Source organism: Cololabis saira, chromosome 18 (assembly GCF_033807715.1).
Source record: "Cololabis saira isolate AMF1-May2022 chromosome 18, fColSai1.1, whole genome shotgun sequence".
Taxonomy (NCBI): domain Eukaryota; kingdom Metazoa; phylum Chordata; class Actinopteri; order Beloniformes; family Belonidae; genus Cololabis; species Cololabis saira.
In genome coordinates, this window is record NC_084604.1 from 38,459,923 (window position 1) to 38,516,780 (window position 56,858).

At 40.5% G+C, this 56,858-nt stretch overlaps 1 protein-coding gene across 2 annotated transcripts; it reads left to right on the top strand.

The window, feature by feature from the left end:
• The first annotated feature begins 6,160 nt into the window (after positions 1 to 6,160).
• Positions 6,161 to 20,572, top strand: klf11a (Kruppel like factor 11a). Of its 2 annotated transcripts, XM_061707162.1 has the most exons (4): positions 6,161 to 6,265; positions 11,419 to 11,661; positions 16,627 to 17,416; positions 19,592 to 20,572. In XM_061707162.1, the coding sequence occupies exons 2-4, from the start codon at positions 11,449 to 11,451 to the stop codon at positions 19,882 to 19,884; spliced, it is 1,296 nt and encodes a 431-aa protein (XP_061563146.1). In that variant the 5' UTR covers positions 6,161 to 6,265; positions 11,419 to 11,448; the 3' UTR covers positions 19,885 to 20,572. The 2 variants fall into 2 exon arrangements, with proteins under 2 accessions (XP_061563146.1, XP_061563148.1); XM_061707164.1 differs by lacking the exon at positions 6,161 to 6,265 and having other exon boundaries at positions 11,548 to 11,661; positions 16,590 to 17,416.
• The last annotated feature ends 36,286 nt before the right edge of the window (positions 20,573 to 56,858 follow it).

Here is a 56,858-nt window from a genome sequence, read left to right on the forward strand (position 1 = left end):
AGTTTTTACCTGCCATTGTTTATGTAATAACTGCTCGGGGGTTTATGTTCATGTTCTGGTCTCTGGAAATCGTCTAGAGACATCTGTTGTATTAGACGCTATAGAAATTGAATTGAATGATGATGAAGATGATAATGATGGTGATGATGATGGTGATGATGAAGATGATGATGATGGTGATGATGATGATGACTCCACCTTTCTATGCTCCGTTTGAAGGGTTCACTTTAACAAAGGAGTTGTGCATGTTTGCAGGGAGAGATGGAAGGATGGAGGGAGGGAGGGAGGGATGGAGGGAGGGAGGGAGGGAGGGAGGGATGGAGGGATGGATGGAGGGATGGAGGGATGGAGGGAGGGATGGAGGGATGGAGGGATGGAGGGAAGGGTGGAGGGAGGGGGCTCGTGGGAGGAGGGGCGCCGGTTTTCCATATTTCTTGACTGGACTGTTTAACTTCGACCAGAGACGAGTCCCCGGTTCTTCTCGCTTTCTCTCACCTTCATCTTCAATCTCTCTCATTCACTAGGAACTCGTGACCGTCGTCCCAGAACTTTTCATCGCCGTCGTTCTATCTTTTCTTTTTTGTTTTTGCATTTATTTGTTATAGAGGGATAATGTACATTAATGAACATTTTTCAAAATGTAAACGCACCAAAATTGTAGCCAAAAGGCTCATTAATTTGTATTGGCAGTCCAACCCCTGCCAGAAGGAACACAAGGCGTAGTGATAAAAGCAACAAGTTACAGTAAAAACAAATACATGTCATTGGTACAATACACACACACACACACACACACACACACACACACACACACACACACACACACACACACACACACACACACACACACACACACACACACACACACACACACACACACACTGTATCCAATCCACTACCAGTGAGTGTGTTTACATGGGAAGATTAATTCCTCTTTAATTCATAAAACAACTAATTCCGAATTAAAATGGCCATTCTTAATTAAATTTAATTCCGAAGTAAGTGGTTGGTTTATTCCGATTTTAAATCCGAATAGAATAATTCCGCGATCATGTATACCAGGGTTTGTCAACCAGTGGTCTGCGGCCCTCCGGTGGTCTGTGGCGGTATTGCAGGTGGTCCGTGAAATTGTAAATGGAAAACAATAATTTAAAAAATATATATTTATTTAGACTCAATTTATTTTCCTTTTACTGTTCATTTTTGTGAATAATTTACCCATCCAATTGATGTCAAATGAGTGAACTTTGTAATATTATAAGCCCTCTTGGCTTCCTATTGTTCATTTTTCATTGACTGTTTTTTGTTTTATAGCAAAAGGTGCAAATAAAAATATACACTGATGCAAATAAATAGCCTATATAGGCCCATACTTTTATTTAAAAGCAAAGTGCAAAATAAAACAAACATCCCCAAAAGCAGTTGGTCCCCAAGTTGCAGGAGACCGAGAGGCAGGAGTTCAACAAAAAAGGGTTTATTTTACAAAAACCAAAAAACAAAGCGCTGCTTAGCAGGATCAAAAACAGGGATAAAAAAAACTTAAGCAAAAACTTGGCAGGACAGCTGGGAGGGAATTCATGAAAATCGTTCACTTGGTGACAAGTTTTTGATATTTGGCATGGTGGTTATGGACATAAGGTTTTCAAAAACCACCGCAAACAAATTGGGACGGCCCCCTAGTGGCCGGTTTGCAGAAAATTCAAAATGAATCAATAAGCGAGGAGATAGAGGCAGCATTGTTGATGTTAAGTGAGTTTAAATATGCACAGCTGATGTTTTTTGTGTGTTATTTTAATGTGACTTAGTTCTGAGGTTATTGTTCATCTTAAGCCTGAATGAAGCCACTATTCTCACCCAGTGAGATTATTGACACTACTGTACAATAAACAGAAAATTGCATTCCTTGGGGGTGAAAATAGGGATCTAGATCCTCTATAATCTTTCTATGTGACTTAATTCTAGAGATATGGAGTTTTTTGGGCAAAAAAATGACCTTGAAAATTAAATTTGACCTTCAACATGACCTCGAAATAGGAAATTTATCTCAGAATTTAATTCCTAGCACCAAAAAAGTAGAGAAAGTGACAAAACACAACAATCTAGGACTAAGAGAAGCTGAGATATGACCTTTGGTCTTTTCGGCGGGAGCCATTGTGAATTTTCTGCAAACCGGCCACTAGGGGGGCGTCACAGTTTGTTTGCGGTGGTTTTTGAAAACCTTATGTCCATAACTAACACCAAGCCAAATATCAAAAACTTGTCACCAAGTGCACAATCTTTATGATTTTTTACATTTTCCCTCCCAGCTAATATGGAGGAAAGAAACAGGACGGAACCACAAGGAGCAAGGGAAGACCAGATATACACAAGGGGGTAATGAGACACAGGTGTGAACAATCAGGGCAGATGGAAGACAGGCGGGACAGAACAGAAACACAAACTGGGGGAAATGTCACACACTGACAGCTTCTTGGTTATAATGGTGGTCCCTGGGACAAAACCAGTTGAAAACCTCTGATGTTTACACTCATTCCTCTTTAAATGAATCCCGGTCTTTCTTTCTGCTCGTTCCCTCCCCGTCTGTCTCCATGATCTTATATTCCGCTGGGCTGGTTTTCCAAACAAAGTTTCAAGATGGCAGCAGCAGTAAACGCTGGTCAAGAGCAGAGACCATTTATTTAAGAAATAGCTTGGAGGACCTGGAAATAATTAAAAGAACAGATGGAAACAGGAAACATCAAAATTGTGAGCTTTTCAAAGTTGTAGCGGCTAAGTTAGTTTTATGATGGTTTATTATCTATGAGTGATGAGAGTTGATCAGAGCAACAGCTTGGGGGAAGAAACTGTCTCTGTGTCTGGATTTGAATTGTTGTTATACAATTGACGTATAAAGATGCTTAAATCAGATAAAAAAAAATTATTTTGATCATCCTGCAACAGAACTTATTTAATTGTTTTTTTTTTCCCGCTGACTTTGTTAAATCTGCTGTTTTTCTTTCTTCATTCATCTGTATCCCGTCGCTGCAGATGAATATTAATATAAATATTTCCTGTTTATATTCTATTTTATTTCATTGTGATTTATTTCAGCATTTTGAATTACCTTGTGTTGAATTGTGCTGTACAAATAAACTTGCCTTACACATCTTGAATCTTTGAATTGTTGTTATACAATTGAGGCATAAAGATGCTTAAATCAGAGCAAATTATTTTGATTTGATTTGAAGATTTTATTTCGAACATGCATGGTAAAAAAAAGAGTAAAACAAAGTAAAAAAACAGAATACACGGAGTAGGAATGAAGTAACCACTTATCCAGTCCTAACCCTGAATCTACATACAGTCTTACATAAGACGAGTTTCAATAAGCTTACTTATAAAACACACATACCTACTTTAATAACTGTTCTATACAGTGATACTAAATGTATGTATATATAAATGTAGCATAGTTGAATAGGTTGTAGGACATCGGTCACATAAATATAGTCAAAATCAAACAAATCAAGGCAAACAAAAGAAAACGAAACAAACGCCCAGCATTTAATCGTGATACTATGTATGTATGTGATAATAGATGTAATTACAATGCATAGTATTATATTATCATTACTTTACTATAATACTACAATATAATAGAGAACAATAGACAGCAATGGTATAACAATATACTTGAATAACTATACAGGACTGTCTCAGAAAATTAGAATATTGTGATAAAGTTCTTTATTTTCTGTAATGCAAAAATGTCATACATTCTGGATTAATTACAAATCAACTGAAATATTGCAAGCCTTTTATTATTTTAATATTGCTGATTATGGTTTACAGTTTAAGATTAAGATTCACAGAATATTCAAATCTTTTGAGATAGGATATTTGAGTTTTCTTAAACTGTAAACCATGATCAGCAATATTAAAATAATAAAAGGCTTGCAATATTTCAGTTGATTTGTAATGAATCCAGAATGTATGACATTTTTGTTTTTGTAATTGCATTACAGAAAATCACAATATTCTAATTATCTGAGACAGTCCTGTATAAATAGAGATATAGATATATAAATACTGTACATATAATACAACTCAATATATCTCTATACATACCTACATATAACATATCTATATCCATAATATACGTCGATATATCTACATATATTAATAAATGTACATATCTACATGTTTATTTGCATCTGTATTTTGAATAGAATGTTTCTTTGTATCTTTTTTAAATGGTGATATGTTTTGACTTTGTTTTAGCTCCAAGTGCAGGCTGTTCCACAGTTTCATCTGCAGGTCGACATGCAGAATCTCTTCAGTGTTCTTGAATAACTATATAAGAGTAGATAATGCTATATATACACTAGTTCATATATTTACCTCCAATTATATACATAAAAATTACTATAAATCTATTGACATATCTACATATAACTATAAATCAATATATATTAATAGAGATATAGATATATAAATACTGAACGTGTAATACAACTCAATGTATCCATATACAAACCTACATATAACGTAATTATATCCAGTACTGGGGATGAGGGGGGATGAGGGAGGATGGCATCCCCCCTGAAATAAAAACGGTCCAAATCATCCCCCCTGAAATAAAAACGGTCCAAATCATCCCCCCCTGAAATAAAAACGGTCCAAATCATCCCCCCTGAAATAAAAACGGTCCAAATCATCCCCCCTGAAATAAAAACGGTCCAAATCATCCCCCCCTGAAATAAAAACGGTCCAAATCATCCCCCCTGAAATAAAAACGGTCCAAATCATCCCCCCTGAAATAAAAACGGTCCAAATCATCCCCCCTGTAAAACTGCCATCCCTTCTTTCCATCCCTTATGTCATTTCATCAATGAATGTGGTTTTACTGCTATTTCAACATTAAGAGTCATCACCAGAAAAATAACTTATTTCACAATTTTCACCTGTTTCAAGTAAATTTTTACTTGAAATAAGTAGGAAAATCTGCCAGTGGGACAAGATTTATCTTCTCATTACAAGCAATAAAATCTTGTTCCACTGGCAGATTTTTCTACTTATTTCAAGTGAAAATCTACTTGAAACAGGTGAAAATTGTTGTTTTTTCCAGTGATGAGTCTTGTTTTAAGTGTAATGAGATTTTTTTTTAACTAAAATGAGACATTTTAACTAGAAATAAGACAAATATTCTTGTTAAGATTGTGAGTTTTTGCAGTGATCCATGTTACTTATCCTGTGAAGGACAGAGTCATATTGATAAGTTCAGAAAAGTGTTTTTTATTGTTGTGTTTTGATGTATTTGATGTAAGCCCAGTGGATATTTAAAGCTTACAGAAGGCTGCATTTAACTGCTGCTATGTCATTCCTGCAGTATTTCTGCAGCTGTTTTGGTCACTGCTATTATTTGTAATATATTATATTATTTGTAATCAGCACAAATTATCTGTCCCCATATGATAAAATCCACCATTCCCCCTGATTTTATTTTTTACACTCGAGTACTGTATATATCCATAATATACATCTTTATATCTATATGTTATTTGCATCTGTATTTTGAATAGAATGTTCATTTGTATCTTTTTTAAATGGTGATGTGTTTTGACTTTGTTTTATGCCCATGCTCATGACATGCAGAATCTCTTCAGTATTCTTGAATATAAGAGTAGATATGCTATATATACACTAGTTCATATATTTACCTCCAATTATATACATAAAAATTACTATAAATTAAATGACTATAAATCTCTCTCTCTATATATAAATTATGTTTATCTTATTCCTCCTGAATCAGAACTTATAGTTTTTTTTCCCACTGACTGTTTTTCTGTCTCCATTCAGTGCGCGCTCCCGCCGGCCCGTCTGCGCGCGCCGCCCGGGGTTCACCGGGTTTACTGTGACACCGCTGACTCCGCGGCCACGCCCCCTCCGGAGGCCACGCCCCCTCCGGCCGCGGACCAATGGCGTGCCGGCCACGTAGGGAGCCCAGGGCCGCGCCCGGGCCGCTGATTGGCCGGGGCCTGCTACACCCTCGCCGCTGATTGGCTGCGTGTTACCAGCCGCCCAGACGCGGCTCCGGCTTCACTTCACTGTTTTTCTTTTTTTTTTTTTTTTTTTCTTTTCTTGTTTTTTTATTTATTTTTTTTCTTCTTTCTCTCAGCTGAAGAAGAAGAACAAGTCGCTCCTGCTGGCAGGAACATCGGCACTTTGTGCTGCTGCTGCTGCGGACTCTGCGGACACTGCGCTCTGCCCCTGCCCGGTCCAGGTGAGTCCCCCGGCTCCGGAGACCCGGAGGTCGCGGGTTCGATCCCCGCGTCAGGCTGCTCAACCTGCCGCCTGCTGGTTTATCTGAGGTCACAATGAACCCGCTGCCCCCGCCGTGCGCATGCGCCCTAGAGAACAGTTGCATCCCCGCATCGCCGCAGAAGGAAAGTTTGCAGATGTTTTTGCAGAGTGGAAGCTTTTGTTTGTTGTGCAGATGTTTTTTTGCAGATGTTTTATTTTGTTCTGCTGCTGCTTTGCTTTAGTTTTTTTTGTGAACCGGTTTTTCCTTTGTTTGGACCTGGTACCGATACCAGGTATCGATCCCGCACGAATTTAAGCCTCTGCCTTAAATTTTAATTTTTATAACTTTTCGAAACAAAAGTTAAATGATTTGTTATTATTAAGATACAGCGGTAAGAATAGAATAGAAAAAAAATGTATTATTATATTTATTATATATATATATATATATATATATATATATATATATATATATATATATATATATATGCATTTTTGATATAAAATATATATTATATATTTTTAAATATATCACCCATATTTATTTTATCATATATATATATATATATATATATATATATATATATATAATAAAATAAATGTAATAATAAATTATTTTTTTTCTATTCTATTCTTACCGCTGTATCTTAATAATAATATATAATAATATATTAATTATTATTATATTATTATATATATTATTATTAATTAATATTAATTAATATTTTTTATTATTAACATTATTAATTAATTAATAATTATATATGTACATACATATATATATATATATATATATATATATATATATATATATATATATATATATATATATATATATGTATGTATAATAAAATAAATATAGGTGATATATTTAAAAATATATCATATATTTTCATATCAAAAATGCATATATATATATATATATATATATATATATATATATATATATATATATATATATATATATATATATGCTTTAGGTTTTTACCAACATGGTATTAACAATTAATATATATGCAGACAAAAAAAAAATAGAATAGAAAGCCTTTCTTATCATTAATGGTATAATGAGATTAGGCAGCAGCTCCATAAAAGTGCACACATGTAAAGACTATGTAAAAAAAATAAATAAATAAGAAACAGGAAACATAAATATCTATACACTATGTGAATGAATGAATGAGAGAATATTGCAGATGAATGAGTGAAAGAATGGGATGATGGTTTTCCTGCTTCAGAGCTGAAACAGCGTCTCAGGTCCTTTTATTATTATTATAATTTGCTGCCTCTTAAGTGAAGAAATCCTGTTTTTTAATGCAGTTGAACCACATTGATCACATTTATCTCTCTGGGGTGAAACGGGTCGCCTGCCCCTCCCTGGTGGCCCGGTTTGGATCCGTTTCCATCGGTGGCGACGGGGTGGACGGGGGCGGGGCTTTACGGCTCACGTGCACTTATTTATCTGCCTTAAAACCGGGGATGAAGATGCTGACTTTACTCCCCAGAACCAAAGCACGGTCCACCTGTCTTTATTAAAGCAGGAAATGCTTTAATTAAGCATTAATTAATGCTAAATTAATGTCCCGATCAGCATCCGATACTGATATCTGATCGGCTCATCAATATCTGAGCGGTTGCTGGTTCATCAGAGGAAAGAAAAGAATCAGCAACGACTTAATTAGTTGATATAATGAATGATTGATGGTGAAATAAATGTATTTATTTTGATCAATTAATGATGTCGTTAAGAAACAATCAGCTTTAGGATTTAATAACAAACCTAAACAGGCTCATCTTCATTTTTGTGTTTACTGTTTTTATATTTTTTATGTCCGGAAAGAAGCCCGTCTGTTTGGGAATAATACAAATATAAACATCTGCAGAGGTGCATGCTGGGAAGTCTTTTGTGATGTTTTAAAATGGTAAAAGAGACAAAGCAGAGCGTCGCGGCTCTTTTGAGTCTGGTTTTTTTGGTGTAAAATCAGTTGAATGTGAGAATCTGCTGCAGTTTTGAGCGGCCGGCCAATCAGAGACGAGGTCAGTCGGTTCAGAAACCCCCCCCTGCTGGCCCCGCCCCCGCCGAGGAAAACAAAGAGACGGCAGAAAAAACACACACACACACACGCACACACACGCACACACACACACACACACACACACACACACACACACACACACACACACACACACACACACACACACACACACACACACACACACACACACACACACACACACACACACACACACACACACACACACACAGGGCCGGGGTGTGATCAGCTCGGATCAATACATTCCTCGTGTGTCTGGCAGGAGAGTGATTGATTGATGGGGGTTGTCAGTGTGGGGGGGGTCATTATGGGGGGGTCAGTGTGGGGGGGTCAGTGTGGGGGGGTTAGGGTGGGGGTGTCCGAGGGTCCGGGGTCGGTGCTGCGTTTGTGGCAGATTTACTTTGTTTTGTTTGACTTCCTGTCTCTCTCTCTCTCCCTCTCTCTCTCCGAGCGAGCGAGTGCATGTTATTATGGGAGGGGCGTGGCCTGCCCCCCCCTGGGTCCGCCCCCCCCCCCCCCCCCCCCCTCATGTATTCAGGGTGCAGGGCCCCCCCCCCTCTCTCTCTCTCTCTCTCTCGTCTCCACCCTTCCTGCTGCCGCTCGCCCTGGAGCCCTTTGTCCTCCACATGTCTCCTCTGTCATCACCTCAGTCCTGGGGGGGGGTGACATCATCAGGGGGGGGGGGGGGGGGGGGGGGCATCATGGGGGGGGGTGACATCATCGTTCATCGATACGTGATCGATACAGATCCATAAACACAAACAGAAACCCTGGTCCTGGAGTTTCTATCCAGCTCTGGTTTGAAAAGATCTGGTTCTTTCACGCCGTCAGCTGCTGATTAGCTGACCATTAACGATAAAGGTGATTCCAGGTGATTCCAGGTTGTTGATTCCAGGTTATTTAGGTGATTGTAGGTGACTGCAGGTGATTGCAGGTGATTCCAGGTGATTCCAGGTGATTCCAGGTTATTCCAGGTTATGTAGGTTATTCCAGGTGATTCCAGGTGATTTCAGGTGATTCCAGGTTATTCCAGGTGATTGTAGCTGATTCCAGGTGATTCCAGGTTATTCCAGGTGACTGCAAGTGATTCCAGGTTATTCCAGGTGATTGTAGCTGATTCCAGGTGATTCCAGGTTATTCCAGGTGACTGCAAGTGATTCCAGGTGATTCCAGGTTATTCCAGGTGATTCCAGGTGATTGCAGGTGATTCCAGGTTATTCCAGGTGATTGTAGCTGATTCCAGGTGATTCCAGGTTATTCCAGGTGACTGCAAGTGATTCCAGGTGATTCCAGGTTATTCCAGGTTATTCCAGGTGATTGCAGGTGATTCCAGGTTATTCCAGGTGATTCCAGGTGATTGTAGGTGATTTGATGCAAGTGATTCCAGGTGATTCCAGGTGACTGCAAGTGATTCCAGGTGATTCCAGGTTATTCCAGGTTATTCCAGGTGATTGCAGGTGATTCCAGGTTATTCCAGGTGATTCCAGGTGATTGTAGGTGATTTAATGCAGGTGATTCCAGGTTATTCCAGGTGATTGTAGGTGACTCCAGGTGATTCCAGGTGATTTAATGCAGGTGATTCCAGGTGATTCCAGGTGATTGCAGGTGATTGTAGGTGATTCCAGGTTATTCCAGGTGATTCCAGGTGATTGTAGGTGATTGTAGGTGATTCCAGGTTATTCCAGGTGATTCCAGGTGATTGTAGGTGATTTAATGCAGGTGATTCCAGGTTATTCCAGGTTATTCCAGGTGATTCCAGGTGATTGTAGGTGATTTAATGCAGGTGATTCCAGGTTATTCCAGGTGATTGCAGGTGATTCCAGGTGATTGTAGGTGATTTAATGCAGGTGATTCCAGGTGATTCCAGGTTATTCCAGGTGATTCCAGGTGATTCCAGGTGATTCCAGGTTATTCCAGGTGATTCCAGGTGATTCCAGGTGATTGCAGGTGATTCCAGGTGATTCCAGGTTATTCCAGGTGATTCCAGGTGATTCCAGGTGATTGCAGGTTATTCCAGGTGATTCCAGGTGATTGTTGGTGACTGAAGGTGATTCCAGGTGATTCAAGGTGATTCCAGGTGATTCCAGGTGATTGTTGGTGACTGCAGGTGATTCCAGGTGATTCCAGGTGATTGTTGGTGATTGCAGGTGATTCCAGGTGGTTTAATGCAGGTGATTCCAGGTTATTCCAGGTGATTGTAGCTGATTCCAGGTTATTCCAGGTGATTCCAGGTGATTCCAGGTGATTCCAAGTGATTGACTGCAGGTGATTCCAGGTGATTCCAGGTTATTCCAGGTGATTCCAGGTTATTGTAACTGATTGCAGGTGATTCCAGGTTATTGAATGCAGGTTATTGCAGGTGATTCCAGGTGACTCCAGGTTATTCCAGGTGATTCCAGGTGATTCCAGGTAAATTCCAGGTGATTCCAGGTGATTCCAGGTTATTGTAACTGATTGCAGGTGATTCCAGGTAATTGAATGCAGGTGATTCCAGGTGATTCCAGGTAAATTCCAGGTGATTCCAGGTGATTCCAGGTGATTCCAGCGGTGACCTGGACTGAGTCCCTGACCCGGATCAGGATGAGCATGAACGCCCATTAACCTCCAACGGGACGTATTTGTGATATTCATAGCAGTGGAAACAGAAATCCTGGTTCCAAACTCAGACCTGGCCCAGAACCAGAACCGGAACCGGAACCGGAGCCGGAACCGGCACCGGAACCAGAACCAGAACCAGAACCAGATCCAGAACCAGAACCAAAACCAAAACCAAAACCAAAACCAGTACCAGAACCCGAACCCGAACCCGAACCAGAACCAGAACCAGAACACGAACCAGAACCAGAACCAGAACCAGATCCAGAACCAGAACCAAAACCAAAACCAAAACCAAAACCAAAACCAAAACCAAAACCAGATCCAGAACCAGAACCAGAACCAGAACCAGAACAAGAACAAGAACCAGAACACGAACCAGAACCAGAACCAGAACCAGTGTTGTTGTTGGAGCTGCGTTGGTTTTAAGGTTTTAAGGTTGGAAGTGTCTCCGTGTAACGTTCCTCCTGCTCGCCTCCTGCAGGTCGACCTGTGAACTCCGGCGGCTGCAGCCATGGAGCAGAACCGGGAGCAGAACCGGGGGCAGAACCGGGGCATCGAGACCCACGACCTGGAGGCCGCCGAGGCGCTAGTTAGCATGAGCTTCTGGTGCCAGGGCCTGCACAAGCCCCGCCCCCTGACTCCCACCTCCGACTCCTGCGACTCCATCCCGCCACACCCCGAGGGCGGGGACGCGGCCAAAGACATGATCGCCCTGTCCTCGCTGGTAAGAACCGTCTGATTATTATTCTCTACTGCCCTTACTTTATAACAACTTGTGCTTTTTTATTATTGTACCTCTTTCTTATCATTTTATTTCATTTTAATAATAATAATAATAATAATAATAATAATAATAATAATAATAATAATAATAATAATAATAATAATAATACATTTTACTTATAGGGCGCCTTTCATGGCACTCAAGGTCGCCGTTCCACATCAAATAAAATCAATAAAATAATTAAGACAGACTCAGAGAATATAAACAGGCTGCACAGAACCCGTAGCAGAGCAAACACAAACAGGAGGAACATCAGGTCTCATAAGCCCGTCTGAAGATGTGGGTTTTGAGGAGGGACTTGAAACGGGAGGAGGAGTCAGTGTTCCGGAGGTCAGGGGGGAGGGTGTTCCAGAGATGGGGGGCAGAGTGGCTGAAAGCATTAAAATTCCTTATTTGCCCTCTAGTGGACATATAAATTACTGCATTAAAATGCATTTATTTGCCCTCTAGTGGACACATAAGTTACTGCATTAAAATTACTTAGGCCCCGTTTACACGGGGCAAAAACGGAGGCGTTTTCATGCGTTTTGGCCGTTCGTTTACACGAAAACGGAGGTCAAAGTGGAGATTTTCAAAAACTCCGTTTTCACGTTTGCGTCTAAACAGAGAAAACGGAAGAAAACTGAGATTTACGTCACATTATGCGACAGAAACGTCACCAGCAGCGTCATGAGTGCGACCTGTGTTTACAATTTGTTTGGCCACCGTCAATATTTTCTTTTATTTTACCTGTTTTAAATTCTCTCAGACTCTCGTTCCGTCTTGGAAGTAAAGCCTGAATTATGGTCCCGCGTTAAATCGACGCAGACCCTACGCCGTAGGCTCTGCGTTGGTGTAACGCGGAACCATAAATCAGCCTTAACTGGAAGTTACACGTGTCATTTGTTGATGTTTTTTCCAGGATTCTGATTGGCTAGCATGACGTTAACAGCGTTTTCATGCGGGTCCGTGTAAACGAGGATATTTTTGAAAACGTAGGAGGGAAAATATCTGTTTTTGTAAATACCCAGCTACGTGTAAACGTGGCCTTACTTGCACTCTAGTGGACACATAAGTTACTGCATTTAAATGCATTTATTTTCCCTCTAGTGGACACGTAAATTACCGTTTTTAGATGCATTTATTTTCCCTCTAGTGGACACATAAGTTACTGCATTTAAATGCATTTACTTGCCCTCTAGTGGACACATAAGTTACTGCATTGAGATGCATTTATTTTCCCTCTAGTGGACACATAAGTTACTGCATTTAAATGCATTTATTTGCCCTCTAGTGGACACGTAAATTACTTCATTACAATTACTTATTTGCCCTCTAGTGGACACATAAGATACTGCATTTAAATGCTGGCACACAAAGATGGAATAAAGTAAACTCTTTATTCCATCCATGGGGTCTAGAGCTCTCAGTGGACAGACGGACTGGGGGGACGGTGAGGGTGATGGAAGAAGCAGACCTGAGAGACCGGGTGGGGACATTTATGTGAAGGAAGTCAGAGAGGTACGGGGGAGCGAGGTTGTGGATGGCCTTAAATGTCTGGAGGAGGATTTTGAAGTTGATCCGGTGTTTGATGGGAAGCCAGTGGAGTTGGTGTAGAAAGGGAGTGATGTGACTGGTGGAAGGTGTCCTGGTGATGATGCGGGCTGCAGCGTTCTGGACCAGTTGGAGTTTATGGAGGAGTTTGTGCGGGAGACCAAAAAGAAGGGAGTTGCAGTAATCCAGGCGGGAGGTGACAAAGGAGTGTACCAGGATTGCGGCGGTGTTGGGAGTGAGTGAAGGGCGGAGGCGGTTGATGTTACGGAGATGGAAGTAGGCGGACTGGATGGTGTTGTTGATATGGGTGTGGAATGATAGGGTGCTGTCAAGGACGACACCCAGACTCTTGACCTGAGGGGAGGGGGAGACCGAGGAGTTGTCAATGATAAGGGTGAAACTGGGATGTTTAGTGAGGGTGGACCTAGAGCCAATGAGGACTACCTTGGTTTTATCACTGTTTAATTTGAGGAAATTGGAGGAAAACCACGATTTGATTTCCTGCAAACAGGCACAGAGGGAGGAGGGTGGGAAGGTGGAAGTGGGTTTGGAGGAAACGTAAAGCTGGGTGTCGTCCGCGTAGCAGTGGAAGTGGATGTTGAATTTACGGAAGATTTGACCAAGTTGGAGGAGATAAATGGTAAAGAGGATAAGGCCAAGGACAGAGCCCTGGGGGACACCGGAAGACAGGGGGGATGGATGGGAAGTGAAGGATTTCAACTGGATGAACTGTGAACTGTGAATTTTATTTGTTATTTACTGTTTAATTGTGTCTTGCCGCTATGAATGTTGATGTAAAGCACTTTGAATTACCTTGTGTTGAATTGTGCTATAGAGGGTCTGCATTGACGTCACTTTCCCACTGGACCAGCCCCCTTACTCGCACTGAGTGGTAAAAACATCAGCAAAAACAGCTGCAACTAGTGGAGAAGACTGAATAACAGCTGATTATGGGCTTAAATTAAAGGCAGTTGGACTTGACAGTGACCCGTACAGTTACCCCAAGAACCAGTGGTCCATGGTAGGGCTGGGCGATATGGCAAAAAAAGTGATCACGATTTTTTTTCCCATATTGAATGATCTCGATTTTTAATCACGATTTTTTTTAAATCAGAAGATCCCCCCTCCCTTCTGGAATAAAATAGAAAGAAACCAGAGATTAGTTGTTTTTTTATTAACAAATAAAGCAAATAGCATGTTTTAACAAGAATCCAGAATGCTACCAGTGGTTCCACCGAAATAACTAGGGATGCACCAAAATGAAAATTTGAGGCCGAAACTGAAGCGGAATAAAATTTAAAGACTTGGCTGAATACTGAGTACTGAATAGCCTACGGAATGCGGTTGTTCACAGTTTTTCATTTATTTTGCCATTTTTTTCACAATTGCATAGATAAAATTGCAATGACATTATTAAAAACAAAAACAGTAAACTAATGAGTTGAGCCACTGTCAAGCAGCTGGCGATGCGGTTGCTTAAATTGACCAACAGGTGGCTCTCTAACATCACCGATTGTTTACTGTGCGTGACTCTGACGCTGGTTGGTAATTAAGGAGTTAAAACTCACTCGCCACTTACAGGACTCAGTAGCCAGCAGAAACGGCAGTTTTATTACATTTATTAACTGTAGTACCGCTATTATGAGAGGTTATTTCTCACAGTATTAGCCTATAGGGACTTAAGGCTGATTTATGGTCCCGCGTTACACCAACGCAGAGCCTACGCCGTCATCTGGTGAGCTCTGCTTGTTGCCTCCGCGTTCCGACACATTCACTCCGCTGAGCGCGCACACACACACACACACACACACACACACACACACACACACACACACACACACACACACACACACACACACACACACACACACACACACACACACACACACGCACGCACGCACACACACACCCATGTCGGGGCCGCGGAGTTTCTGAAGTCGGCGGTGATGAGTAATTTGTGGTACAAGCAGAGCGAATCACAACTTTAATGAGTGCGGTTCGAATACACAATACATCCATCACAAAGGGCACTTTTGTGAATCCATCACACCCTCCTCCTGTACGCTCGGAAGAAGTTGTCCGGCGAAATAAAAAAATAAATAACCGCTAACTGTGAGTCCCGGTCGGCTCGAAGCTAAGCTAACGCTAGCCTGCGGTTGTTGTCTTGTAGTTTTATTCTCTCTGGTCACGCTTGCTCCCACCAGTGCAGGGGAGGCAGATGTGACTACTTTACTGCCTATGGTCATGCAACTTGCCGCGGCATGTCATGCATGATGAATTAATGCAGACAGCGCGGTGCCAGGAAAGCGGGTTGTGATTGGTTGTCGTGCACTTTGCTGCAGCATGTTTTGCACGTGATCGAGAAAGTAGACCCACAGCTGATCACCGTGATCGAACTTAATTTGATCACGATCACAAATCGAGATCGTATAATCGCCCAGCCCTAGTCCATGGACATTAATATTTGGTACAGTTACCAAGAACCAGTGGTCCATGGACATTAATATTTGGTACAGTTACCAAGAACCAGTGGTCCATGGACATTAATATTTGGTACAGTTACCAAGAACCAGTGGTCCATGGACATTAATATTTGGTACAGTTACCAAGCACCAGTGGTCCATGGACATTAATATTTGGTACAGTTACCAAGAACCAGTGGTCCATGGACATTAATATTTGGTACAGTTACCAAGAACCAGTGGTCCATGGACATTAATATTTGGTACAGTTACCAAGAACCAGTGGTCAATGGACATTAATATTTGGCCACCAATCCAGTTTCCTGATATTTATATGTACTTAATTTCTACGCCGGGGAAATACACGAAGCAAAGCTTGAAGGCTTACAAAAGTCTTGACGCTTGGTCCGACTTCAAGGCAGGATTTGTTGGTGAAATTAAAGTGATGGGGACACCGAACTTTATGATTTGACCGTTTAACGTTAGCTACCCAAAAATCCAACATTACCTGATACAAAATGGGAACCACAAATCCACGTTTCGGTGCCTGGAATCCAGTTGTTTCTGTGAATTGCAGCGACCCATTTGTCTCTCTTAAGCTTATTTTTCGGCAGTCTGTAAAACGATAACTCCAATTTCTTGCAAAATCTATGAATTCAGTCGATCGCACAACAGCTCTTTCCCATTTTAGATGTTTTCCAGTTGCTCAAACTGAAAGTTTACGCTGACACTCAGTCTTTCTGCCACTCAGTCTTTCTGAAACTCAGTGAACGAATCCCGCTGAGAAGTCGCATCTGTGACGTCATGCGCATTCCCTCTATACAAATAAAATTGCCTTGCCTATTGATTGATCGTATCGGCACTGTATCCTAGCAACCAGGTTCCTGACGGCGGTGTTTCCTCGTTTCAGTGTATGACTCCGCCTCACAGCCCGAGCTTCGCCGAGGCCTCGGCCACGACGGCCCTGGCCCCGTCCTCCGCCCTGAGCCCCCCCCCCAGGCAGGTCCTGCTCCGCCCCGGCCCCCCCCAGACCTCAGAGACCTCAGCGCCGCCGGCGCCTCACGCCGCTCCGCCCGGCAAAGCCATGGCCACCAGCGTCATCCGGCACACGGCCGACCGCCTCGGCCCGCCGGCTCCAGCCCCGGCCCCCTCGGCGCCCCCCCCGCCCTCGGCCCGGCTGACGGAGACCTCGGCGCCACCTCGGCCAGAGACCACGGTGACGCCGGCCGCCCCCCCGCCCCCACGCTCTTCCGTATCTCCACCTCTTCCGCCCGCCGTGGCCGCCCCGCCCGTCCTCTGCCAGGTCTTCCCGGTGAGCAGCAGGACCGGGATGATCTCGGCCTTCGTCCAGGGCCCGGTGCAGGTGCAGGCCCAGGGGGGGCCCAAGCCCATCCTGCCCCAGTCCCCCGGCCCCGGCTTCGGCCCGCCCCTGCTGGTGGGGCCGGCGGTGCCGCAGGGCACCGTCATGTTCGTGGTGCCGCAGCCGTCGGCCCAGGCCCCGCAGGCCGCCGTGGTCACCCTGGGCAACACCAAGCTGCTGCCGCTGGCGCCGGCGCCCGTCTTCCTGCCGTCCGGCCTGAGCGGCGGCGCCTCGCAGGCCGACTTCTCCCGCAGGAGGAACTACGTCTGCACCTTCCCCGGCTGCAAGAAGACCTACTTCAAGAGCTCCCACCTGAAGGCTCACCTGCGCACGCACACAGGTACGACGCTCCGCCCGTCTGCAGGCGTAGATCAGGGGCGGCTGGGCAGCAGGGGGCGCTAGGGCGCTAGGACGCTAGGGCGCTAGGGCGCTAGGACGCTAGGGCGCTAGGGCGGTAGGACGCTAGGGCGCTAGGGCGCCGCCCCCATCACATCAAGAGAGTTAAAATAAAAAACATGATGTAACATGCAAATAATTATTAACCCTTGTACTGTCTTTGGGTCAAGGGAGGGTGAAGGGAGAAAAGAAGGAAGGAAGGAAGGAAGGAAGGAAGGAAGGAAGGAAGGAAGGAAGGAAGGAAGGAGAAGGAAGGAAGGAAGGAAGGAAAGGAAGGAAGGAAGAGAAGGAAGGAAGTAGGAAAGGGAGGAAGGAAGCGAGAAAGGAAGGAAAGAAGGAAGGAAAAGCAAAGAAGGTAATAAAGGAACGAATGACGAAAGGGAGGTAGGAAGAAAAAGGAGTAAAGGAGGTTAAAAAAGGAAGAAAAGAGGAAAGGAAAGAAGGAAGGAAGTAGGAAAGGGAGGAAGGAAGCGAGAAAGGAAGGAAAGAAGGAAGGAAAAGCAAAGAAGGTAATAAAGGAACGAATGACGAAAGGGAGGTAGGAAGAAAAAGGAGTAAAGGAGGTTAAAAAAGGAAGAAAAGAGGAAAGGAAGAAGGAAGGAGAGAGCAGGAGGAAAGAAGGAAAGGAGAATTGGGTCATTTTGACCCAAAGACAGAACAAGGGTTAAATGAAGGTGTAAAGGCTGAATTATGGTTCTGCGTCAAATCGACGCTGTACCTACCCCGTAGGTTGCGCCGTGTCGCACACGCCACGGCGTCACTGACGCCGTCACTGACGCCGTGGCTGACACGGTGGCTGACCTGCACCTCCCAAAAATTGTAACTATGCGTCGAGGCGACGCAGACCAAACGCAGACCGAGAGGGCTGTGATTGGTTCGCTTGGTAGCAACGCATTTCCGGTTTCCGGTTTGAAGCAGTCGTGAACTTTCAGCGCTCTTTTATTCGTGCGTGTGTGATTTTTTTGTTTTGTTTTTTTGCACAATAGTTGTCCAAAGTTTCAAGATGGCAGCACGCAGTAAACGCTGGTCAAGAGCAGAGACCATTTATTTAATAAATAGAAATCATTAAGAGAACAGATGGAAACAGGAAACATAAATATTGTGAGCTTTTCAAAGTTGTAGCGTCTAAGTTAGTTTTTCTTCCGGTAGTTTAACTTCCGGTCCCCCCCCTATCCAATCAGAACCTTCCCAACCCCCAGACCTGGAGAGGAATTGGAGAAACCCCATCAAACGTGTTTCCATGGAAACCTCAATTCAGAATTACTATTTCCATGTAAACTCGAATGAAAATAGTTTAATTCAGAATTATTTCATTCTGAATAATTAATTCTGAATTAAAAAACATCATGTAACTGCGGCCATTTCAACTTTAATCATGAAATGTTGACTTTTTTCTCGACATTTCGACTTTTTTTCTCAACATTTCGACTTTTTTCTTGACATTTCGACTTTTTTCTCGACATTTCGACTTTTTTTCTCGACATTTCGACTTTTTTTCCTCGACATTTCGACTTTTTTCTTGACATTTCGACTTTTTTCTCGACATTTCGACTTTTTTTATTTCGACATTTCAACTTTTTTCTCAACATTTCGACTTTTTTTCTCAACATTTCGACTTTTTTCTTGACATTTCGACTTTTTTCTCGACATTTCGACTTTTTTTCTCAACATTTTAACTTTTTTCTCGACATTTCGACTTTTTTCTCAACATTTCGACTTTTTTTCTCAACATTTCGACTTTTTTCTCAACATTTCGACTTTTTTCTTGACATTTCGACATTTCGACTTTTTTTCTCAACATTTCGAATTTTTTCTTCTTTTTCTTGTTTTTCTTCCGGTAGTTTAACTTCCGGTCCCCCCCCTATCCAATCAGAACCTTCCCAACCCCCAGACCTGGAGAGGAGTTGGAGAAAGACCATCAAACGTTTTTTTAATTAATTCTGAATTAAAAAACATCATGTAACCGTGGCCATTATTCTCAACATTTCGACTTTCTTCTCGACATTTCGACTCTTTTGTCGAAGTGCACAATGAAAAAAAATATTCCCCCTGATACTGTTCCGTAGATGTCTGATTTTTTTTAGTTTCCGATGTTCTAACGAATGTTCTTCCTCTGCAGGGGAGAAGCCGTTCAGCTGCCACTGGGAGGGCTGCGACAAGAAGTTTGCCCGGTCCGACGAGCTCTCCCGGCACCGCCGGACGCACACGGGCGAGAAGAAGTTCGTGTGCAACGTGTGCGAGCGGCGCTTCATGCGCAGCGACCACCTGACCAAACACGCGCGGCGGCACATGACCACCAAGCGGGCGTCGTCGTCGTGGCCGGCCGACGCCCGCGACCTCAGCAAGGGGGCGCCGCCCAAGGGGCCGGGCCGAGCCCTCCCCGTCGGCCTGCTGGTCCCGGCCGCCAACTGACCCCCGCCGTGGCGCCGGCCGGCGGGGGGCCAACTCAGGAGTCCAGGAGGCGCTGGAGGCCCGGACACATTCACAAGACCTCAGAACCGGGTCCCCAGGAAACCCGGAGACCCCGGAGAACTCAGATCCAGAGACGGCCGTCCCATCCAGAACGTTAAGATCCGGGCGGCGCCGCGACCCGGACAGGGAGAGGGCGGCGAGCTTCCTGCCCTGCTCAGGACATTCAGGCAACGTTTACACGTAGCTGGTATTTACAAAAACGGATGTTTCCCCCTCTGCGTTTTGAAAAATACCGTCATTTACACGAACCCGCATAAATATCTGTTAAGGTGCTATGAGCATCCAGACCTACAGGGGGCAGTGTAACGAGAAGATAAAGTCATGCTAGCCCAGGGGTCGGCAACCCGCGGCTCTAGAGCCGCCATAGTGGCTCCTGGAGCCTTTTCAAAAATGTTTGACCTTTTTTTTCCTAGACATTTCGACTTTTTTTCTCGACATTTCAACTTTTTTTCTCAACATTTTGACTTTTTTTCTCGGCATTTTCACTTTTTTCTCGACATTTTCACTTTTTTCTCGACATTTTCACTTTTTTCTCAACATTTCGACTTTTTTCTCAATATTTTGACTTTTTTCTTGACATTTCTTTTTTCTTGACATTTCGACTTTTTTCTCAACATTTTGACTTTTTTCTCGACATTTCAACTCTTTTCTCAACATTTCGACTTTTTTCTCAACATTTCGACTTTTTCTCAACATTTTGACTTTTTTTCTCTCGACATTTTGACTTTTTTCTCAATATTTTGACTTTTTTCTCAATATTTCAACTTTTTTCTCAATATTTTGACTTTTTTCTCAACATCTTGACTTTTTTTCTCTCGACATTTTGACTTTTTTCTCAATATTTTGACTTTTTTCTCAACATCTTGACTTTTTTTCTCTCGACATTTTGACTTTTTTCTCAACATTTCGACTTTTTTCTCGACATTTCGACTTTTTTCTCAACATTTCAACTTTTGCCATTTGCCTTCTAAGGCTGATCTAAGGCTGATACAAGACTTTTCATTTTTTGCGGCTCCAGACATAATTGTTTTGTGTGTTTTTGGTCCAATATGGATCTAAAACATTTTGGGTTGCCGACTCCTGTGCTAGCCAATCAGAATCCTGGAAAAAAACATCAACAAATGACACGAGTAACTTCCAGTTACTTCCAAGATGAAACGAGAGTCTTTCGTTACTTTTAAGTGTGACTTTAGAATATAAAACAGGTAAAATACAAGAAAATATTGACGGTTACAAACTAATTGTAACCACAGGTGTCACTCATGACTCTGGTGACGTTTCTGTCTCATAATGTGACGTTCTGAAGCCTAAATGTCCGTTTTTCTCTGTTTACAAGCAAACGTGAAGACGGGGTTTCTGCAAATCTCCACTTTGGCCGGAGTTTTCAGAACTGATCGTTTTTGGAGACTTTGAGCTTCGTTTTCGTGTAAAAGAACGGCCAAAACGCATGAAAACACCACCGTTTTTTGCTACGTGTAAACGGGGCCTTAGTTCCCACAACCACAAACTTGATGCAAGAAGAAGAGGAGGAGGAGGAGGAGAGGAGGAAGAAGACGACAGGCTGCTACTCAACCCACAGACAGAAAACCAACAAAAACCTTGACATTGCACTGGATTTTTTTAGAACCTCACGTGTTTTTCTACTCCCTCCGTACGTTTACGTCACCTGTACATGTCACATCTAACAAATGTATGCACTCAGTTTATTTGCCAAAGCTTGTGTATCGTGCTTCTTCTGTTATTAGCCGACTTCCGTTGCTGTAAATACTGTAAATATATTGATATCTATATGAATGTTAAACGTATTCCAGTTTCCATTTATTGACAGTACGAGTTATTGATATTTTACAGTATTATTACTGTGATACTACCTACTATCTTTGTTTTATGCATTATTATTATTATTATTATAATTATTATTATTATTATTATTATTATTATTTTCATTATTATTATTATTTAATAAACTTTTGTTGGGTTAAAAGTGCTGTTCTGATTTAGTGTAGCCGTGGAAGAATACCTCATGTTATTCCGTGTTATTCTCATCGATAACAGCTCCTATAAGATATTAGTCCCACCTCAGAACATCTGCTACGATCAGACTTTTATAATAAAACTTTACCATCTACGCTCACGTGGCTCATTTCTTTCTATTAACATGAAAAAGCAGAAGGACATCAGTATAAATCTAAGTCCAGTTAATCATCGTAATTAGTTATTTCATAGGGATTTTGAAGCTTTTAGCCTTTGGGATTAAAGTTCTTTAAGTGTTTAACGTTTATGTTTTTTCTCGACATTTCGACTTTTTTCTCGACATTTCGTTTTTTTTTTTCTCGACATTTCGACTTTTCTCGACATTTTGACTTTTCTCGACATTTCGACTTTTTTCTCGACATTTTGACTTTTTTCTCGACATTTCGACTTTTTTCTCAACATTTTGACTTTTTTCTCGACATTTCGACTTTTTTCTCGTCATTTCGTTTTTTTTTCTCAATATTTCATTTTTTTTCTCGACATTTCGACTTTTTTCTCGACATTTCGACTTTTTTCTCGACATTTTGTTTTTTTTCTCTCAATATTTTGATTTTTTTTTCGACATTTTTGGCTCATTTCTTTCTATTAACATGAAAAAGCAGAAGGAGATCAGTATAAATGTAAGTCCAGTTAATCATGTTAATTAGTTATTTTATAGGGATTTTGAAGCTTTTAGCCTTTGGGATTAAAGTTCTTTAAGTGTTTAACGTTTATGTTGTTTTATGTGATTATGAGCCAGTTAAACTTTTAACAGTTATAAGACATATTTCTTCTAAACTGGCAAAAATCTATCAAATATAAACCAAATAATCTAAATAAACGACGGTTATAGTGGAGCTCCAGCCAGCTGCAGTATTTTAGTGATTACAGGACAGAGTGTTCTGTAAACGGCTGCAGAACTAATAAAATCCTAATTTATGAGCACGACCAGTACTCCAGTTGTAAAAAAGAATCAGGGGGGATGGTGGATTTTATCATATGAGGACAGATCATTTGTGCTGATTACAAATAATATAATATATTACAAATAATAGCAGTGACCAAAACACCTGCAGAAATACTGCAGGAATGACATAGCAGCAGTTAAATGCAGCCTTCTGTAAGCTTTAAATATCCACTGGGCTTACATCAAATACATCAAAACACAACAATAAAAAACAATTTTCTGAACTTATCAATATGACTCTGTCCTTCACAGGATAAGTAAAATGGATCACTGCAAAAACTCACAATCTTAACAAGAATATTTGTCTTTTTTCTAGTTAAAATGTCTCATTTTAGTAAAAAAAATCTCATTACAGTTAAAACAAGACTCATCACTGGAAAAAACAACAATTTCCACCTGTTTTAAGTAGATTTTCAGTTGAAATAAGTAGAAAAATCTGCCAGTGGAACAAGATTTTTTTGCTTGTAATGAGAAGATAAATCTTGTCCCACTGGCAGATTTTCCTACTTATTTCAAGTGAAAATTTACTTGAAACAGGTGAAAATTGTCAAATAAGTTATTTTTCTGGTGTTATTTTTCTGGTGATGACTCTAAATGTTGAAATAGCAGTAAAACCACATTCATTGATGAAATGACATAAGGGATGGAAAGGAGGGATGGCAGTTTTACAGGGGGGGGGGGGGTGATTTGGACCGTTTTTATTTCCTCATCCCCCCTCAACTCCAGTACTGAACACGGCCATCACGTAACGGAGCTCCTCTGGGTCAAATCTCCCTCATACGACATAAATGTGTGACTGATATAATCCAAATAGTTGGATCAACTGGATCTGTGATGATTAGAGGTCGTAAAGGCCGACAAAAGAAAACTATCACTGACTAAAGTAAATAATCTGCTCCAATTTAGATTTCTCTTAAATGCTTGTTCACCAGTGTAAGAGACTGATACATAGTTCAAAAAGCAGAGTGACTTTTGCAATTTGAGTTGTGAGCAGTTTGACAGCTGGGTAAAATATGTTATTTTCCAAATAATATACAGGACTGTCTCAGAAAATTAGAATATTGTGATTTTCTGTAATGCAATTACAAAAACAAAAATGTCATACATTCTGGATTCATTACAAATCAACTGATATATTGCAAGCCTTTTATTATTTTAATATTGCTGATCACGGTTTACAGCTTAAGAAAACTCAGATATCCTATCTCAAAAAATTAGAATATTCTGTGAATCTTAATCTTAGACTGTAAGCCATAATCAACAATATTAAAATAATAAAAGGCTTGCAATATTTCAGTTGTAATGAATCCAGAATGTATGACATTTTTGTTTTTTTAATTGCATAACAGAAAATAAAGAACTTTATCACAATATTCTAATTTTCTGAGACAGTCCTGTATAGGAAACGCAGGGTTATATTTTTTATTTTACTTTTTTTAATTGAATTTTTATTTATTCTTTTATATATTTTTTCAATAGTTCTTGATTTTGTCTTTTCTTTTCTCTATGAATGTGGGCATGTAAACCAACCAACCAAAAAAAAAAAAGAGGTCCGTAAAGGCCAAACAATGTGACTTAAAGTCCCTGAAAATAATAATAAAAGGAAATAAGCTGCTTTTTTTACTTTCTTCTGAGACGTTTGTGTTTTAGTTTGACTGTTTTTGTGCTGATTTAAGGTGCAGAAACAGATTAGTTCCCCTCCAGAGCCTGCGTGACGTCAGCGGGACCTCTTATACAACCGCAGCTGCTTGGCCCCGCCCCCTCCCGGTAACAACCAATCCCGGGGCGGCGGGCGGGGGGCGTGACCAATGGGAGCGCAGGCCACGCCCCGAACGTGAGGGGGCGGTCCCAAGCCCCGCCCCCTGGCCTCGCTGACCCACATTCAGCAGGAAACAGAGAAGAAGAACATAAACTTTTCTTTTTTTCGTTTTATTTTTTTTTTTTTTTTTGCATTTTTTAGAAAATAAAAGGAGAACAACAGAATAAAATAAACAACAAAACACACAAAAAAAAAAAAAAAATCAAACAAAATTAAAAACATTATACATATATATCACTTTGTATATATGATTATGACATACATGATTTCATTCAGAGGATACACTACATGGACAGAAGTATAGACATATTCTGAGACAAAACATACACAAAAATCATGTTAAGGGTCATTAGGCCTAAGTCTTTCGTCTTAAATCCAAAATAGTTGTCTACGTTTTTTACCAACTTGGTTTTTCAGTAAATTCCACAGTTCCGTATGAATAAATACATATATGCACCCCAAAATAACTAGAGATTCTGTAAAATAATCTTTAAATTGAGTTGCTTCCATCATCATATTAATTTTGGTGTAATCAGATTAATTCTGTTTCATTTCTTTTTTTTTTTAGCTGTTCTACACTCTTGGGCACTTTTGTGGGATCGAACCGTAATGTGAATAAATCAAGATGTGTATTTTTTTCACACAATAAAAATGATTGTGAATCAAACTCTGACAATCAACGTGTAATTTCTCGATTGTTTCCAAACACAATAATGTAATTGAATATTTTAATGAAACAATTATTTCCGTCATGAGATTTTTTTTTTTTTTTTAAGAAACTTTATTGAAAGGTCAGACGTTACAATTAGTGAAAACACATTCAGGTGTTCCCAAGGCAGGTAGCAATGTACATGTGCAATTACAACAGTAATAATAAAACAACAATTAAACAAATGTAGTATATATAATGGCATGACGTTATTAATAGAAAAGATTACAACAGCTGAGTGAATTGAGCATGACGAATAAAACAGCATTAGAAATCAGAGTAACAAGGGAACATAAAACTGACCCTAATGTGACATATTTTAAAATGCTTTAACCTAAAGTGCAACAGACTGAATAAAATAAATAATAAACAGACATAATGAAATAAAAGGAACTTATATAAATAAGTAATTAAATTAGTAAAGTAATAAAACTAGTAAGGAAAAAAAGCAGCTTTTATAAGGGGGAATTCAGACTGATTTTATTCAATTCAGTAGGGAAAATTCTTTAAGAGATCATATAAATTTAGAGATTTCAAATACATTTTAAATTCGTTCATAAATACACAAAATTTTGGGGATGATTATAGTATCCTATTCTTGTGGATAAAAAATGTTGCCAAGCAGAGGATTACGTTGCAACAGAGTTCATCATTTTTGTTTTTCAAGATCATTCCAAAAGTTACATTATCTTTAGAAATAGAGGATGGGAACGATGCAATTTTCCGTTTAATAAATCTGTGAAGATTATTCCAGAATGTTTGTATTGCATCACAAGAGAAGAAAATATGGTCCGTAGTTTCAATTTCATTTTCACAGAATGTGCACATATTGTCACCGATTAAAGCGTAATCTAAGTAATTCTTTAGAAGGATAAATGTTAAATAATAATTTTAAAGTGCGTTTCTTTCGTTTTGGGGGGTATAGGAAATGTTAGGTACATTGTTCTTTTCATTTATCAATTGATTTTTTATCAAATTTATGTAGTATATCATTTTTGTTTTGTTTGTTGGGGAACAAAGGTCCACTTAGGCAGTTTCTAATGAATTTATTGTTGCATTTCTTGTCCAGGACTGAGATCCCCTGTAGTGACAATGGGGCCAGTTGTGGCATTATAGGTTTATAATAGGTTTATATTATTATAGGTTGGTGTGCCAATATGTTTTTTGTTAGAAAAACAAATCCATGGGGAAGTGCTTTTTGTAATTTAGTGAAATCTAATTTTGAGGGGTTGAATTTATGTCTAGTGCAAAATTGTTCAGAATCCAAGAGATTACCATTGGCATCCATTAAATCAACTATAGACCATATATTCCTCTCATACCAATCCTGATAAAATAATGATTTATTCCGGTATAATATATATCTATTATTCCAAATCATAGTGGTGTGGGGTGAAAAATTATGCACATATAACATTTTCCAATATAATAGGATTTGTTTGTGGAACTCTGATAATGATACTGGTAATTTATTAACATTGAAATCAGTCGTAAGAAGACAATTCAAACCTCCAATCTTCTTGAAAATGGCATTTGGGATACAGTACCAAAATTAGTTGCTATGTTTGATCCAGAATTTCAGCCAATTAATTTTTAAAGTTCCATTAAGGCAATCAAAGTCAATAACTTTCAGGCCGCCATCTTTGATTTCCTTAATCATATCACTTTTTTTCATATAGTGTGGCTTGTTTCTCCAAATAAAATGTAGATTTATTTGGTTAATAGATTTGATCAGTTTATTTGGGATAGCACTAGAGTAGGCGGGGTAAATACATCTTGATAAACACTCCATCTTGGTTAGATAAATCCGGCCGAGTATTGAGAGGTCTCTTTGGAGCCATGAGTTTAGTATGGCTTTACTCCTTTTTATTTTTTGTTCTACATTCAAGTATTGACTTTGTTTTTGGTCTTTAGTACGGTACACTCCTAAGTAGACAGGGTCAATTTTCACAAAATCAGAACCCTGAAGGCATTTTGCGAATATTTATAACTGACAACATTTCTAGGGGTATTAAGGGGTGCTGAATCCAAATCTGTTGTATATGAAGCTCAAAAATGTCCCAAAATGCCTCAAAATTGAGAAATCCAACATGGCCACCACCGCCAGGCTGAAATCTATTTTTCAGTATATCTTTTTTACTAAACAAGGTACAAAAATGAATTAAATGTACTTTTGTAAGTTATCCTACATGGGCAATTTGATGCCATATTCAGATTTGAGATGTAATGTGAAGAAACTATGAATAATTACTCAGTTATTATTATTATTATTAGCAGAGCCGGATTAAATAATTGGACTACACTAGGCAGACTGTGATTTTTGGGCCCCCCTCCATCGATGTTATTTATGAATTGAAATCTTAAACTTACCAAAGTTACTAATAAAAGTTAATTCACATTTTACATAGAATAGTCATAGTCAAGTTGGTTCTTTGTATTCCAACATAAGTCATGTTTTGTATATTAAACAGTCTATCAGACTATTTTTTGATTTGTATTATTTATATGTTATTACAACGCTCTATTAAATGCTATTAAATTATCTGTATCTTATCGAATGCGAGTATCATTGATAAGGTATTAGTACCAGTAAATCACCAATAGGTGTCAGCATTGCTATGTAAACAGAGTAAAATAAGATAAATATTTTAAACTATTGCATTTAGCAGAAAATCTGAATTAAATGTGTTGATTAAATTGAATAGTTAAATAAGAATTCAAATCTACATAGACCAATAAAATTTGCAGTAAGACAAAGTGTGCTGTAGTATGTATGTCTGTATGTGTATACGTATGTATGCGTATATATATGTATGCATACTAAATATAGTAATAATGCATATTTTTATATGCCTTAGGTTTTTACCGGCATGGTATCAACCATTAATATGTGTGCAGACAAAAAAAAATAAAAACATTTTTTTTTTTTTTTTTGTCCCTCTGTCTGGGCCCCTCCCCTGTCAATCGGGCCCTAGGCACATGCCTAGTTTGCCTTGCGTTAATCCGGCTCTGATTATTAGGCTACTTTTACTTACTTTGTATTTTGTTTTGAGGTAAAATGTATCAAATGTGCTGGAATGGAACCTTTGCCATCCCCAATCTCGATACATCTCAAATCTGAATATGGAAAATTTCCCATGTAGGAATACTTACAAAAGTACAATGAATTCATTTTTGTACATTGTTTAGTAAAAAAGATATACTGAAAAATAGATTTCAGCCTGGCGGTGGCGGCCATGTTGGATTTCTCAATTTTGAGGCATTTTGGGTAATTTTTGAGCTTCATATACAGCAGATTTGGATTCGGCCCCCCTTAATACCCCTAGAAATGTTGTCAGTTATAAATATTCACAAAATGCCTCCAGCACTTTAAATAAGCACATTTTCAGAAATTCTGCCTAGACTATAAGTATTTGATTTCTGATTTGATAGGGATATTACAAATGTCTTTAAGTGTTGTATCGTGAATTGCAAAAATTTATTTAAGTTTGAGGCTTTAGAGAATTTTTTTATTTTGTCAATGGTAATTGGATTTTGATGTCTGTCTTGTACAAAAATTGTTGTGTCATCCGCCAGTTGGCTGATAACAATGTCGGTACCTAAGACATGTAGGTGTTTCATTTCATTACAATTTTTAATGTATATTGCTAACATTTCTGTGACCAATATGAATAAATATGGTGAAATGGGGCAACCCTGTGGAATCCCTACACTAATATTAAAGCTGGGGGCGGTGCCATGAGGGAGTACGACGCAACTGTTGATATTCTGATACAATCCACCAACTAAATTCCTACATTTGATTCCAAAACCTAAATGTTCAAGAACCTGGAAGATAAATAGGTGCTCTACTGAATCGAATGCTTTATAGAAGTCTAAAAACAAAAGAAAACCATCATTTTCAATTTGATTTCTATATTCAATAATGTCCATTACCAACCTTATGTTATTGTGGATTGATCTCCCTTTTAAAAAACCAGATTGTGTTTCTGCAATGAGATGTGAAATGTCTGTTTGAAGACGGTGGAGAAAATATAGGTGAGTAGTTTATAATCAGAATTTCTAAGAGTAATAGGTCTTCTGTTTTCTATTAATCTGGGGTCCTTGCCACGTTTAGGAATTGAAATAATAAGCCTGTGTCTCATTGTGGGTGGAAGTATACAAGTTTCAAATATTTCCACAAAAGCTTGATGAAGTAATTTTTTATGTCTTCCCAGAAATGTCTATAAAAGTCTCCTGTGAGGCGTCCGAGCCCGGTGCCTTATTAAGAGAGAGAGAGGTGCCTTATTAAGAGAGAGGTGCCTTATTAAGAGAGAGAGGTGCCTTATTAAGAGAGAGGAGCCTTATTAAGAGAGAGGTGCCTTATTAAGAGAGAGGAGCCTTATTAAGAGAGAGGTGCCTTATTAAGAGAGAGGTGCCTTATTAAGAGAGAGGTGCCTTATTAAGAGAGAGGCCTTATTAAGAGAGAGGAGCCTTATTAAGAGAGAGGAGCCTTATTAAGAGAGAGGAGCCTTATTAAGAGAGAGGTGCCTTATTAAGAGAGAGGTGCCTTATTAAGAGAGAGGAGCCTTATTAAGAGAGAGGAGCCTTATTAAGAGAGAGGAGCCTTATTAAGAGAGAGAGGAGCCTTATTAAGAGAGAGGTGCCTTATTAAGAGAGAGGTGCCTTATTAAGAGAGAGGTGCCTTATTAAGAGAGAGGTGCCTTATTAAGAGAGAGGAGCCTTATTAAGAGAGAGGTGCCTTATTAAGAGAGAGGTGCCTTATTAAGAGAGAGGAGCCTTATTAAGAGAGAGGTGCCTTATTAAGAGAGAGAGGTGCCTTATTAAGAGAGAGGAGCCTTATTAAGAGAGAGGAGCCTTATTAAGAGAGAGGTGCCTTATTAAGAGAGAGGAGCCTTATTAAGAGAGAGGTGCCTTATTAAGAGAGAGGTGCCTTATTAAGAGAGAGGAGCCTTATTAAGAGAGAGGTGCCTTATTAAGAGAGAGGTGCCTTATTAAGAGAGAGGTGCCTTATTAAGAGAGAGGTGCCTTATTAAGAGAGAGGTGCCTTATTAAGAGAGAGGTGCCTTATTAAGAGAGAGGTGCCTTATTAAGAGAGAGGCCTTATTAAGAGAGAGGAGCCTTATTAAGAGAGAGGTGCCTTATTAAGAGAGAGGTGCCTTATTAAGAGAGAGGTGCCTTATTAAGAGAGAGGAGCCTTATTAAGAGAGAGGTGCCTTATTAAGAGAGAGGCCTTATTAAGAGAGAGGAGCCTTATTAAGAGAGAGGTGCCTTATTAAGAGAGAGAGGTGCCTTATTAAGAGAGAGGTGCCTTATTAAGAGAGAGGTGCCTTATTAAGAGAGAGGTGCCTTATTAAGAGAGAGGAGCCTTATTAAGAGAGAGGCCTTATTAAGAGAGAGGTGCCTTATTAAGAGAGAGAGGTGCCTTATTAAGAGAGAGAGGTGCCTTATTAAGAGAGAGAGGTGCCTTATTAAGAGAGAGGTGCCTTATTAAGAGAGAGGTGCCTTATTAAGAGAGAGGTGCCTTATTAAGAGAGAGGTGCCTTATTAAGAGAGAGGTGCCTTATTAAGAGAGAGAGGTGCCTTATTAAGAGAGAGGTGCCTTATTAAGAGAGAGGTGCCTTATTAAGAGAGAGGTGCCTCATTAAGAGAGAGGTGCCTTATTAAGAGAGAGGTGCCTTATTAAGAGAGAGGTGCCTTATTAAGAGAGAGAGAGGTGCCTTATTAAGAGAGAGGTGCCTTATTAAGAGAGAGAGGTGCCTTATTAAGAGAGAGGTGCCTTATTAAGAGAGAGGTGCATTATTAAGAGAGAGGTGCCTTATTAAGAGAGAGGTGCCTTATTAAGAGAGAGGTGCCTTATTAAGAGTGAGGTGCCTTATTAAGAGAGAGGTGCCTTATTAAGAGAGAGGTGCCTTATTAAGAGAGAGGTGCCTTATGAAGAGAGAGGTGCCTTATTAAGAGAGAGGTGCCTTATTAAGAAAGAGGTGCCTTATTAAGAGAGAGGTGCCTTATTAAGAGTGAGGTGCCTTATTAAGAGAGAGGTGCCTTATTAAGAGAGAGGTGCCTTATTAAGAGAGAGGTGCCTTATTAAGAGAGAGGTGCCTTATTAAGAGAGAGGTGCCTTATTAAGAGAGAGAGAGGTGCCTTATTAAGAGAGAGGTGCCTTATTAAGAGAGAGAGGTGCCTTATTAAGAGAGAGGTGCCTTATTAAGAGAGAGGTGCATTATTAAGAGAGAGGTGCCTTATTAAGAGAGAGGTGCCTTATTAAGAGAGAGGTGCCTTATTAAGAGAGAGGTGCCTTATTAAGAGAGAGGTGCCTTATTAAGAGAGAGGTGCCTTATTAAGAGAGAGGTGCCTTATTAAGAGAGAGGTGCCTTATTAAGAGAGAGAGAGGTGCCTTATTAAGAGAGAGAGAGGTGCCTTATTAAGAGAGAGGTGCCTTATTAAGAGAGAGGTGCCTTATTAAGAGAGAGGTGCCTTATTAAGAGAGAGGAGCCTTATTAAGAGAGAGGCGGCTTATTAAGAGAGAGGTGCCTTATTAAGAGAGAGAGAGGTGCCTTATTAAGAGAGAGGTGCCTTATTAAGAGAGAGGTGCCTTAATAAGAGAGAGGTGCCTTATTAAGAGAGAGGAGCCTTATTAAGAGAGAGGTGCCTTATTAAGAGAGAGGTGCCTTATTAAGAGAGAGGAGCCTTATTAAGAGAGAGGTGCCTTATTAAGAGAGAGAGAGGTGCCTTATTAAGAGAGAGAGAGGTGCCTTATTAAGAGAGAGGTGCCTTATTAAGAGAGAGGTGCCTTATTAAGAGAGAGGAGCCTTATTAAGAGAGAGGTGCCTTATTAAGAGAGAGGTGCCTTATTAAGAGAGAGGTGCCTTATTAAGAGAGAGGTGCCTTATTAAGAGAGAGGTGCCTTATTAAGAGAGAGGAGCCTTATTAAGAGAGAGGTGCCTTATTAAGAGAGAGGAGCCTTATTAAGAGAGAGGTGCCTTATTAAGAGAGAGAGAGGTGCCTTATTAAGAGAGAGGAGCCTTATTAAGAGAGAGGTGCCTTATTAAGAGAGAGGTGCCTTATTAAGAGAGAGGTGCCTTATTAAGAGAGAGGAGCCTTATTAAGAGAGAGGTGCCTTATTAAGAGAGAGGAGCCTTATTAAGAGAGAGGTGCCTTATTAAGAGAGAGGAGCCTTATTAAGAGAGAGGTGCCTTATTAAGAGAGAGGAGCCTTATTAAGAGAGAGGAGCCTTATTAAGAGAGAGAGGTGCCTTATTAAGAGAGAGGTGCCTTATTAAGAGAGAGGAGCCTTATTAAGAGAGAGGTGCCTTATTAAGAGAGAGGTGCCTTATTAAGAGAGAGGTGCCTTATTAAGAGAGAGGTGCCTTATTAAGAGAGAGGTGCCTTATTAAGAGAGAGGTGCCTTATTAAGAGAGAGGAGCCTTATTAAGAGAGAGGTGCCTTATTAAGAGAGAGAGAGGTGCCTTATTAAGAGAGAGAGAGGTGCCTTATTAAGAGAGAGAGAGGTGCCTTATTAAGAGAGAGGTGCCTTATTAAGAGAGAGGTGCCTTATTAAGAGAGAGGAGCCTTATTAAGAGAGAGGTGCCTTATTAAGAGAGAAGTGCCTTATTAAGAGAGAGGTGCCTTATTAAGAGAGAGGTGCCTTATTAAGAGAGAGGAGCCTTATTAAGAGAGAGGTGCCTTATTAAGAGAGAGGTGCCTTATTAAGAGAGAGGTGCCTTATTAAGAGAGAGGTGCCTTATTAAGAGAGAGGTGCCTTATTAAGAGAGAGGTGCCTTATTAAGAGAGAGGAGCCTTATTAAGAGAGAGGTGCCTTATTAAGAGAGAGAGAGGTGCCTTATTAAGAGAGAGAGAGGTGCCTTATTAAGAGAGAGAGAGGTGCCTTATTAAGAGAGAGGTGCCTTATTAAGAGAGAGGTGCCTTATTAAGAGAGAGGAGCCTTATTAAGAGAGAGGTGCCTTATTAAGAGAGAAGTGCCTTATTAAGAGAGAGGTGCCTTATTAAGAGAGAGGTGCCTTATTAAGAGAGAGGCCGATCACTCCATCCAGTTCAGCCATGGTTATTTGATTATCATGTTTGTTTGAAATGATCCCCAATTTTGGGAATATATTCTTCTATATCCTTTAAAAATGTATGGCAGTCTTCCTCAGAGAATTTAGAACTGTAAAGCTGTTTATAGAGTTTGAGTATTTCTAAGGAGATTGAATTTGGTTCTGTGATTTCTATATCATTTACTAATAAAGTATTAATGTTATTTTTCTTTTGTCTTCTTTTTTCAAGGCCGCAAAAGTATACAGAGTTTTTTTCCCCTCCTCTATCCATTTAGCTCTAGATCTAATAAATCTTTTTTTCCTCTTTTTTCCTTTTTTTCTCTTTTTTTCCTATTTTTTCCTATTTTTTTCCTATGTTTTCCTCTTTTTTTTCCACTTTTTCCCTCTTTTTTCCCCTATTTTTTCCCTTATTTTTTTCCTTTTTTTCCTCTTTTTTTCCTCTTTTTTCCTCTTTTTTTCCTTTTTTTCCTTTTTTTCCTCTTTTTTTTCCTCTTTTTTCCTCCTTTTTTCCTCTTTTTTCCTCTTTTTTTTCTTCTTTTTTCCTCTTTTTCCCTCTTTTTTCCTTTTTTTCCTTTTTTTCCTTTTTCCCCTCTTTTTTTCCTTTTTTAACCTATTTTTTCCCCTCTTTTTTTCTCCTTTTCCCTCTTTTTTTCTTATTTTTTTCTTATTTTTTCTCTTTTTTCCCTATTTTTCTTATTTTTTCCTCTTTTTCCCTCTTTTTTCCTTTTTTTCCTTTTTTCCCTCTTTTTTCCTCTTTTTTTCCTTTTTTTACCTCTTTTTTCCTTTTTTTCTCTTTTTCCCTCTTTTTTTCTTATTTTTTTTCTCTTTTTTTCCTATTTTTCTTTTGTCTTCTTTTTTCAAGGCCGCAAAAGTATGCAGAGTTATTTTCCCCCTCCTCTATCCATTTAGCTCTAGATCTAATAAAGGCTCCCTGTGCTCTTTGAATATACATTTCATCCAATTCAGGTTGAAGATTTAGTATTTTCTGTTTATCATCTTCCGTAGGGTTAAGTTTATTGCAGTAAACATTTAATTGTTTGATAATGTTTAGTTCCTTTTTCTCAAAATCCTTTTTACTTTTTTTACTGAATAAGATGGTAAATTGGCGTATTTTATATTTCAGAAATTCCCATTATTTGACAGGTGTTGTTAGTCCTTCTGAAGTTATAATTTCTGTAATTAGTGATTTAATTTTTTGACAGTAAACATCATTTTTAATTAGACTAGAGTTAAACTTCCAATATTTGTTGGAACAGGTTTTCCTGTTGTTAGGCTTTACATATAAAAGGATAACACTGTGATCAGTGAGTGGAGCGGCAGAGATATCAGAGCTGAGATTATAATTTAGGAGGTTGTTTGCAATTAACCAATTGTCAATTCTGGATTTATAATTGGAGTTAAACCATGAGAATTTAAGTATTCCTGGATTTAAATGTCTCCAAACATCAGTTAATCCATGGTCGTTACAGAAGTTAGTGAAAGTACTGTTTGGATGACTTGAAGAAAATCTAGTCGGACATTTTTCAAGGAATTCATCATGGACTAAATTCAAATCACCCCCTATAATGACGTTCTCAGTTGAATATGTTGATTTAATATTATCTAATCGTAAGCCTATTTGTTCTAGTAGGTTTTTATTTTCAGTGATCCCGTTGTAGCCATAAATGTTTACTAAGATGAATTTGAAATCATCAATAGTTACTATAAGTATCAACCAATGACCATGAACATCTGCCACATGAGAGATAATCTGACCCTTAAAGTTTTTCAGTAGAATGGCGACCCCTGCTGATCTTGAAGTGCCATGGCTGAAATACATTTCATCTCCCCATTGTTTCGACCAGAAAGTGATATCTTCAACCTTGGAATGAGTCTCTTGTAGAAAAATAAAATTAACATTTTTCCCTTTGCAAAACAAAAAAAAGCTTTTCCTTTTGGTTATGTCTCTAATGCCGCTTTTGCACTAGTGCCGCCTCCGCCCGGCTCGGCTCGGTACAGCCCCGTGTTGCACGTTTGCACTAGGGGCTGAGACGGGTAGAGCCGCTCCAAGCCGATACTATTTCTGTAACCATTCCGGCGAGGTTCTTTGCGGGCTGAGCGGGGACTATTTCTGAGGTCACCACCCTCCGTGCCACTGATTGGTCGGGGGGCGGGGCCGTCAGACGTTTGAATCAGGAAGCGGGAGTCAGAGCGAGGCGACCCGCGGCTCGCGGCGATTTTATTATAAAGCGCAAAACGTCTGTTTGGTGATCCAACTCTGAGGTGCAGATGTTCATAAACCTGGTGGCTGAGGAGAGAATTAAAAAAGGGATGTAGACGGGCTGTTTTACTCTCAGCCGCTCACGGCTCCAGCTGATTTCTGATCAGCGCCGACATGAACAAAGCGGTTGCGCAATCGAGTACGTCACAGCAGCTTCACCCCAACCCCCCCACTTCTCACCTGGCTGTGGAAAAACACACGGGTAGAAGTGTGACGAGCCGAGTCGGGCCAAGTAAGTCCTAGTGCAAAAGTGCCATTAGACCCCTTGCATTAACAGACATCAGAGAAATGTCATTTTTTAACAAAAACATATAACAAACAACATACAAATAAGAACTGAGATGAATTAACGGAACTGAACTGATTTAACAAGAGTAAACACAAGCTAACCTGAACCTGAATAGTATAGCAAAACCCTGAGCATGTTAAGTGCTTATCCAAACTCACTTGTTTGTAGGATTAGAAATCCCACCTGTTACTTGATTATGGTGTGACTCTCTGTCCATTGATGAAGGCATGGTGTCTCGGAACATCGTCTTAACACCTGCCTGCCTTGCTTGCTCAATTTTTGGCCATACAGCTTTACGTGCCTCTCTGTCTTCTTTGGTGAGATCTTCTGCAAAGCGGATGTTGAGCTCCTTGCAGACGGTGTGATGTTTGGTGGCACGCCAAAGTTCATCCCTGAAGTGCCTTCCAGTGAACTGCATGATGATCTGGCGAGGACGGCCTGCGTTGTTTGGCCCTAGACCAGGGGTGTCGGACTCCAGTCCTCGAGGGCCGGTGTCCCTGCAGGTTTTAGATGTTTCCCTGCTTCATTGCACCATGATACAAGTGACTGTGTCATCAACAGAACTATCCAGACTTTGATGACAAGCTGGTGACGATGATTAATTAGAATCAGGTGTGTTAAAGCAGTGAAACATCTAAAACATGCAGGACACCGGCCCTTCTGGGATTTAGTTTGACACCTGTGCCCTAGACCAGTGGTTCTCAACTCCGGTCCTCGGGACCCCCTGCCCTGCATGTCTTAAATGTTTCCCTGCTTCAGCACACCGTGATACAAGGAGCTGTGTCATCAACAGAACTGTCCAGACTTTGATGACAAGCTGGTGACGACTGTTAATTTGAATCAGGTGTGTTGATGCAGGGAAACAACTAAAACATGCAGGGCAGGGGGTCCCGAGGACCGGAGTTGAGAACCACTGCCCTAGACGATGCACAGAGTCTATTATGAAATCCATTTTCTCCTTCCAATGTGGGGCGATTTTTCCGACGATATCCACCATCATCTGACGCGTGTTTTCTTCTTTTTGTTCCTTCAGCCCATTTACTCTTAGATTCCATCTCCTTTTATACCTTTCCAGCTCTGCAGCTCTCTTTTCCAGCTCTGTGTTTTTCTCCTTGAGCAGTCTCACTTCCATTCCCAGCTCTTTGGTTTTTCCCTTGCATTCTTTGATTTCAGCCGAGTTAAACTCGACCGCTTTAGCAATGCTGGCCATGGTGAGTGTGTTTTCTTTTTGTTCTTTTTTGAAGTCCTCCATCATGTTTTGAACTGTCCCAATTGCTGCTAGGATCGCAGCATTTGAGTCATCTCCAGCATTGCCTTCTGTAGTCGTGTTTTCGACTCCTCTTTGTTTTTTCTGTGGAGCTGGTGGTTTAGAAGGTGATGTCAAAGAGTTTTTAGTGCCTTTGGAATTTGTCTCCATGTTCCCTGGTCCGCAGTAGTCGTGTTGTAGGAGTGCACGTGCACGTGCATTAGTGTTAGTATTTGTTTTAGCCATATTCTTGCGTGTTGTTAGGAATATGGGATTACTTACAGGACGGTGAGTGGCTGTAATTTGTCTTCGGTAATGTTTACTTTGAACAGAGATTTTTTTTGAATGAGTTTTCCGCTTTTTAGGGCTTCGCTACTCGGAGCAGTTTACCGTGCATCTGTTCCCTCCGCCATCAGCCGGAACTCCGAAGAAGAACATAAACAAAGGTCCTGTGGGATGCGCGCACAGAGATGACGTCATGCAGGTCAGAGGTCTTGTTTACAAACTGATTTCCTTGTTGTTAGTGAGTTATTATGTGTTTAACTGAATAAAAACCTGGGGACTAAGATGTAGCAAGAGTGGGCAAAAGAAATGAATGAGTTTCGCGGCAATAATGTGTTATTTAGACGCTGCATCGTCTGTGTCCCGCTGTGCCCCGTTCACTACCGTTATATGGAGAAGCGGCTCGCAAAAAAACTCCTAATATCTTCCGAAGGACTCCAAATGACACCAAACTTTTCTGGGTGAGTATACGACCATAAAAAATGCCAGAAATAAGGTCCAGGTTGTAAAAAACGGAACTTGCCCTTTAATGGGCAAGTTCTTCTTATTTCTATAATTCCATTCACTTAAATTCAACTAGAATCTTCTGTTTCAGAATAAAGATTTATGATCAGATTCCGCAAACAATCACAAATCTTACGGAATCTATATCATCATCATCATCATCACCATCATCATCATCATCATCATCATCATCACCATCATCATCATCATCATCATCATCATCATCATCATCATCATCATCTTCATCATCATCATCATCATCATCATCATCATCTTCATCATCATCATCATCATCATCATCATCATCTTCATCATCATCATCATCATCATCACCATCACCATCATCATCATCATCATAATCATCATCATCATCATCATCTTTATCTTCATCATCTTCATCATCATCATCATCATCATCTTCATCTTCATCTTCATCATCATCATCATCTTTATCATCATCATCATCATCATCATCATCATCATCATCATCATCATCATCATCATCATCATTTCATTTATTTATAACATTTATAATGCTCAGGTATATTTATATTTATAATGCTCAGGTATAATATTTATAATGCTCAGGTATAATATTTATAATGCTCAGGTATAATATTTATAATGCTCAGGTATAATATTGCAATGAAGTGCTGTAATATTTTTATAATGTAATAATAGGTATATATTTTGATAAATTAAAGCTTGCTGTTATATTTATTTATATTTATTCTTATTTATTCAAACATGACTGTTTATTTGTATTATTTTCTGATATTTTGTGTAATTGTTTTTCTTTTTTATTTAATATGCTCGAAATAAAGATTTCAATCAATCAATCATCATCACTATCATCATCGTCGTCATGGCTACATGAACACTCCTAGAGGGGCTGATGCCTGGCTCAAGAACCGGGGCAGAGGCAACATCTGGCAGCATCTGGCAGCAGGGTGACGTGAGTCCGATCCCCCTCTCAGAGTTCACCGAGGTTGTGGAGTAAAAAAAGAGAAAAGAGAAAAAAGAGGGAGAGGGAGGGAGAGAGAGGAAGAAAGAGAGGGAGGGAGGGATGGGTTTCCAGGCAGAAACCCTCCCCGGCTCGCGCGGGAGGAAGCCGAGCCCAGACAGAACCTCCCCGCCGGGGGAAGGAGGGGGGAAACGTGCAGCTCCTGCAGTTCACCTGGTTCTGGTCGTCCTCAGGAAAACCCTGGTTGCCATGGTTACGGGCATCCCAACACCGCCTCACACAACCACAAGCAAGAGGAAGAGAATCAGAATCAGAATCAGCTTTATTGGCCAAGTTTGAACATTGTCCGACAAGGAATTTGACTCCGGTTATTTCGCTCACTGTACCCAGATTTAAAAATAGCAAACAGTAAATAAACAAATGTGGCACTTATTAACATATATACAATTAAAAAACGGAAAGGTGCAGCAGTGAGGTACAGCTCTAAATAACATATATAATTTTTTTTACACAGCTTTTTATACAGCTCTAAATAACATATATAATTTTTTTTTTAAATGTGAAAGGTGCAGCAGGATGAGGCAGACATGATTATTGTTGGAAAGTGCATTGTTACAGCGTGTGATAGTGTTATTATAATTACCGTTATTATTAGGGCCCGAGCACTTACAGTGCGAAGGCTCTATTGTATCTGTAGGAATTTTTCCTTTCTTTTTTTTCTTTCCTTATCCTTTTTTCTCCTTCTGACGAAATGAGGGCCTTTTTGCCCCCTAAACGTGCCCCAAAAGTCACCAAATTTTGTATGCAATCCAGGCCTGGCGAAAAATTTTATATTTAATGGTTTGCATTAATGGGCGTCGGGGTTCACCTGGGTACCAGTCCACCGCCGTGGGATCCCTTGCTGCCTCTTCCCGTACTCGTGAGGGCCCCGCCCACGGGCCCCCTCGCCCACAGCTGGGGGGGGGGGCGGGCCTACACACACACACACACACACACACACACATACATACTCACACACATACACGCACATAGCCACATATACACGCACACATACACACACATAGCCACACAGACACACACACACACACACACACACACACACACACACACACACACACACACACACACAGACACACACACACACACACACACACACACACACACACACACACACACACACACACACACACACACACACACACACACACACACACACACACACACACACACACACACACACACACACACACACACAAAAAAACAAAAAAACGGTAATTTATGTGTCCACTAGAGGGCAAATAAATGCATTTAAATGCGGTAATTTATATGTCCACTAGAGGGCAAATAAGTAATTTTAATGCAGTAACGTATATGTCCGCTAGAGGGCAAATGATTACATTAAAATGTAGTAATTTATGTGTCCACTAGAGGGCAAATTAACGCATTTCATTGCAGTAACTTTGATGTCCACTAGAGGGCAAATAAATGTATTTAAATGCAGTAACGTATATGTCCACTAGAGGGCAAATAAGTAATTTTAAGGCAGTAACTTATGTGTCCACTAGAGGGCAAATAAATGCATTTAAATGCAGTAATTTATATGTCCACTAGAGGGCAAATAAATGCATTTAAATGCAGTAACTTATGTGTCCACTAGAGGGCAAATAAAATGCATTTAATGCAGTAATTTATGTGTACACTAGAGGGCAAATGAATGCATTTAAATGCGGTAATTTATGTGTCCACTAGAGGGCAAATAAATGCATTTAAATGCAGTAACTTATATGTCCACTAGAGGGCAAATAAATGCATTCAAGTGCAGCTACTTATGTGTCCACTAAAGGGTAAATAAGTAATTTTAATGCAGTAATTTATGTGTCCACTAGAGGGCAAATAAATGCATTTAAATGCAGTAAGTTATGTGTCCACTAGAGGGCAAATAAATGCATTTAAATGCAGTAACTTAAATGTCCACTAGAGGACAAATAAATGCATTTAAATGCAATAATTTATGTGTCCACTAGAGGGCAAATAAGTAATTTTAATGCAGTAATTTATGTGTCCACTAGAGGGAAAATAAATGCATTTCAATGCAGTAACTTATGTGTCCACTAGAGGGCAAATACATTTATTTCAATGCAGTAACTTATGTGTCCACTAGAGGGTAAATAAATACATTTAAATGCGGTAACTTAAATGTCCACTAGAGGACAAATAAATGCATTCAAATGCAATAATTTATGTGTCCACTAGAGGGCAAATAAGTAATTTTAATGCAGTAATTTATGTGTCCACTAGAGGGCAAATGCAGTTACTTATGTGTCCACTAGAGGGCAAATAAGTAATTGTAATGCAGTCATTTATGTGTCCACTAGAGGGCAAATAAATGCATTTAAATGCAGTAATTTATATGTCCACTAGAGGGCAAATAAATGCATTTAAATGCAGTAACTTATATGTCCACTAGAGGGCAAATAAACACATTTAAATGCGGTAATTTATGTGTCCACTATAGGGCAAATAAATGCATTTAAATGCAGTAACTTATATGTCCACTAGAGGGCAAATAAATGCATTTAAATGCAGTAACTTATATGTCCACGAGAGGGCAAATAAACACATTTAGATGCGGTAATTTATGTGTCCACTAGAGGGCAAATAATTAATTTGAATGCAGTAATTTATGTGTCCACTAGAGGGCAATTAAATGCATTTAAATGCAGTAACTTATGTGTCCACTAGAGGGCAAATAAATGCATTTAAATGCAGTAACTTATATGTCCACGAGAGGGCAAATAAACACATTTAAATGCGGTAATTTATGTGTCCACTAGAGGGCAAATAAATGCATTTAAATGCAGTAACTTATATGTCCACTAGAGGGCAAATAAATGCATTCAAATGCAGTAACTTATATGTCTCCTAGAGGCCAAATAAGTAATTTTAATGCAGTAACTTATGTGTCCACTAGAGGGCAAATAAATGTATTTCGATGCAGTAACTTAAATGTCCACTAGAGGGCAAATAAATGCATTTCGATGCAGTAACTTATGTGTCCACTAGAGGGCAAATAAATGCATTTAAATATAGTAAGTTATGTGTCCACTAGAGGACAAATAAATGCATTTAAATGCAATCATTTGTGTGTCCACTAGAGGGCAAATAAATGCATTTAAATGCAGTAACTTATGTGTCCACTAGAGGGCAAATAAGTAATTTTAATGCAGTAATTTATGTGTCCACTAGAGGGCAAATAAATGCATTTAATTGCGGTAATTTATATGTCCACTAGAGGACAAATAAATGCATTTAAATGCAATAATTTGTGTGTCCACTAGAGGGCAAATAAATGCATTTAAATGCAGTAACTTATGTGTCCACTAGAGGGCAAATAAGTAATTTTAATGCAGTAATTTATGTGTCCACTAGAAGGAAAATAAATGCATTTAAATGCAGTAAGTTATGTGTCCACGAGAGGGCAAATAAATGTATTTCGATGCAGTAACTTAAATGTCCACTAGAGGGCAAATACATGCATTTAAATGCAGTAACTTATATGTCCACTAGAGGGGAAATAAATGCATTTCGATGCAGTAACTTAAATGTCCACTAGAGGGCAAATAAATGCATTTCGATGCAGTAACTTAAATGTCCACTAGAGGGCAAATACATGCATTTAAATGCAGTAACTTATATGTCCACTAGAGGGGAAATAAATGCATTTCGATGCAGTAACTTAAATGTCCACTAGAGGGCAAATAAATGTATTTAAATGCAGTAACTTATATGTCCACTAGAGGGCAAATAAGTAATTTTAAGGCAGTAACTTATGTGTCCACTAAAGGGCAAATAAATGCATTTAAATGTGGTAATTTATATGTCCACTAGAGGGAAAATAAATGTATTTCGATGCAGTAACTTAAATGTCCACTAGAGGGCAAATAAATGCATTTCGATGCAGTAACTTAAATGTCCACTAGAGGGCAAATACATGCATTTAAATGCAGTAACTTATATGTCCACTAGAGGGGAAATAAATGCATTTCGATGCAGTAACTTAAATGTCCACTAGAGGGCAAATAAATGTATTTAAATGCAGTAACTTATATGTCCACTAGAGGGCAAATGATTACATAAAAATGTAGTAATTTATGTGTCCACTAAAGGGCAAATAAACGCATTTCATTGCAGTAACTTTGATGTCCACTAGAGGGCAAATAAATGTATTTAAATGCAGTAACGTATATGTCCACTAGAGGGCAAATAAGTAATTTTAAGGCAGTAACTTATGTGTCCACTAGAGGGTAAATAAATGTATTTCATTGCAGTAACTTATGTGTCCACTAGAGGACAAATAAGTAATTTTAATGCAGTAATTTATGTATCCACTAGAGGGAAAATAAATGCATTTTAATATAGTAAGTTATGTGTCCACTAGAAGGCAAATAAAATGCATTTAAATGAAGTAACTTATATGTCCACTAGAGGGCAAATAAATGCATTCAAGTGCAGCTACTTATATGTCCACTAAAGGGTAAATAAGTAATTTTAATGCAATAATTTATGTGTCCACTAGAGGGCAAATAAGTAATTTTAATGCAATAATTTGTGTGTCCACTAGAGCAGTGATTCTTAACCATAGGGCCGCCACCTAGTGGGCCGCAAAAGAAAATTCAGTTTTGTACATGTGGGCCGCGGGGGGCCGCGGGACTGCATAGCAACTCCCGACCAAATGAGGAGAAGATACTCAGCTAGCTGTACGTGTAATAGTAAGAGAAATTTTGTGTATTTACAGAGTAAATCTTTCATTTTGCACAGAGTAGGTTTAGATCCGCCAGGATCAGGGATCGATTACTTGGGTCTGCGCACAGAGCGAGCGAGCGCGGCGTGATCATTCATCCTGACGCGTCCCCGCGGCCGGGGAGGTCGGTGCCGCTCGGGCTTGCGGGCTCCGTCGTTTACTGCTGAAGGATTGTACATGTAGATGCAGGGCTGACGTGTCTGCTGGACTGGACTGTTGTTTGGGCTTTCTCAAAAGCATCGGAAAGACTCGGCTGCTCCGCAGCCAGAGAGCTGCAGGGCTCCTGCCCGTCTCAGCTGATCAGGCTCGGGTGAAACCTGACGCACTGAGTCCTCTGACAACTGATTAATGTAATATCTTAAATAAAGTACAATCAAACTAAGTTTTGTTCCCGCTCTATTTTTAAATATGCACACTTGTATGCTTGTGTGTGTCTGTTGTTGTAAGGCGGCGCTCCGTGTGTGTTGACGGGGCCTTTCCACACGGCGCGCTGTGTGTGTGTTTTACAGAAATGACACACACAAAACTGAGGGTGCGTCTTTCCACACGCCGCACGTATGGTCGTCAAAATACGGTAAATTAGCTTGACTGTATATACAGAGATGAGAAGCGTAACAGGTGGAAAGGAAATGGACCCGGAATGGTCCATTTCCTTTCCGGGATGGACCGATTCATCCTGGTTCAGTCTTCCCACTGGGACAAAACCAGTGTCTCATACGTTCAGAGACCGTGGCGTTCAAAGTGCGAAAGTGAAACGCCACTGAAACAAAACACAAAGTTTTTCATCAAACATATTCACTCAAGTCTGAACTGAAGTCACAGAAAATAAACTGACCATCTTAAAACTGCCCATGTTTGGGTCCAGATACAGCTGTGAAGCAGCTTTCTCCACAATGAACATAATTAAAACTAAATATCGTTCCAGGCTCATCAATGTTTATATTCATTTATTATAAATATGTGTTGAGACAATTAATAAAGAAAAGGGGAAATTCAAACTGCTGGTAGAGAAATAAAATGAGATAGCATTTGAAAAATAAAATAAAATGTATTTTATTTTTAAGAGAAAAAAATGTGTAATTCAAGTAGGCAAATATGTACTTTTTTTAATATAACAGTCAGATGCAGATGTTGATACAACTATGAGGCTACTTGTATATGTATATGTGTATGTATATATATATATATATATATATATATATATATATATAAATATGTATATATACACACACATATATATATATATATATATATATATATATATATATATATATATATATATATATATATATATATATATATATATATATATATATATATATATATATATATATATATATGTATATATATATACATATATATTATGATGTTCTGGACCTTCGCTTGAGTACATTTTCTCTAAATGGACATCTTAAAGTTTTAGTTGAGTACCCCTGCTATAAAGTGTTAATATTTAATGGGCCCCGGGCCACTCTGTACTGAAAAAATTGGGCCCCAAGGTCAGAAAGGTTAAGAACCCCTGCACTAGAGGGCAAATAAATGCATTTAAATGCAGTAACTTATGTGTCCACTAGAGGGCAAATAAGTAATTTTAATGCAGTAATTTATGTGTCCACTAGAGGGCAAATAAATGCATTTAAATGCAGTAAGTTATGTGTCCACTAGAGGGCAAATAAACACATTTAAATGCGGTAATTTATGTGTCCACTAGAGGGCAAATAAATGCATTTAAATGCAGTAACTTATATGTCCACTAGAGTGCAAATAAATGCATTCAAATGCAGTTACTTATGTGTCCACTAGAGGGCAAATAAGTAATTGTAATGCAGTCATTTATGTGTCCACTAGAGGGCAAATAAGTAATTGTAATGCAGGAATTTATGTGTCCACTAGAGGGCAAATAAATGCATTTAAAAACGGTAATTTATGTGTCCACTAGAGGGCAGCAGCTTATTTTTACCAGACAGGGTGGGGCTTCTCCAGCCGGACGTGACGGACTGTGAGACGCCCCCCGGTGGCAGCAGCTGGTATAAAATTTAGACTTGGATCAGTGGAGGACCAGGTCATTGTTGGAGAACCACGTTCAACCCTCAGGTCACTGAGTTCAATACGTTCAAACAAGCAGAAGTTTCTGTTTCTGAGAAAATAAATCAGAAACAAGAAAGTTTTGTTCTTTTTTTAAATTATTTTATTGGAAACCAAATCTATCACTCTTCTACAACAAATTAAGTGAAATGAAATGTAACAAAAGTAAATCTTCAACAGAAACACCTTTGCAGGTTCACTTTTAAACAATTCAGGGTTGTTTCCTGTAACTTTGACTCGTCACATATTTCAGGAAACAAAAACACATCAGGGTCGGAGGTGTTACTTTGAAGATGGTTTCAGGAAGTTCCACCATCACAATCAGACCTGCAGCAGAGAGAAGCATCATTTCATCCAGCAGAGACAGAATGACGCCACGACTGCAGCTCTTCATCACTTTACTGCTTCACTTTGAAGGTAAAGATCAACTCTGACTCATGTTTTAGGGTTTGATTTGATTTAAAAAGACTGTAAAAACCACTCTGAAGTTGTCGTGTACCGTTGAACGTTGCTGTTTCACTAAATGTGTTTTCTTTAATAAAACTCACCTCAGGGGGCACGGTGGCGCAGCTGGTAGTGCAAGAAGGTCCTGGGTTCGATTCCTGCCGGGGACGCTGTGGGCGCTGAAGTGCGTGTTAGTTCCTCCATGACTTCAGCACCCTGGGTGGGGTTGGTGAAAGGGCCTTTCTGTGTGGAGTTTGCATGTTCTCCCCGTGTTCCCTTGGGTAGCAATGTGAGCTACCCTCACAAAAACATGCACACAGTCCTGGGCTATACATGCCCCCTCTGGCCAGCCGGGGAACAGATGGGGTGGGGAGGATCCGGCCAGAATAACGTGATCCTTCCATGCGCTACGTCCGGCCAGAGAGGCCCCACCCTGCCTGGTGAAAATAAGCTGCTGCTCACTCCTCAGGTTAAGGAGGAGACCTGAGTGCAGGTTCTCCAATGGTTGGTAGAGGGAGAAATGCCCAGGACTGTCACTTAGGTAGGAGCACTGGGTAATGAAAATGGGAAATAAATCGGGGATAAAATAAAAATATTAAAATAAAAAAATAAAACTCATCTATGTTACAATCAGACCACTTAAAGACAACGTTACATAACTGATGATTCACCAGAGATTATGTGTGTTGAAGTCCCTTCTCTGTGCTGACAAACCTAAATATGTAGGTTAAATATGTTTCTAAGGTCAGGTTGATGTGTGAAGTGTCCGCCACTTGACAACAAGGTGACTCAATTGGTCAATTGGGCTTGGGACGCAAGCTCAGGGCTGATCAGCCGGCCGCCTCTGCGGAGGGCGTATAGTGTAAAAGGCCGAAATACCCCATGACCCAGAGGAACACTACTGATGATGCGTCCCGTGAATTCACTTCTTCAAGTCTACCATCCACCATTCACCATCAAGTCAAGTCTAGTCATCAAGTCTAGTTAATTGTATGTGCTCACACATGGATAGCAACATCTCATCCTTTGTTTTCTGGAGAAAAAAAAAATTAAAGACAACGTTACATAACTCTGAATGTTTCACCGGAGATTATGTGTGTTGAAGTCTCTTCTCTGTGCTGACAAACATAAATATGTTGGTTAAATATGTTTCTTGGATCAGGTTGATGTGTGAAGTGTAAAACTTTTCTCAGAGTGTTTTTCTCTGCAGCAGGAATCAGTGATGGACGCATTGTTCTCTATCACAGAGCTGGAGATGACGTCGTTTTACCATCTAACGTTGGTTCATCATATTACCCATGTTCTGATGCTCACTGGATTTATTACCAGATTTTAAGTGCATTTGGACAATTCAAGGTTCGTAATGGAAATACTGTGAAGACGTCACCTGGAGCTGACAGGATGAGTTTGAGCAGTAACTGCTCTCTGATCATCAACAACATCACTGCTGAAGATGCTGGAATTTACAAGTATTGGATTACACATGTTGATCGTTCCACATTTGTGTATCTGAATGTTTTAACAGGTGAGTGTTTTGACTTAATAACATCCAGACTGTCAGTTTGAATCCTCCTCATAAACTCTGAGTCAAACTCTGTTAAAAGCTTGTGTGGATTTGTCATCGACATGAACGTCTGGTCTGTTTGGGATCGTCCTCAACATGATGGATCCTCTCAGAGGAACTGGACCACAAACACCTGACGTTTATTTACACGTTTAAATATTTGATGTTTCCATCAGACAAGACAATAACAGTTATTTGTTTTTCTTCCAGTCTCTCCATCTCCACCAGATGTGGATCCAGGAAGGGATGGAAACGTGACATTACACTGTTCTCTGATGAGACACAATTTTTTGGGTCCCTGTGAGCAGAACAGCATCATCTGGGTGGATGAGACAGGAAGTGTGCTGCTTGGTGAAGGTGATGGGTTTGTATCTGGAGGACAGAACAACTGTGTTTCTTATCTGATGGTGAAACATCAGAGAGGCTCCAAGAGAAGATTCACCTGCCAGGTTGTTGAAGGAGACAGAGTGGAGATAGATGCTGAATACACGCTGGACTTTACAGGTAAGACACCCTGAAATCATGAAGACAAGGAAACTAGGCTTACTGGAATACTTAAAGAGCATATTGCAGGTTAGAATTTTTTCAAAAATTATACCTGACCTTATGTGAAAATGACTATGTACCCAGAGGGCAAGGGGGAGTGTGCTGCATTTGCCCTGCTATAAAAGGTAGTCCACCAGAAATAATATCTATGACCCAGTAGGAACACAACCTATATGGACTACATGGCCATTTTTTTGCTGGAAATCCAATATGGCCGCCTTAATATTGGCCACTTATCAAAACATAGCTTGGTGATAACTTTTGAACCAAATGGGCTAGAAATGCAAACTTGGTGTCTATTTCATGGTTTCAGTGCATGGGAAAACCATTAGAATACTTATTTTTATGATTGGGTGTATCTGGACCTTTAATTTGCATATTTCCAACATGGACATCCCTGAAAATTAGCTTTACTATGGATTTTTATAGTGACATCTAAGTGTTATGGCAAATATTCTGCTTTTTAAGCAATGTGAACACATTTAGTCAGTTTGAGCATTCATTTCTATGTTGTCAATATGGCTGCAGTCATAAATAACGTATGGAATTACATTTTAGCTCAGATTCTTTCTAGAGTTGTGGGGACGATTGCAGAAAAACCATATGAGAAAACATCTACAATGTATCTTAAAGATTACATTTTAATAAACTAAATACAAAATAAACAGGATATGCAACTGTAGCAGTGCGAGTGCTATGGGGCCCGACCGACAGGATAGAGGAGGACACAGAGTTTTGTGCAGAACCCTTTTATTGCACACACGACAACACCACACGTGCACAAGCACCACGACCAGCAGTTTCTGCTTCTTTGCAGCAGCTTCTCAGTCCACCCCAGCTGCAGTCTCCCAGTCCTCCTTATCAAGGCTGGCAGGGTGGAGAGGCTGATGGGACACACCTGTGTCCCGTCAGCCTGAGTAGCTGCAGCTACTCCACCCTGCCACAGCAACATACAGACTTGCCAACAATTCCAGCTCTATGGTTATAAAAAATAACATAGTGGTATACATTTAAATAACAGAACAAAGGAAAGAATACTTTGTGTCATGCGTAGTGAGGTTGCCTACAAGATGTTCATTTTGATCTCTATGGCAGGTCTGTATTAACCACTGGGCCGGTCAGGCCTTGGCCTCGGGGCCCATGACTCTCAGGGCCCTTGGGGGAACTGTTTACTAAAAATTAAATCCGAGCAGTACTGTTTGACCAGTGTGGGTGCATGTCGGGTTCATGAATCTCCTGTCTTGCCTGCATCTAAAGCCCACGTTGTACAATGTTATTCACTGTCACTGTTATGTGTTGAACTTATCCTGCTGCAATGTGTCTCCAATCCCTGGCAACGGCATCCTAAGTAGCATGGAATTTCTTTTTTAGCACAGGAACAGTTTTTCTGGCAGCCTTTGCTACAGCTGCACGGAATGGCCTTGTTCATAGACACAGGCCATGCTGGCTCAGTAGATGTAATGGGGGCTGCATTGCCATCACTGAGAGACCATCCATACTCTGTGAAAGGAGGAATGTCTGGCTTAGCTATGTGTGCACTTTTATATATTAGAGTTGCAAGAGCAGCTCTTCTCAGGTGCAGATCAAAGGCTTGCTCTGTTGGAGGCAGCAGCTTTAAGAGGGTTGACCTATTGTTGAGGAACTTGTACACTCTAAGCTTACCCAGGTCAAAATCCTCTGAGTGGTCGGCCTTGGATGTATACACCGCAATTGTGAGGTCTCGTGCTTGCTTGATGACGTCTTCTGAGAGGGAATCAGAAGGGATTTCGCCAAACTCCTCAAGTGCAGAGAGATCCAAACACATGCTGGCCTTGAACCATGCCTTCTTACCAGTGTAGAAGGGATAACTGGTGGTATATCTGCCACTTAGACTATGGATAAAGGGCATTGCACGAGACCCAGAACCGATACCATTTGATGGACAGGAAGGTATACATTTTTCTCTATTCTCACCCACAGCTCAGGAAGGCCTCTGAGGTGGGTTGCTGCATAGTACAGGCATATGATGATGATGTCTGTGTCATTGGCATAGATGATAACCTTGTCAACATCGTCATTCTGGACACTGTACAGGGTGTGGAGTATTTTTCTAGTGTCAGCCTCCTGTTGTGTGGATTCTAGTGCAGGGACATTTTCAATAGACCCCTCCTTGATCACCACACTCCTTGTCTCTTCTTTAAACCCCCCACCCAGGTAGAAATGTGCTGGACCAAGTGCCAACTTTAGATTCTCATTTTCACACCATTTGTCGCAGAGGAAACTCAACAGATTTGCCTTGTTTGATGACACAGCAAAGAACTCACGAGGATCTGGAGCTGTGTAATGTTTGCTGACCTGATATTCTTTGGCAGGTTTTGGTCGAGCATATCTGTGCTCTTGCTCAGGTGTCTTAAGACTTGGTCCACTGTACCGGTCAAAGCAGAAGTGAATAATCTCTGTGCCAGCAGGCACATCATTCAGTAGCAGACAATGGTATCGCCCAGCGATTGTTCCAAATGTTTCACCTTTCAGGAAAGACCAATGGCGTATGGCATACATGGCATCAACAACTACTGCTGTTTTTCGGTGTTCTTTAGGCAGGTCAGGGACACATGCAACATTGGTCTCTTTTTTCAGGACCTTCACAAGGCTTGCCTTGGTACCTGTTCTCATCCTGCCATCTTCCTGGAAGAGGGAAGGGGGGAAGTCACTGCACTCGTGGTTGCCTAAAAAGTCAACGATGTTGAGTTTTCCATCACTGGCTATGATTTGGGTCATGCGCAGGAAGGCAGTTATTTCATTGCTCTTGCCAGGTGCTGAAGATTTCCCCTTACACTTTTTGGATTTGGTGTTTTGCGTGTGGAAAGTGTTGAGCTTCATTATACTTGTCTTTTTCTGATCACTGGACAGTGACTCACACAATGCCTTCAGACCCAGTTCTTTGACACGGATCAAGTCGTCCTTGAATGTACAATCAGCACACTGTCCCGTAGATATTATGGATGGTGTTGTCACTGTAAACAGGTTAGTCTCCACTGCTGCCATGACCTTGACTACCACCAGAATGTGTGGAGGGTGCACTCTAACTGTGTGAAGTGGACTGACAAAGTAATGACTGGCAGGTGTGGGGTTGTTTAGGCTGGAGGTTACCATGTCAGTCAATTGGCACATACAGAGGCTGGGAATTGGACAGGTGCGGGTACTTAGTCTCGTTAGGGCCAGTGGCAGAGCCTGAGTAGAGTCTTCAGTTTCTTGTTCTGCAACTTTGTTATCTGGTTGAGTCAAGGTAGGGTGATGTACTCCCCGTGGTGGTGTGGAATGCGTGTCTCGAATTTGCTCTTTTTCAAGTATCCACCATCTTGGTAACATGCACATTTGGGATCCAGACACACCAAATCGCAAGTCTGTGTGTTGCATATCTGGTTTATTTTATTTAGTTTATTAAAATTTAATCTTTAAGATACATTGTAGGCTTTTTCTCAGTTTTTTCTGCAGTCATGCCCACAATCTGAGCTAAAATGTAATACCATACATTATTTATTATGACTGCAGCCATATTGACAAGATAGAAATGAATGCTCAAACTGACCAAATGTGTTCACATTGCTTAAAAAGCAGACTATTTGACAAAACAGTTAGCTGTCTCTATAAAAATCCATAGTAAAGCTCATTTTCAGTGACGTCCATGTTGGAAATATGCAAATTAAAGGTCCAGATACACCCAATCATAAAAATAAGTATTCTAATGGTTTTCCCATGCTCTGAACCCATGAAATAGACACCAAGTTTGCATTTCTAGCCCATTTGGTTAAAAAGTTATCACCAAGCTATGTTTTGATAAGTGGCCATTATTAAGGCGGCCATATTGGATTTCCAGCAAAAAATTGGCCAGGTAGTCCATATAGGTTGTGTTCCTACTGGGTCATAGATATTATTTCTGGTGGACTACCTTTTATAGCAGGGCAAATGCAGCACACTAAGAAAACAGGAGACTTGCCCCCGGGTAATGTGAGAAGTTAATGTAGGATTTAATATGTTTTACAAGACATAAGGGCACGTATTCAGAGGAAAAAGTGGCTGATTTTAGCAAAGCTCCTACAAACGCTTTTTTTTTCCGAACACCGCGTCATATGACGCAGCGGGAGGGAGACGTCTCCACAGCTCTGCCCCATCTGACTGCGCAGACCCCGTACACACGTAGCCGGGTATCTGCTAAACCGAAGATATTTTCCTACGTTTGGACCTGTCATCCACATGAAAACGCAAATAAACAAATGTTTAAAAAAACTCCGGGCAAAGTGAAGATTTTTGAAAACTCAGTTTATGTAGATGCGTGTAGACAGAGACAGAGAGTTTTGCGTTTTCGAACGTCACATTATGCTCCAAAACAACAACAAATCTGCTCTGAGTCTGACGTCTAACGTGCGACCCAGAACTACAGATGATCCACAATCTGTTCTCCAAGCTATTTATTAAATAAATGGTCTCTGGTCTTGACCACCGTTTACTGCGTTACACCGACGCTGTAGGGTACGCGGCGACGCGCTCCCCCTACGCCGTACCCTACGGCGTAGGGCTGCGTCGATTTAACGCGGCAGCTCCGTGGCGGGACACGGGGGGACTCGAGCTCGTTACCCGAGAAGGAGACGCCGCTCACGGGGAAGCTGCGCCAAGGAGGCCGGCCCGAAGGCTGGCCCGAAGGCTGGAAGAACAGGTTTCTACAGGTTTGGAATGCTTATGAATGTGGTCGAAAATGCAGATCTTCGGTTATGTGTGGAAGGTTTTTTTTTTTTTAACAACGATGTAATGTGGATACAAATTATTTTATAAACCAAGGAGGGGAAATATTCGGTTTTAAAAATACCCGGCTATTTCGGATGCATTTAATCAGAAAAAAGAGAAGATAATAAGCCTGTTTTCTGTTTAGAAAGTACAAACGTAGACAGATTACAAGTACTCACCCATCTTTTAGGAGTTATTTTCGTAGTTTCTTTCAGGAGTGCACGGGCGGGTGCTGCAGTGAATAAAGGCTGATTTATGGTTCCGAGTAAAATCGACGGCGTAGGGTACGCGGCGCACGCAGCGTTCGGTGCGTCGCCGCGTAACCTACGCCGTAGGGTCTGCGTTGGTGTAACGCGGACCCATAAATCAGCCTTTTAAAAAGCGAGTTTCAGCTGTCAATCAAAAGAACGTGGGGGCCCTAACGGGTTCGTAATTATAAGGCTGTGGCCCGTCATATTGGTGTGATTTCACATTCACAACCTATTCAGTGTCACAACTAACATTAAGATCCATTATTTTTCCTATTGTTGAAATTCACCGCACTCCCCGGCGCTACGTCACTTCCGGTTCAGCTTTTTCAGATGCGGAAGTAAAATACTCTCACAAAAACAACTCTGGAGGTCACTGTAGTATATATTTATGCGTATTTCAATGAAAATATGGTTCCTACTTTATTTTCCTACACATTGATTCACAGGGGTCTCCAACCTGCAATATGCTCTTTAATAAAAATAAAGTAAGGGGTGGGGGTTGGGTTTTTTAAAGTCCAATGTTGCTTTTCCGAGTTGACAAACCTAAATATGAGTGAAATCTCTTATTTGGTGTGTTAAGTTTAAAACGTTGTGTTTTTCTCTGCAGCAGGAACCGGCGTGAGAACAATCATTCTCTACCACAGGGTTGGAGATGACGTAGCTTTGCAGAATAACGTTGACTTATCGTCTTCCAACTGCTCCGATGTTGAGTGGATTTACAGCAGAGACACAAGTTCAGCGTCTCATGAGGAGTTTGGTTCTGGAGCTGGCAGGATGGACAGGAACTGCTCCCTGGTCATCACCAACATCACCGCTGGAGACGCTGGTCTCTACGAGAGCCGGCTGAGGGACAAGTACAACACCGTTGTGTATCTCAGTGTTTTAACAAGTGAGTATTTGGACTGTGTGGGAAACAGTGCAACCAAAAACACCCAACCCTTTCTGGGTTTGTCTGTCCCAGGAAGGGTTTCCCTCTTTGGATCCTGCCGTTGAATGGGATGGAGAAAAAAACAGTCATTACTTTCTGTAGAACATAATTTTTTCCTTCTGTCTTCACTTCGACTTCGTAATCAATCATAGCACACATTTTTGATGTTTCTATCAGACAATAACTCAGCAAAGCTAAAACAGTGAGATGAAGAATAGTTCCTCACATGTTAGAAAGATGTTTAAGGTTTTTGAGTGAAACTACAGTTTTTTGTCTTCTTCCAGTCTCTCCATCTCCACCAGATGTGGATCCAGGAAGGGATGGAGATGTGACATTACACTGTTCTCTGGTGAGAGACCGTTACTTCGGTCCCTGTGAGCAGAACAGCATCATGTGGGTGGATGAGACAGGAAGTGTGCTGCTTGGTGAAGGTGATGGGTTTGTGTCTGGAGGACAGAACAACTGTGTTTCTGATCTGATGGTGAAACATCAGAGACGCTCCAAGAGAAGATTCACCTGCCAGGTTGTTGAAGGAAACAGAGTGAAGATAGATGCTGAATACACGCTGGACTTTACAGGTAAGACCCTGAAATCATGAAGACAAGGAAACTAGGTTAAGATGAAAATAATAAAAACTGGATGTCATCATTCAGACTTTACACTTTTAATCAGTTAAAGTGTTGATATTGACTTTCTGATCATTTTGTTGAATTCTTTTATTCCAGATTCCAGTCTGATCAATACCAGATTGATTATTGGATGGGTGGTCAGGGGGCTGATGGTGGTTCTGTTCAACATCGCTATGTTTCTCATCATTTACAGGATGAAAGTTAAAATGAACAATCCCAAAAATCAAACAGGTGTGTTTGACCTGCTTGTCAGGCTGTTATTTAGTTTCTGAAGTTAGATTGATTTGAGCTCTGAAACAAAAACAACAAACTACGTTTTCTCAAACTGGAATAAAGCAGTTTAGGATGTGATTGTTTGTGAAAATGGCGTGGAGACTGGTGGACAACATCCTCTGGATCTGAGAGTCAGTGAGAGTCTGAGATGTTGGATTTCATCTGCTGGTTTTGAAAGAACTACTGCAGGATAAAATTATCTAGACTTGAAGAGAAGACGTCACAGCTGCACATGTAGAGAAAAGAAGAGGTGTCAGGGATGTTGTAGTAGGACCCCAGATACAGGAGAGCAGGAGTTCTCAAAAACTGATGCTAAGCAGGATCCAAAAATCAGACTGTGAACAAGAATCAAAAACTATGACAAAACCTGACGTGGAAAACATGGAGGGATGAAACGGTACGGACCAGCAGGGAGCAGGGGAAAGACAAGACTAGATATACACAAGGGTTAACAAGACACAGGTGCAGACGATCAGGGCAGATGGGAAACAGGAAGTTCAAACCAGGAACCAGGAACAGGAAGTCCCAAATCGCATACTAACGTACTACATGCTACATACTACAAAGTATGTACTGTATACTGCCTACTAAATGAACAATGTGATGTGGTCACGGGAGTGGGTGTGGGTGAGCAGGCGGGCGGCAGAGTTTTGAATGTATTGAAGTTTATTGAGGACTTTGGAAGATGAGCCATAGAGGATGCTATTGCAATAGTTGAGTCTGGAGGTGATGAAGGCGTGAATCAAAGATTTATCTCCCTCTTGTGGTGAAAACATGAATTACAAGAACATTGACATTACAGTCTGAGGATCTCTGAACCACGGAGGAAACTGATAAACTGGTGGAGCTGCTGGTTTCATCCAGGGTGTGATGGTCAGTGACGCTGCTCAGGTGTGTCAGCTGTTGCCCCGGTAACTGCTCAGGTGTGTCAGCTGTTGCCCCGGTAACTGCTCAGGTGTGTCAGCTGTTGCCCCGGTAACACACCTCCTAACCAGGAACACCAGAGCAGCCACACAAAAGACGGGAAGACACAAGACAAGGAGGGAGGAACAGTGTTGTCTCATGACACATGAACTTTGTTGTCTGTTTCCACAGGTGAACAGGGATGAAGATGATGATGATGAGGTGAACTATGAAAACGATGAAGACCTGCCGGCTTCTGTCCGATCCACAGATCAATAAATCAGCTGTGTGTGATGGAAACATTAGCCTTAGCCTGGGTACAGAGTGTGCAGACGATGTTTTGTCTTTGAAAGCTCTGCTCTGGGGTCACTGGGGCCTGTTTATGAGAATCCTAGTGTTTAGTCTTCATCATTTTGTGATCTTCAAAAATCCTATGCAGCTTTTACTCGGTGTCACTCCTGCATCGAGGCGCCTGATGTATGTTTGACCCACTTGCACGCTAACGATGTATTAAATCTCCTAAACTGAGATCATCTCTCACTTCTTTATTCCTGATCGTCTCATGCACTCAGTTCAGCCCAGACAGTCACCCAGTGGTTCAAACATGTAACATGGAGGTG

Bases quoted from the DNA above. Each gene is read 5' to 3' on its own strand.
- klf11a (XM_061707162.1), top strand. From the start codon at position 11,449: ATGGAGCAGAACCGGGAGCAGAACCGGGGGCAGAACCGGGGCATCGAG. The intron at 11,662-16,626 runs GTAAGAACCGTC...TCCTCGTTTCAG, and splicing joins TGATCGCCCTGTCCTCGCTG to TGTATGACTCCGCCTCACAG. The intron at 17,417-19,591 runs GTACGACGCTCC...CTTCCTCTGCAG, and splicing joins TCACCTGCGCACGCACACAG to GGGAGAAGCCGTTCAGCTGC.